General features: G+C 47.3%; 1 protein-coding gene across 1 annotated transcript; it reads left to right on the top strand.

Annotated features, from left to right (window-relative positions):
• Positions 1-31,051: 31,051 nt before the first annotated feature.
• LOC109774603 (trans-cinnamate:CoA ligase, peroxisomal) lies at positions 31,052-33,189 on the top strand. The gene has a single exon (XM_020333351.4). The coding sequence runs from the start codon at positions 31,187-31,189 to the stop codon at positions 32,882-32,884; it is 1,698 nt and encodes a 565-aa protein (XP_020188940.1). The 5' UTR covers positions 31,052-31,186; the 3' UTR covers positions 32,885-33,189.
• The last annotated feature ends 38,900 nt before the right edge of the window (positions 33,190-72,089 follow it).

The raw sequence follows: 72,089 nt of genomic DNA, 5'->3' as shown, positions 1-72,089 counted from the left end.
TGGCACCAACCGGGACCAATGCCCCCCTTTAGTACTGGTTGGTGCCACCAACCGGGACCAAAGGCCTCTTTTCAGCAGCCCAAAGGGCGGGAAGCGGCGGCGTTTGGTCCCGGTTGGTGGCACCAACCGGGACTAAAGGGGGGGCATTGGTCCCGGTTGGTGCCACGAACCGGTACGCATGCCCCCCTTTAGTCCCGGTTGGTGGGACCAACCGGGACCAAAGGCCTCTTGCTGCCCGCGTCGCGGCCAAAAGTTTAGTCCCACCTCGCTAGCCGAGGGGCGCAGGCACCAGTTTAAAAGTCCCGGCGCGGCTGCTGTCTCGAACTCCTCTCTATAGCAGGCTTCTGGGCCTAACTTTGGCGCGCTGCCCGTTGAGCCTTCTAGCCCTTCTGGGCCTATATTTGCAAACCTGAGGGTTGGAAGGCCCAGCGGGCAGCGCCCCAACAATTGTTTTTGCTGTATTTATTTTTTTGTTTTCTTTTTTGCTTTATTTATTTTGTTTTGTTTCTACTTACAACAAAAAACTTATTTATTTTATTTTATTTTGTTTCTAATTACTTATTTATTTTACTTTATGATAATTCTTTTCGCTATTAAAGTTTCTATCAAAAAAAAGTTCTTTATGAAAATTCTTTTTGCCGTATTTAGTTTTTTTGTTTTCTTCTTTGCTTTTTTTATTTTGTTTGGTTTCTACTTACAACAAAAAACTTATTTATTTTATTTTATTTTGTTTCTAATTACTTATTTATTTTACTTTATGATAATTCTTTTTGCTATTAAAGTTTCTATCAAAAAAAGTTCTTTATGAAAATTCTTTTTGCTTTTAATGATTTTGAACAGAAAATACTTCGATAATTTTAGTTGCATCAATTTTATATGATTTTAGTTTCAATAATACTAGAGGTTTCTTATAATTTTTTGAACAGAAAATACTTTGTTAATTTTAGTTTCATAAATTTTATTAAAGTTTATTTTATTTTGTCATAACACAAGAAGTCCGGAGTTGTAATAAGTTATTAAAAATAATAAAGAGGCGCAATGCTCGTTGATTAGCTTCAAGCCTTTCGGAATAGTGTAGACTGCACTGCACATAGCTCCATGCAGTCTACCTTATTCCTCAAGGCTTGAAGCTAAGCAATGTGAAGGTGAGCATTGCGCCTCTTCTTCATCGTCTCTGCACTCAGAGCTTATAAACCGCTCCTAGTGCCTCTCAGCTAGCGAGGTGGGACTAAAAAACTGCTTAGTAAGAAACTCTAGTACCGGTTCGTGCGACGAACCGGTACTAAAGGTGCTCGTGGGGCCACAGCCTCATTAGTACCGGTTCGTGGCACCAACCGGGACCAAAGGGTGGAATTGGTCCCGGTTCGTGCCACCAACCGGGACCAATGGCCTTGCACAGCGGCGTGATGGTGGGAGTTTAGTCCCACCTCGCTAGCTGAGAGAGAGCCGCACCTGTTTATAAGGTGCGGTGCGCCTGAGCTGTCGAGCTCCTCTCTAAAGCAGGCTTACGGGCCTAACTTCTCTGTACATGCCTGTGGGCCTACTGGGCCTTCTGTGGGCCTAAATCCTGGCCCATGGATGGGTTTCTAATCATATTCAGGCCGTGGTGGCCCAGTAGGTGGCATAATTTTTAATTTTTGGCCTGTTATTTTTCATGCATTTACTAATTATTTTGAGCTATAAGACCCTAAAATTGAAAAGCATTTCAAATGAACTCTGAAAAGGTTGAAAGTTGGCATGGTATCATCATTTCATCCACATCGCATGTGCAAGAAAGTTGAGAGCGTTACGGCAAAAACTAAATGCACTTCGTGTACAAAACGGACAATGGTATCATACTCGTCTGTTACAAAGTTGGCATGGTATCATCATAATAGTTGCGGGAGAAAGTCTTCACTTTTTCTTCGCTTGTCTCATTTGCTTATTGCGCCGTAACCATGGATAATCTTCATCGTTTATCAGGATGCTTGGGTCAGCCTTGACTTTGAAGGGAGGAATTTCATGAAACTTTTCATAATCTTCAGACATGTCTGTCTTGCCCTCCACTCCCACAATGTCCCTTTTTCCTGAAAGAACTATGTGGCGCTTTGGCTCATCGTATGATGTATTCGCTTCCTTATCTTTTCTTTTTCTCGGTCTGGTAGACATGTCCTTCACATAGATAACCTGTGCCACATCATTGGCTAGGACGAACGGTTCGTCAGTGTACCCAAGATTGTTCAGATCCACTGTTGTCATTCCGTACTGTGGGTCTACCTGTACCCCGCCTCCTGACAGATTGACCCATTTGCACTTAAACAAAGGGACCTTAAAATCATGTCCGTAGTCAAGTTCCCATATGTCCATTATGTAACCATAATATGTGTCCTTTCCCCTGTCGGTTGCTGCATCAAAGCGGACACCGCTGTTTTGGTTGGTGCTCTTTTGATCTTGGGCGATCGTGTAAAATGTATTCCCATTTATCTCGTATCCTTTGTAAGTCAATACAGTCGAAGATGGTCCCCTGGACAACGAGTACAACTCATCACAAACAGTGGTGTCACCTCTGAGACGTGTTTCCAACCAACTGCTGAAAGTCCTGATGTGTTCACATGTAATCCAGGCGTCACACTGCTCCGGGTGTTTGGAGCGCAGACTGTTCTTGTGTTCATCGACATACGGGGTCACCAAGGTAGAGTTCTGTAGAACTGTGTAGTGTGCTTGAGACCAAGAATATCCGTCCCTGCATATTATTGAGTCCCCTCCAAGCGTGCCTTTTCCAGTCAGTCTCCCCTCATACCGCGATTTAGGGAGACCTATCTTCTTAAGGCCAGGAATGAAGTCAACACAAAACCCAATGACATCCTCTGTTTGATGGCCATGGAGATGCTTCCTTCTGGCCTAGCGCGGTTACGGACATATTTCTTTAGGACTCCCATGAACCTCTCAAAGGGGAACATATTGTGTAGAAATATGGGCCCCAGAATGACAATCTCGTCGACTAGATGAACTAGGACGTGCGTCATGATATTGAAGAAGGATGGTGGGAACAACAGCTCGAAACTGACAAGACATTGCGCCACATCACTCCTCAGCCTTGGTATGATTTCTGGATCGATCACCTTCTGAGAGATTGCATTGAGGAATGCACATAGCTTCACAATGGCTAATCGGACGTTTTCCGGTAGAAGCCCCCTCAATGCAACCGGAAGCAGTTGCGTCATAATCACGTGGCAGTCATGAGACTTTAGGTTCTGGAACTTTTTCTCTGGCATATTTATTATTCCCTTTATATTCGACGAGAAGCCAGTCGGGACCTTCATACTGAGCAGGCATTCAAAGAAGATTTCTTTCTCTTCTTTCGTAAGAGCGTAGCTGGCAGGACCTTCATACTGCTTCGGAGGCATGCCGTCTTTTTCGTGCAAACGCAGGTCCTCCCGTGCCTCAGGTGTATCTTTTGTCTTCCCATACACGCCCAAGAAGCCTAGCAGGTTCACGCAAAGGTTCTTCGTCGTGCATCACGTCGATTGAAGAGCGGACCTCTAGCTCTTTCCAGTAGGGTACGTCCAAAAATATAGATTTCTTCTTCCACATGGGTGCGTGTCCCTCAGCGTCATTCGGAACAGCTAGTCCGCCGGGACCCTTTCCAAAGATTACGTGTAAATCATTGACCATAGCAAGTACGTGATCACCGGTACGCATGGCGGGCTTCTTCCGGTGATCTGCCTCGCCTTTGAAATGCTTGCCTTTCTTTCGACATTGATGGTTGGTCGGAAGAAATCGACGATGGCCTAGGTACACATTCTTCCTGCATTTGTCCAGGTATATACTTTCACTGTCATCTAAACAGTGCGTGCATGCGTGGTATCCCTTGTTTGTCTGTCCTGAAAGGTTACTGAGAGCGGGCCAATCGTTGATGGTTACAAACAGCAACGCGTGCAGGTTAAATTCCTCCTGTTTGTGCTCATCCCACGTACGTACACCGTTTCCATTCCACAGCTGTAAAAGTTCTTCAACTAATGGCCTTAGGTACACATCAATGTCGTTGCCGGGTTGCTTAGGTCCTTGGATGAGAACTGGCATCATAATGAACTTCCGCTTCATGCACATCCAAGAAGGAAGGTTATACATACATAGAGTCACGGGCCAGGTGCTGTGATTGCTGCTCTGCTCCCCGAAAGGATTAATGCCATCCGTGCTTAAAACAAACCATACGTTCCTTGGGTCAGCTGCAAACTCGCCCAGTACTTTCTCTCGATTTTTCTCCACTGCGACCCGTCAGCGGGTGCTCTCAACTTCCCGTTTTTCTTACGGTCCTCACTGTGCCATCGCATCAACTTGGCATGCTCTTCGTTTCTGAACAGACGTTTCAACCGTGGTATTATAGGAGCATACCACATCACCTTCGCAGGAACCCTCTTCCTGGGGGGCTCGCCGTCAACATCACCAGGGTCATCTCGTCTGATCTTATACCGCAATGCACCGCATACCGGGCATGCGTTCTGATCCTTGTAAGCACCGCGGTAGAGGATGCAGTCATTAGGGCATGCATGTATCTTCTGCACCTCTAACCCTAGAGGGCATACGACCTTCTTTGCTGCGTATGTACTGTCGGGCAATTCGTTATCCTTTGATAGGTTCTTCTTCAATATTTTCAATAGCTTCTCAAATCCTTTGTCAGCCACAGCATTCTCTGCCTTCCACTGCAGCAATTCCAGTATGGTACCGAGCTTTGTGTTGCCATCTTCGCAATTGGGGTACAACCCTTTTTTGTGATCCTCTAACATGCGATCGAACTTCAGCTTCTCCTTTTGACTTTCGCATTGCGTCCTTGCATCGACAATGACCCGGCGGAGATCATCATTATCGGGCACTGGTTCCTCTTGATCTTCAGCAGCTTCCCCCCTTGCAGCATCATTGAGCACATCGTCTAGTTCCTCTTGATCTTCAGCAGCTTCCCCCGTTGTAGCATCACCGTATTCAGGGGGCACATAGTTATCATCGTCCTCTTCTTCTTCGCCGTCTTCCATCATAACCCCTATTTCTCCGTGCCTCGTCCAAACATTATAGTGTGGCATGAAACCCTTGTAAAGCAGGTGGGTGTGAAGGATTTTCCGGTCAGAGTAAGACTTCGTATTCCCACATATAGGGCATGGACAACACATAAAACCATTCTGCTTGTTTGCCTCAGCCACTTCGAGAAAATCATGCACACCCTTAATGTACTCGGAGGTGTGTCTGTCACCGTACATCCATTGCCGGTTCATCTGCGTGCATTATATATAATTAAGTGTGTCAAAAACCATTACAGAACATCATGAATAGATAATTAAGTGACCAAATTAATAGAAGTTCATCATCACATTAAAACCAAAGTACATACATAGTTCTCATCTAACAACATATATATAGCTCTCCAGAGCATCTAATTAATTAAACCATACATTGAAACTATGTAAAATATTTCAATGCGAAAACAAATGCGATCATAATCGCAACCAAGGTAACAATTGATCCAACGGCATAATGATACCAAGCCTCGGTATGAATGGCATATTTTCTAATCTTTCTAATCTTCAAGCGCATTGCATCCATCTTGATCTTGTGATCATCGACGACATCCGCAACATGCAACTCCAATATCATCTTCTCCTCCTCAATTTTTTTTTATTTTTTCCTTCAAGTAATTGTTTTCTTCTTCAACTAAATTTAACCTCTCGACAATAGGGTCGGTTAGAATTTCCAGTTCAACCACCTCCTAGATAAATAAAATCTATGTCACGTTGGTCGGTATATTTGTCATAAACAATAAATGAACCAAATAGTTATAAAAAGATAATATATACCACATCCGAATCATAGACAGGACGAGGGCCGACGGGGGCGGATACCAAAACCATCGCACTATGTAATAAGAAGGAATAATAAAAGTAACAAAATTAGACAAGTATCTATCTAAAGTAGGAATTTTTTTCCTTTCAGAAAGAAGATAAGAACAAGAGGCTCACCACGGTGGTGCTGGCGACGAGATCGGCGCGGGCGATCGACGGCGGTGAAGACGGGGACGGGACGTGACGGACCGCTAAACCTAGACAAATCTCGGGGAAAATGGAGCTCGGAGGTCGAGTTTCGAGAGGAGAAAGATTAACTAGTGTGGCTCAGACATTTCATCGAACACCTCATGTGCATAGGAGGTGAGCTAGAGCACCCAAATGCCCTCCCCTCGCCGGCCAGAAAAAACAGAGCACTGTGGAGTGCTTTGCTGTGGCGATGGGGTATATATAGGGAACTCATTGGTCCCGGTTCGTGGCACCAACCGGGACTAAAGGCCTTTGGTCCCGGTTGGTGCCACGAACCGGGACCAATGCCCCCTTTAGTCCCGGTTGGTGGCACCAACCGGGACCAAAGGCCTTGTGCTGCCCCGCGTCAAAAGTTTAGTCCCACCTCGCTAGTTGAGAGAGCTCGAGAGTGGTTTATAAGCGCTGCTGCGCCCACCCTCTCGAGCTCCTCTCAACTGCAGGCTTTCGGGCCTAACCGTTCTCTTTGCCTGTGGGGCCTACTGGGCCTTCTGCGGGCCTGAATCCTGGCCCATGGATGGGTTTCAAGTCGTATTCAGACCGTGGTGGCCCAGTAGGTGGCATAATTTTTTTCTCTGTTTTTTTCTCTTTTGCTTTATTTATTTTGTTTTGTTTCTACTTACAACAAAAAACTTATTTATTTTATTTCTAATTACTTATGTATTTTACTTTAATTATTTTATTTTTATTTATTTTACGGCTGCTATTTTTATTTATTTTACTGCTACTATTTTTATTTAATTTATTAAGGTTTATTTATTTTAGTTACTATAGTTTATTTTATTTTATTAAGGTTTATTTATTTATATTTATTTTATTAAGTTTTATTTATTTTATTTACTATAAAAAATGAACATAGATGCGCCTATAGAGAAAATTCAACCTAAATTCATAATAAATTTCTATGAAATTCAAAGAAATTTACTGTGAATTTAGGTCAAATTCCCTGTATAAGGGCATCTATTTTTACTTTGAGAGGAGCTCAACAAGGCAGAGAGGGACGGGCTTATAAACTGGTGTGAGCGCCCTTCGGTTGGCGAGGTGGGACTAAACACTGACCATAGGACTAGCCCTTTAGTCCCGGTTTGTGGTATGAACCGGGACTAAAGGGTGAGCCTCTGGTCCCGGTTCAAGCCACCAACCGGGACCAATGGTGGTGGGCCAGGAGCGAGGCCCATTGGTCCCGGTTTATCCCACCAACCGGGACCAAAGGGGCCGGACGAACCAGGACCAATGCCCCCACGAGGCCCGGCAGGCCCCTGGCCGCACGAACCGGGACCAATGCTCACATTAGTCCTGGTTCGTGACTGAACCGGGACTAATGTGAATATTGCCCTGTGACCAAAGCCCAGTTTTCTACTAGTGTTGGTCCCGGTTTGTCCCACCAACCGGGACCAAAGGGGCCGGACGAACCGGGACCAATGCCCCCACGAGGCCCGGTAGGCCCCTGGCCGCACGAACCCGGACCAATGCTCACATTAGTCCCGGTTCGTGACTGAACCGGGACTAATGTGAATATTGCCCTGTGACCAAAGCCCAGTTTTTTACTAGTGTTGATACCGGTTTGTCCCACCAACCGGGACCAAAGGGGCCGGACGAACCGGGACCAATGCCCCCACGAGGCCCGGCAGGCCCCTGGCCGCACGAACTGGGACCAATGCTCACATTAGTCCTGGTTCGTGACTGAACCGGGACTAATGTGAATATTGCCCTGTGACCAAAGCCCAGTTTTCTACTAGTGGACCCCTAAAAAAAAGATACTGCCGCTGCCAACACATAGACTAGGGAACTTCCGTACATACTTCTATGTGATGCTCCATTGAGCACGATATACTTGAGCAAAGTCAAGTTTCAGATCTCTCGAAACAGGCTTTGCCCCATTTTATATATAAAGAACAACACAACAACATACACGGTCGAGCGATACATGGTAGTGAGGAAGCCTTCACCAAAGCAAATCTAAAGATACAACATGAAGCATAGAATGATCCTAATACATCGTCTTCCCCCGACGACCGGTGCCTGAGCTCCATGGCAACGCCCTCAAGAGGGTAACGACGCCACCTCCGGCCACCCCGTGGCAGCTAGCACCTCCGGGCGCCGATCGCCATACCTCCGTCGACCCCCATAGCATGATGCGCCACCGCCGTACCAAGGCCAAGGGCCGCCTCACAACCCAGCACACGCGACGTCGCCAGCCCGGGGGAGGAGACCGCCACACGCCTGCACGAACTCCACCAGCACCGCGCCGCCAGCAAGGCCTCGAGCTTCGCCACTTAGACCCGCCACCAAGCCGCCACGTCCCGCGAGGGGGGGGGGAGTCCCCGCCGCCGCCGCCGGCCCGGCCGCGCCCTCTGGCGGCAGCGAGAGTGGGAGGAGGGGAGGGGAAGGGAGAGTCGGCCGGCGGCTAGGGTTCCTCCCCAGCCGCCCACGGGAGCGCCAGAGAAGGAGGGGACGGGGTCAAGTTTCAGATTTAGCAGATGTGATGTTTTAGATTAGCAAGACATGAGATGTTTTAAATTGCGCGCATCCATCCGAACAGCACGGTCATGACTAGTTTTGCCAGTCAACACGGTCCTATATCCGTCCATGGACCTGGACCTCTAGCGGCGGCCACTGCATGGTCGTCGTCCGCTGCAAGTTAGCATTCTAGAACTTTTTTTTAAGTTTTTAGTCGAACAGATGAACCGTCTTAATTAAATTATGTTAGAGGAATATCGAGCAGATCATTGATGATCTGAGCATGTAAATGAGATGAATTTGTGAGCTTATCATTAATGCTGTAAATAGATAGTATCATTGAAGAGCAGACCGTTGGTGTTGTCAACACAAATGAATTTGTGAGCCTGTCGTTCGAAGCTATTGACGAGGAAGAACGCAAAAGAGAGAGAGAGAGATCTCGCAAAAAAAAACCCCGCAAGAGGGAGCCATAATATTTAGACTGTGCGCACAAGATCAAAGAGAAGATATCAAGCCGTTTATGTGTCCTCGATCCCTTTTTCCTTGTTATTGCGCCTTCTTTTTCCCTCTCTCATGTGTTGGATTGGGCTCGATCATGCCTCGTGGGCTGACTGTTGCACTGTGTTCGCTTGGTTCCACTGACCACCGTCGGATACCTACGCGACGACAGCAAATGATCGACGTCCCTCTGCAGTACTTCGTTCCTACGTCAGACGATCTGGTTCCCTCGAGCCACAGCATAGTAGCCCCGCATGGATGCAGACCGGCGACGTCACAATTAACTCATTCTGTTCAACTGTTAACCCTATGGTTGGTTAAAGTTAATGAAGACTTAACATTTACGAAAATCAATTCGTGCTATATTATGAGACAAAGGAAGTACGTGGTACACTATATCATTCAATCACGGCCAAAGTTTTGCTCTGGAGAGGCAGTAGTGTTTTTTTTTTTGCAGGGAAGCAGTAGTAATTGTACATGCATCATCCAGTTAAATTACGAGGATGTTGTGGCCAGGGCCCAGGACGCATGTTTGAACGACGAAACACATGATCATCATCGGCAGTTTGAACTCTAGACTCGATTGAAGACGGACTCTGCAAGGACCGGGCGGCGCCGGTCGTCTCTCGCCGGTAGAACAATTGGACGTGGACATGCATGATCATCGATCTCATCATCGCTCCGCCCAGTCATCGTCGTTGAATCAATTGGTTCAAGTAAAGCACTGGTGGACGGGCCGTGGAGGGAGAGAGTGACGTAAAACGCAGCCATCGACCAATCACCAGGTACCTAGCTAGGTCCTCCTCGTTGAAGGAAAACTTGTCAACATCTCAAAAGGAAATGGCGCAGGTTCCCGGAAAGGATGGATCTCACACAACCAGTTTAACCCCCTGTCTGAGAAAACATGCAAGATCAACGCATTAAGCTCGATCGGCCACACATGTTCCTGCATTGAGAAAACATGCAGGACCAACGCATTACGCTCGATCGACCTCACATGTTCCTGCATGCGCTTGACCAGTCCAGCTCAGGAGACCCCAAAATACACACGTTGGATGGCACCACCAATGAGAGCATCTCTAGCAGATCCCACGACCGGCCGTTCCACAAAACTTGTTTACGGTATATCCCAGAAACGTTTATTTGCAGGACGTTGGGCGCTTAGCCAGGGCAGATCCCTCGTATCGAGCAGGCATATTCGAATTAGTAGTTCACGCTTAAAAACTAAATCACCGGAGTTCGTCCACACGTAAAATACATATCATACCGTAGTTCATCATAGTACATAAAACATAACATAGCAAAGTTCATACAGAAATTAAACGTAGCATACGGTAGTTCATACTACGGGGGTGCATACTACTCTACTCCTCATCGCCAGAGCCGCTGTCATCGATGTTGTCGTCGTCGACGGGAGGTGGACGGGTTGCCGTGGAGGGTGTGGTACATGAGCATGCTCGAGAGGGTGTGCACGAGCTGGTACTCCTCGAAGAGCGTTGGGACACGCGCAGCCGCAGCTTCATCTCCGGCGGCGGCAGCCTCCTTGGTCTCCCACCATGCCTCTCCGCCTCCCGGTGACGCTTGAGCGCCGAGGAGAAGATGCGGTCGAGGCAGCGGAAGTTTGTCCACGCCCGAGCGTCGTTGCTGCGGGAGCGGGCGTCGAGGTCCCGCGCCTGCTACCTCCGCCATTCGTCCACCTACAGGCGGAGGGAGGAGCTCCCGGCCTCCGCGTTCTTGCGCCACTTGCAAGGCGGGTCGCCGCCGCAGCTGACGAACAACCTGTGGCCGATGAAACCCCCTCGACCACCAGGACCGGCATCCGCTGACGCCATCTCTGGCAACTTCCGGTGGTTAAATGCGGCGCAAATAGAGGCTGGAGTTCGCGGGATTTCTCGCCGGAGGAGTGAATTGCAGTGGAGATGGATGGGGGATCTGCAGGATGTGAACCCTAAATCGTCCCGGATCCGGCATATCTACCGGAACCGCGGGCGGTTTGCGGGCCGCACGTAAAAAAATTACGGTCCGGGCCCTTTTTAGCGGACCTGCTCGAGCTGTCTTTTTGGGCCATCCCGTAAAACGGCCGGAAAAAACGCACTTCGCCGAAGTTATACAGGATCTGGTAGAGATGCTCTGACGGTGCCAATGCATGCATGAAACTCTTCCTTTTTCATGTTTGCTATTTCTCAGTTATAACCTGAAAAATTAGCTCGCGTTAATCAATTTTGGGACGAGGCCGAAGACGGGGGTGCATGAAGAGCGACAGTGACAAGTGTCGACCCCGGCGAGGTAGAACTTGGACCCCACTAAAGACGACGATGAGGGACAACGTCCTAAGTAGACGGGGGTTGACCGTTGAGGGTCGGGAGTGCACGATGCTCGTTGCCGTTGCAGTAGATCATAGGGGGGTGGGGGGCTTAGAGGGATGGCCATGGCGGTGCAAACACAACGATGGGAGGGGGTAGGTTGAGGGGAGGGTGGGGAGGTGAGGTGGTGCGGGGCAGCCCCGGCCGACAGTGGGGTGGAGGCAAGCGAATAGGGCAGGGCAGGTCGATGATTGGAATACACGCGTGCGATCTGTATGTAATCTGTTGGTGGGAGAATAAAACGGCTGAGAGGTTGAAAACAGTCATCCAACTGTTCATTTTGCATCCAAAAGCTGAGGTATTCAACGAACACTGTTCTTTCCCCCGGATACCTGAGGTATAGGCAGTCCTTTCGTTTTTCAGCATCTTCAACAACCACGGGTCCACGGCTGCCGGCTGGCCGGCCCTCGTCGACGGCGCGTGGGGGCGACACCGTCAATATATGTGCATGGCCGTGCGAGCGATCCATCCAGCGGTTAAATGAACCGTTTGGCAACCTTTATTCACGGTCGTCCGAGGAATTCATTCAGGTGACTGGAAAAGTTTACTATATTCGGTCGGTCTCGTACACGTTGAGTTGAACGACTAGGACAGTTGAAACCATTAAAAAAATGCACATACCAATCCAGAGTTTGACAGAAGGAGTGGATTGCAGTCCCGGTCATGCCTACATGTATCGTGGGTGTGTGCGTGTGTGCCGTTAAGCACGTGTACTTTATATTGCTACTACTAGTACTCCCTTCATTTTTATTTACTCTGCATATTAGGTTTGACCGAAGTCAAACTTTGTAAAGTTTGATCAACTTTATGAAAAAATATATATAAATATTTATCATAAAAAATTAAAATGATGTGAAAGTACATTCAATAATGAATCTAATGGTATTGATTGATTTGTTATTGTATATGTTAATATTTTTTATAAACTTTGTTAAAATTTACAAAACTTGACTTTGACCAAAGCTAATACGCAGACTAAATAAAAACGGAGGGAGCACGTGTGCGTGTGTCTGCTCAGGGTGTTCTCGTTCAAAAACGAATGGAAATTAATGTGCTACATTTACATAAAGTAGAATGTGGTTTGTAATACAGTAGTACTTATTTGTGTGCTTGTCTCGTACACATTGAGTTGAACGCTTAAAAACACATGCATAGATTTCGTTGAACGGAACGGGTGAAGAGAGAGAGGAGGGTGAGCGCCCCGGCCGTACGTGATCCATGTGCGCGGGAAACAAATGCATACGGTCGTACGATCGAGGATAAGATACACTTGTGTTTTGTTTTCTTCCTCAAAATTGACGCGTAAACTAAAGAAACCTATCATGCCATGGGAACTTCTTCCCATGAATGCCATGGGAACTTCAAAGCAATATAAACGTGATATGATATCGTCTACGCCTTTTTATATTCAATAAACAAAACAAACGGTCAGCACTGGCTCTTTGTCTTTTCCTCATCAGAAATTTGTTGCGAATTCGCCCACTTTTCCCGCATAATTCCTCGTTGAATAAAGATCAGGTTTAAATTACTTCCCAATACGATCACAACTTAAACCGAAGGCTATCATTTCAGAGCAATGACGAGATATCGATAACTTGTAGCTCGAGCATCCCCTTCATGTGGGCACAACATCTTTGACTTCTCTCAAAATAGGCTTTCGTCCTGTTTTATAGATAAAACAACGGTCTATACAACCAGCATCCATACAACATCAGAGTAATGGCGGATGGGTCAACAACACAATCATGCCCAAGAAAACATGAGAGAAATAGGAAAAAAAACCACCTAGTGGCAGCCACCACGCGGCACTACGAGGACGATAGTCGACACGCTGTAGCCAGAAGCGCATCCATCATGAGGCCGAGACGATCGCGATCACGCTGTCTGGAGAGCGGGTGTCGGTGTTGCAGAAAAGCAAGAAATTTGAAAGAGTCCGATGCCTTCCTCGGAAAGACCTTCTCAATCACAATTTTATTACGGGTCGTCCAAAGTGTCTATGACAACGTCGCAAAGATGAGCCATATGTTCCGTATCCCTGTGTTGCACTAGTAGGAAAAGGGGCTTTTACCCCGGTTCATAAGGGCCTTTAGTCCCGGTTCTGGAACCGGGACTAAAGGGTCGTTATTAATGCCCTAGCCCTTTACTCCCGGTTCTTACACGAACCGGGACTAAAGGCCGTCCACGTGGCCGGTGCAGGGAGCCCAGGCAGGAGGGCCTTGGGTCCCGGTTGGTGCCACCAACCGGGACCAATAGGCAGGGCCTTTTGTCCCGGTTGGTGTCACCAACCGGGACCAATAGGCATCCACGCGTCAGCACCTGGAAGGAGCTGAGGTTTTTGTTTTTTTTATGAAAGGGGGTGGTTTAGGGGTTTTGGGGGGTTAATTTAGGTGTTTCATATATTGTGTTAGCTAGCTAATTAATAGAGAGAAGTGTCCTCTCTTATCTCCGTGCTTGGTCGACGCTACGTACTATATACGTATGGAGAGGAGTAGACACGCTAGCTAGTAATCAAATGAAGGAAACAGAAGATCGTCATGAACATATGCATACAGAGAGAAGTGATATCGACCACCTCTCCTCCGAGATATTGGTCGAACAACAAGTTCTCGTATATCTATCCGACACTACCGGCTACATATATACAATAATTATCTCTTACAATACAATCTCCTAATTATATTGTAGGAACACAGGGTCCACATAGTATTCTCCGTTTTCAGCGATCACGTGGTCAAGGAAGAATGCTGCCAATTCCTCTTGAATTCCTCGCATACGATCTTCTGCCAGGAGTTCATCCCGCTTCCGAAACATCTAATTTGAAGAAGGGGGTCAATACATATATATATGAATAAATGAAACTCAACACAAATGATGGTAATAAAATAAAATTGTGAATATTATTGCTTACGCACTTCATATTGTTCTTCAGTGTAGCCCCGCTCACAGGTATGGTAGCGGATGGACTCGCAAACGTAGTATCCACAGTAATTATTCCCGGGTTCCTGCCACAACCACTTTACAAGAAATAGAGGTCAATCAAACTGATAAGCAAGCATGCTAAATGGTATTGATGAAACTAGCGCTTGAATCACTAGGAGATGCGCGGAACATGCTACTATAGTACTTACTTTCGGGTGATTAAATTGCAGCTTCTTCGGCAGTCCCGGAGCTTTTGAGGTGAATTTTCTCCAAACCCTGCCAGAAAAAGAAAACAATTACTTGATATCAGGAAATGAACAAAGTTGCTGATATGGTGGATAATGATCGATTTAACTTACTTCTCGAGCATTTGAGTCATGTTCGCATAGTCCTGGGGATCTTTTCGTCTCGAGTCTAAGACGGTTACTACTCCCGGCTCAAGCTTAATCTCTAGGAGAATATAGTGGAAGCTGCGCATGCATGCATAAGTCATCAATTACGTTACCATAACCTGGACTAATAAGGGAAACCGAATATGCATGAGACAGTAACACTCACTTGAAGTTGTAAGGAAAGAGTATTATATCTTTGTTTTGATTTAATACCAACGATTGTAGAAAGTTGGCCTCGGCTTCTTTGGGATGTTTTTCAACCGTATATGCATCTATGAGATTTGTGTTAATGAACCCAATATCACCGATTTGTCTTTTCTTCAATTCGGCGATCTTCAATCTGCATAATATAGTGAGGATAAGTATAAATACATGCAATGAAAGAGCTGACCTATATAGAGAGACTTAATGACAGAAGTAGTATTACTTACAGACAGTAGCAAGTGATCGTTGTTTTCTCGAGGGCCTTTTGATTGTAAAACTGGAAGAAGTCCTCAAATGGAACATTCAGCAGTTCAATTCCAACGAGGTCATGCTCCGGTTTAACTCTCAGCGTCAAAGTACTCATCCCATCAGACTCTCTGCAGGTTTTCATGTACCAATCATGTAGTCTTCGCATCATCGTGCTTAGAGATCTGACATCTTTGACGAGAGGCTTCCCGTAATGGTATTTGTGTTCGTCCACCTCCATGATTTCATAATGTACATCGTCGGGCAGGTAATCTCCAAGATTGCTATAACCGGGCACCATACTCGGATCATTAGCGACGATGTCTTTTGACACCTTGAGCGGGGGGGCACGATTGGTTCGCTTGTTCGCTGAGCTGGGCAATTTTTTTCCCAGCTCCTCGTTCCTTCATCCTTTTATCACTAACAGTACTTCCCGACCGCTCCGCTTCGGCATATGTCTTTGCAAGAACGCGCTCATAGTTGCCTCTCGGCGGAGACTTTGGTGGTTTTGTCAGGGCAGCCAGAGTGCGCTTTGCTTTCACCGGATCTACCTTCTCCTCCGGAGGTGGATGTTTCTTTGCTTTCACCCCTTCAAAGAAGTTCTTCACTTCGGCTCGCACGATCTTCGCGTTCTCCTCCTCGGTCCTCTCATATGGTAACTTCTCTGGAGTCTTCAGAGAAGGACCGAATCTGTATTGCCTCCCGCCTCTGGCAGCTGTACTGCTAGACGCCGGCAGAGCAGACAGAGCGGCTGCGGCTGTCTTCTTTCCTTGCTTACGAGGCGGAGGAGAAGGACTACGACGCGCCGGAGTAGCCGCAGCGGCGGCGGGTCTCTTCCGCCCTTGCTGACGAGGCGGAGAAGGAGGAGGCTGGCTGCTCTGGTGCGCCGGCGCTGGCGGAGAAGGAGGCGGAGTGCCGCCACGCGCTGGAGAAGGAGGCTGAGTGCCCTGATCACTCGCCGGAGGAGGAGGCGGAGTGCCCTTACTCGCCGGAGCCGTCCAGTTCGGAAGCTTGATGAGCTCCTTCCGCCATAGGCATGGAGTCTTCAGAGCTAAACCCAGCCGAGTCTCCCCTTCACCGGTAGGGTGGTCAAGCTAGAGGTCCTCAAATCCCTCAGTTATTTCATCCACCATCACCCTAGCATATCCTTCTGGAATCGGCCGGAAGTGGTAGGTTGCGCCGGGTTCAGTAGCTAAAACAGAGCCAACAGCCGCCTTGACTTTCAAGTTCTGCCATTCCGCCATAAGGTGGCAATGTTCAGACTCCGTGATAGCATCCATGGGGTAGCTAGCAGGAGCCGCATGCTCCAGCTGAGGCAGCTCGGTGGAAGCCACGCTGCTTCTCCGCTGAGATGGCGGTGTAGCTTCGTGGGCAGTTTCGGCATCTCGATTGCCGTCTCGTTCCTCTAGCGCTTGAACCCTTTTGTGCAGCGTCTGAATTTGGATCTGCTCCACTTTTTTCCTCCTCTCCTGGGTTTTGTAACCGCCCGCGTCCGGAAAACCAGCCTTCCATGGAACGGAGCCTGGCGTGCCTCGTGTCCTTCCAGGGTGCTCACGATTCCCGAGGGCCATTGTGAGCTCGTCGTTCTCTCTGTCTAGAACGAACGTCCCTTGCTGCGCTGCATCGATATAGTGCTTAAGCTTCTTGACGGGTATTGCAAGTTGCTCGTCCGTCCAACGACACCTCCCTGATACAGGGTCCAAGGTTCCGCCAGCCCCGAAGAACCAAGTCCGGCAACGGTCTGGCCAGTTCATTGTCTCTGGTTCGATCCCTTTATCAAGCAGATCCCTCTCATACTTGGCCTACTTAGGCCGGGCTTTGAGGTAGCCTCGACCCCGTGCGATGGTGAAGCTTCTTCTTCGCAGCATTCTTCTTGTTTGTCGCTGACATCTTCTTACTCTTTTCCGATGTCTTGTGGGCCACAAATGCGGGCCAGTGATCTCTGATCTTCTCATACCGGCCGATGAATTCTGGTGTCTCTTCTTTGTCGACAAACGTTTTCAGCTCGTTCTTCCACCTCCTGAATAGGTCTGCCATCTTCTTAAGAGCATGAGACTTGATTAATTGCTCTATAACTGGCTTCTCCGGATCCTCCTCTGGCGGTAGGGTGAAATTTGCCTTCAGCTCAGTCCAAAGATCATCTTTCTGCATATCATTGACATAAGACACCTCAGGGTCTTCCTTCTTAGGCTTATACCATTGGTGGATGCTGATCGGGATCTTGTCCCTAACTAGAACCCCGCACTGAGCAGCAAAAGCATCCTTTGTCCGGAGGAGTTCAATCGGTTGGCCGTCGCGCGCGATTGCTGTGATCTCAAACCTTTCATCCGATCGCAACTTTCTCTTCGGGCCTCATCTCTTTACCGCTGTTGTGCTCGATCCGGAGGGCTAGCAAAAAGAAGAAAGACGAGTGTTAATTAATATGTGTACATACCAAAACAATGAATGCATCAATTAGCTAGTCAGCACAGGCTTAACTAATATATTTACCTGGCCGGACTCTGTTCGGTCACCAGAGCCGTCACCACGGGCTCCTTCTTGCACCAGCATTGGGTCACCGTCATGTCTTTCCTCCTCCACTCTTCGATCACCGTAGCCTGCTTCTTCACCCTGTTCTTCCAGACCATCATTGTCGTTAAGATACGACAAGATATCACCTCCGGCTAAGATTATGTCCCCCAACACCTCTTCTGCTTGCTCATCTCGTCCGTGCTCCATTGTTTCTGCAAATATTACAACATGGCAATTATTACACAAACATGACAGCAGGTGGATATATTAGTGCAAACGTAGACCTAGCTCATTCCGGGTTTGGGGTGGCCTAGGCAACGCTTCAAGGGTAGGGGCACGGCGGGAGGGGGTAGGAGACTGACATCGTTTTTTTCTAGGGTTTGGGTGTCCTCGAGAGTTTTGGTCGAGCGAGAGGGCCGGGGGGTGCTCCCGTGGTATAAGTTATCACGGTCGAGAGGGGGTACACATATCGACCGTCCATCATGTCGAAGTTATCTAGGAGGGAGTTATATATATCGACAACGACGACATACATACACGGGAAAATAATGTTATCGGGGAGGGGGTATATCGACCCCCCCACATGTTGAAGTTATCGGGAGGGGGTTTTATATCAACAACGATGACATACATACACGGGAAAATAATGTTATCGAGGAGGGGGTATATCGACCCCCCCTCGTGTTGAAGTTATCCCCCCTCATGTTGAAGTTATCGGGAGGGGGTAATATCGACAACGACAACATACATACACGAGAAAATAATGTTATCGGGGAGGGGGTATATCGACCCCCCCCCACGTGTTGAAGTTATCAGGGGGGGTTATATCGACAACGACGACATATATACACGGGAAAATAATGTTATCGGGGAGGGGGTATATCGACCCCCCCTCGTGTTGAAGTTATCCCCCGTCGTGTTGAAGTTATCGGGAGGGGTATATATCGACGACGACAGACCCGATAAAACATAAGAAAACGAAGAAGAAATAAAAAGAGGAGAGAAGAAGAAAGGAATAGAGGAGAGGATTGAAGAAAAAAAAAAGAAGGAAAAAAAGAGGAGAAGAAGAAAGGAATAGAGGAGAAGAAGAAAAAATAGAATATTTTCTATTTTTTCTTCTTCTCCTCTTCTTTTTCTTCTTTTTTCCTCTTCTTATTTATTTCTCCTCTTCTTCCTCTCCTCTTCTTCTTTCTTTCCTCTTCTTATTTTCTTCTTTCCTATCCTTCTTTTTCTTCTTCTTCCCTTCCTAGCTAGATATATAAAACTTTTCTAAAATTGTAACTTTTGCATATATAAAACTTTTCCATGTGGATCATCATTTCTCATATATATCAAATATATATCCATTGTCATATATAACAACTTTCTATATATGAACAAAAAACTTTCTATGAACAAAAAAACATTTTTGACATATATATTCATGGGACAATTGCATTTTTACCCTAGTTGGTTCCTACCCACGGGTTTTGCCCTTACTTTTCAAGCTTGCTCAGTTTTGCCCTTAATTTTTCTGTCGAGGTCCCTCGAATGCCCTTTGACCGTTTGACTAAAACTTTGAAAATTCATAACTAATTCTTATGAACTCAGAAAAATGGAAATAAGATATCAAAATGTTCAGATAAACATTACCTTTATGTGCACATCATTTGCATTCAGGACAAAAGCATCGTTTAAACTACCTAAGGCAATTAATGTTATTAAACTTATTAAAAATAAAATGGTATAAACAATGTTTTTTTCATGAATAAAAATTACATGCAAATGTAAGTGATGTTTTCTGAACATCCAGATATCTTATTTGCATTTTTCTGAGTTCGTATCATCTTGTTATGAATGTTCTAACGACTTTGACCATTATTTGGAAACTTCATAACAAGTTGATATGAACTCAGAAAAATGCAAATAAGATATCAGGATGTTCAGAAAACATCACCTACATTTGCATGTAATTTTTATTCATGAAAAAAATATTGTTTATACCTTTTTATTTTTAATAATGTTAATAACATTAATTACCTTAGGTAGTTTAAATGATGCTTTTGTCCTGAATGCAAATGATATTCACATAAAGGTAATGTTTATATGAACATTTTGATATCTTATTTGCATTTTTCTGAGTTCATATGAATTAGTTATGAATTTTCAAAGTTTTCGCCAAACGGTCAAAGGGCATTCGAGGGACCTCGACGGAAAAAGTAAGGGCAAAACCGAGCAAGCTCGAAAAGTAAGGGAAAAACCCGTGGGTAGGAACCAACTAGGGGTAAAAATGCAATTGTCCCTATATTCATACATTTTGAACATCTACATACATACAAATTTTTTTTGTTCACATATACATTATAGCCACATACACATATACATCACATATGAACAAAAAAATTAAACTAATAAAAAAAAACATATAGCCACATATGAACAAAAACATATAGCCACATACATACACATATACATTATATATATATATATGATAAAAAAACAATTAACTAATAAAAAAACAGAGCCGGGGCGGCGGCTCTCACAGCGGGGGCGGCTAAGACGATGGCGACGGCGGGGGCGGCGAGGGCGCCGACGCGCGGGGGGCGGGACGGGGCGGGGGCGGCGAGGGCGCCGGCGAGCACGCGCGGGCCGGGCAGGGGGGCTCGGGGCGCCGAGGCGGCGCGCGCGAGCAGGGGAGCACGAGGCGGGGCGGCGCGTGGGGGCAGGGCGACGGCGACGAGCACCGGGCGGTGACCCGTCGAGGCAAGGGCGCGGGGCGACGGCGACGAGGAGCGGGCGGCGACGGCGACGAGGAGCGGGCGGCGACGGCGAGCACGGGCAGCCTGGCGGCGTCGGGGGCAACTGGTGAGGTATCTGAAAATTTCCCAAGTGTTGGCTTATATAGGCACACCTTTGGTCCCGGTTGGTGGCACCAACCGGGACCAATGCCACCCTTTAGTCCCGGTTGGTGCCACCAACCGGGACCAAAGGCCTTGCACTGCCCGCGGCCAAAAGTTTAGTCCCACCTTGCTAGTTGAGAGGGTCTCGAAGTGGTTTATAAGCCCCACTGCGGCTGCCCTCTCGAGCTCCTCTCAAATGCAGGCTTACGGGCCTAATGTCACACTGTGATGTCTGTGGGCCTATTGGGCCTTCTGCGGGTCTGAATCCTGGCCAGGTTGGGTTTCTAGTCGTATTCAGGCCGTGGTGGCCCAATAGGTGGCAGTTTTTTAATTTTTTTTCCAGTTTTTTGGTTTTGTTTTTTGCATTATTTATTTTCTTTTGTTTTTTGCTTTATTTTTTAATTATTTTTGCTTTTAGGTCAGCAAAATTATAAACTGTCTGCTAGTGCCATTAGTTTTAGAAAAAATATAAACTTTCTATTAGTGCCATTAGTTCTTTATGAAAATTCTTTTTGCTGTATTTAGTTTTTTTGTTTTCTTTTTTGCTATATTTATTTTGTTTTGTTTCTACTTACAACAATAAACTTATTTATTTTATTTTGTTTCTAATTACTTATTTATTTTACTTTATGATAATTCTTTCTGCTATTAAAGTTTCTATCAAAAAAGTTCTTTATGAAAATTCTTTTTGCTTTTAACGATTAAAAATAAAAAAAGAGGCGCAATGCGCGTTGATTTGCTTCAAGCCTTTCGGAATAGTGTAGACTGCACTGCACATAGCTCGATGCAGTCTACCTTATTCCTCAAGGCTTGAAGCTAAGCAACGTGAGCATTGCGCCTCTTCTTCATCGTCTCTGCACTCAGGGCTTATAAACCACTCCTAGTGCCTCTCAGCTAGCGAGGTGGGACTAAAAATCTGCTTAGCTAGTAAGAAACTCTAGTACCGGTTCGTGCCACGAACAGGTACTAAAGGTGCTCGTGGGGCCACAGCCTCATTAGTACCGGTTCGTGGCACCAACAGGGACCAAAGGGTGGAATTGGTCCCGGTTCGTGCCACCAACCGGGACCAATGGCCTTGCACAGCGGCGTGGTGGTGAGTTTAGTCCCACCTCGCTAGCTAAGAGAGAGCCGCACCTGTTTATAAGGTGCGGTGCGCCTGAGCTGTCGAGCTCCTCTCTAAAGCAGGCTTACGGGCCTAACCTCTCTGTACATGCCTGTGGGCCTACTGGGCCTTCTGCGGGCCTGAATCCTGGCCCATGGATGGGTTTCTAATCGTATTCAGGCCGTGGTGGCCCAGTAGGTGGCATAATTTTTAATTTTTGGCCTGTTATTTTTCATGCATTTACTAATTATTTTGAGCTATAAGACCCTAAAATTGAAAAGCATTTCAAATGAACTCTGAAAAGGTTAAAAGTTGGCATGGTATCATCATTTCATCCACATAGCATGTGCAAGAAAGTTGAGAGGGTTACGACAAAAACTAGATGCACTTCTTGTACAAAACGGACAATGGTATCATACTCGTCTATTACAAAGTTGGCATGGTATCATCATAATAGTTGCGGGAGAAAGTCTTCACTTTTTCTTCGCTTGTGTCATTTGCTTATTGCGCCGTAACCATGGACAATCTTCATCGTTTATCAGGATGCTTGGGTCAGCCTTGACTTTGAAGGGAGGAATTTCATGAAACTTTTCATAATCTTCAGACATGTCTGTCTTGCCCTCCACTCCCACAATGTCCCTTTTTCTTGATAGAACTATGTGCCGCTTTGGCTCATCGTATGATGTATTCGCTTCCTTATCTTTTCATTTCCTCGGTCTGGTAGACATGTCCTTCACATAGATAACCTGTGCCACATCATTGGCTAGGACGAACGGTTCGCCAGTGTGCCCAAGATTGTTCAGATCCACTGTTGTCATTCCGTACTATGGGTCTACCTGTACCCCGCCTCCTGACAGATTGACCCATTTGCACTTAAACAAAGGGACCTTAAAATCATGTCCGTAGTCAAGTTCCCATATGTCCATTATGTAACCATAATATGTGTCCTTTCCCCTGTCGGTTGCTGCATCAAAGCGGACACCGCTGTTTTGGTTGGTGCTCTTTTGATCTTGGGCGATCGTGTAAAATGTATTCCCATTTATCTCGTATCCTTTGTAAGTCAATACAGTCGAAGATGGTCCCCTGGACAACGAGTACAACTCATCACAAATAGTGGTGTCACCTCTGAGACGTGTTTCCAACCAACTGCTGAAAGTCCTGATGTGTTCACATGTAATCCAGTCGTCACACTGCTCCGGGTGTTTGGAACGCAGGTTGTTCTTGTGTTCATCGACATACGGGGTCACCAAGGTAGAGTTCTGTAGAACTGTGTAGTGTGCTTGAGACCAAGAATATCCGTCCCTGCATATTATTGAGTCCCCTCCAAGCGTGCCTTTTCCAGTCAGTCTCCCCTCATACCGCGATTTAGGAAGACCTATCTTCTTAAGGCCAGAAATGAAGTCAACACAAAACCCAATGACATCCTCTGTTTGATGGCCCATGGAGATGCTTCCTTCTGGCCTAGCGCGGTTACGGACATATATCTTTAGGACTCCCATGAACCTCTCAAAGGGGAACATATTGTGTAGAAATACGGGCCCCAGAATGACAATCTCGTCGACTAGATGAACTAGGACATGCGTCATGATATTGAAGAAGGACGGTGGGAACACCAGCTCGAAACTGACAAGACATTGCGCCACATCACTCCTTAGCCTTGGTATGATTTCTGGATCGATCACCTTCCGAGAGATTGCATTGAGGAATGCACATAGCTTCACAATGGCTAATCGGACGTTTTCCGGTAGAAGCCCCCTCAATGCAATCGGAAGCAGTTGCGTCATAATCACGTGGCAGTCATGAGACTTTAGGTTCTGGAACTTTTTCTCTGGCATATTTATTATTCCCTTTATATTCGACGAGAAGCCAGTCGGGACCTTCATACTGAGCAGGCATTCAAAGAAGATTTCTTTCTCTTCTTTCGTAAGAGCGTAGCTGGCAGGACCTTCATACTGCTTCGGAGGCATGCCGTCTTTTTCATGCAAACGTTGCAGGTCCTCCCGTGCCTCAGGTGTATCTTTTTTCTTCCCATACACGCCCAAGAAGTCTAGCAGGTTCACGCAAATGTTCTTCGTCACGTGCATCACTTTGATTGAAGAGCGGACCTCTAGCTCTTTCCAGTAGGGTAGGTCCCAAAATATAGATTTCTTCTTCCACATGGGTGCGTGTCCCTCAGCGTCATTCGGAACAGCTAGTCCGCCGGGACCCTTTCCAAAGATTACGTGTAAATCATTGACCATAGCAAGTACGTGATCACCGGTACGCATGGCGGGCTTCTTCCGGTGATCTGCCTCGCCTTTGAAATGCTTGCCTTTCTTTCGACATTGATGGTTGGTCGGAAGAAATTGACGATGGCCCAGGTACACATTCTTCCTGCTTTTGTCCAGGTATATACTTTCAGTGTCATCTAAACAGTGCGTGCATGCGTGGTATCCCTTGTTTGTCTGTCCTGAAAGGTTACTGAGAGCGGGCCAATCGTTGATGGTTACAAACAGCAACGCGTGCAGGTTAAATTCTTCCTGTTTGTGCTCATCCCACGTGCGTACACCGTTTCCATTCCACAGCTGTAAAAGTTCTTCAACTAATGGTCTTAGGTACACATCAATGTCGTTGCCGGGTTGCTTAGGGCCTTGGATGAGAACTGGCATCATAATGAACTTCCGCTTCATGCACATCCAAGGGGGAAGGTTATACATACATAGAGTCACGGGCCAGGTGCTGTGATTGCTGCTCTGCTCCCCGAAAGGATTAATGTCATCGGCGCTTAAACCAAACCATACGTTCCTTAGGTCAGCTGCAAACTCAGCCCAGTACTTTCTCTCGATTTTTCTCCACTGCGACCCGTCAGCGGGTGCTCTCAACTTCCCGTCTTTCTTACGGTCCTCACTATGCCATCGCATCAACTTGGCATGCTCTTCGTTTCTGAACAGACGTTTCAACCGTGGTATTATAGGAGCATACCACATCACCTTCGCAGGAACCCTCTTCCTGGGGGGCTCGCCATCAACATCACCAGGGTCATCTCGTCTGATCTTATACCGCAATGCACCGCATACCGGGCATGCGTTCAGATCCTTGTACGCACCGCGGTAGAGGAAGCAGTCATTAGGGCATGCATGTATCTTCTGCACCTCCAATCCTAGAGGGCATACGACCTTCTTTGCTGCGTATGTACTGTCGGGCAATTCGTTATCCTTTGGAAGCTTCTTCTTCTTCAATATTTTCAATAGCTTCTCAAATCTTTGTCAGGCACAGCATTCTTTGCCTTCCACTACAGCAATTCCAGTACGATACCGAGCTTTGTGTTGCCATCTTCGCAATTGGGGTACAACCCTTTTTTGTGATCCTCTAACATGCGATCGAACTTCAGCTTCTCCTTTTGACTTTCGCATTGCGTCCTTGCATCGACTATGACCCGGCGGAGATCATCATTATCGGGCACTGGTTCATCTTGATCTTCAACAGCTTCCCCCCTTGCAGCATCATTGGGCACATCGTCTGGTTCCTCTTGATTTTCAGCAGCTTCCCCCGTTGCAGCATCACCGTATTCAGGGGGCACATAGTTGTCATCGTCCTCTTCTTCTTCGCCGTCTTCCATCATAACCCCTATTTCTCCGTGCCTCGTCCAAACATTATAGTGTGGCATGAAACCCTTGTAAAGCAGGTGGGTGTGAAGGATTTTTCGGTCAGAGTAAGACTTCGTATTCCCACATATAGGGCATGGACAACACATAAAACCATTCTGCTTGTTTGCCTCAGCCACTTCGAGAAAATCATGCACGCCCTTAATGTACTCGGAGGTGTGTTTGTCACCGTACATCCATTGCCGGTTCATCTGCGTGCATTATATATAATTAAGTGTGTCAAAAACCATTACAGAACATCATGAATAGATAATTAAGTGACCAAATTAATAGAAGTTCATCATCACATTAGAACCAAAGTACATACATAGGTCTCATCTAACAACATATATATAGCTCTCCAGAGCATCTAATTAATTAAACCATACATTGAAACTATGTAAAACATTTCAATGCGAAAACAAATGCGATCATAATCGCAACCAAGGTAACAATTGATCCAACGGCATAATGATACCAAGCCTCGGTATGAATGGCATATTTTCTAATCTTCTAATCTTCAAGCGCATTGCATGCATCTTGATCTTGTGATCATGGACGACATCCGCAACATGCAACTCCAATATCATCTTCTCTCCTCAATTTTTTTATTTTTTCCTTCAAGTAATTGTTTTCTTCTTCAACTAAATTTAACCTCTCGACAATAGGGTCGGTTAGAATTTCCGGTTCAACCACCTCCTAGATAAATAAAATCTATGTCACGTTGGTCGGTATATTTGTCATAAACAATAAATGAATCAAATAGTTATAAAAGATAATATATACCACATCCGAATCATAGACAGGACGAGGGCCGACGGGGGCGGATACCAAAACCATCGCACTATGTAATAAGAAGGAATAATAAAAGTAACAAAATTAGACAAGTAACTATCTAAAGTAAGAATTTTTTCCTTTCAGAAAGAAGATAAGAACAAGAGGCTCACCACGGTGGTGCTGGCGACGAGATCGGCGCGGGCGATCGACGGCGGTGAAGACGGGGACGGGACGTGACGGACCGCTAAACCTAGACAAATCTCGGGGAAAATGGAGCTCGGAGGTCGAGTTTCGTGAGGACAAAGATTAACTAGTGTGGCTCAGACATTTCATCGAACACCTCATGTGCATAGGAGGTGAGCTAGAGCACCCAAATGCCCTCCGCTCGCCGGCCAAAAAAAACAGAGCACTCTGGAGTGCTCTGCTGTGGCGATGGGGTATATATAGGGAACTCATTGGTCCCGGTTGGTGCCACGATCCGGGACCCATGCCCCCTTTAGTCCCGGTTGGTGGCACCAACCGGGACCAAAGGCCTTGTGCTGGAACTGGCGCAGTGCGGTGGGATGTTTAGTCCCACCTCGCTAGCCGAGAGGCTTCGACAGTGGTTTATAAGCGCAGCTGCGCTGACCACTTCGAGCTCCTCTCAAATGCAGGCTTACGGGCCTATTCTGTCATTTGCCTGTGGGCCTTTTGGGCCTTCTGCGGGCCTGAATCCTGGCCCATGGATGGGTTTCTAGTCGTATTCAGGCCGTGGTGGCCCAGTAGGTGGCATAATTTTTTTCCTTTGTTTTTTTTCTCTTTTGCTTTATTTGTTTTGTTTTGTTTCTACTTACAACAAAAAACTTATTTATTTTATTTCTAATTACTTATGTATTTTACTTTAATTATTTTATTTTTATTTATTTTACTGCTGCTATTTTTATTTATTTTACTGCTGCTATTTTTACTTAATTTATTAAGGTTTATTTATTGTAGTTACTATAGTTTATTTTATTTTATTTTATTAAGGTTTACAAGCTGTGGGAGGGACGAGGGGTGGCGACGTGCTGTGGGACACGATGCAGGGGCCGAGGAGGGAATTTAGGGTTAAGTTTTTATACGAGAACGGTTAGACGGGCTTTAGCGGGCTTTCACCGGGCTTGTGGGGTTTTACCAGGTCATCGATGAGAGTTTCCAAAAATTTCATTAGAAATCCGTCATGGATTAACAGGTTTCTTGTAGTGATATGTCGAGCACAATGAGTGGTGATCCTCCGGCCTCCCACTCGCACGCAGCCGCCGCCACCCTCCCGCTCGCTCGCCGCCGCCGTCGTCACCAGTCCCGGCCATGGCGCCGCCGCTGCCGTCGTGCCCTTGAAGACCTATTCATCTTGCCTGAAGGTGATCCTGTGTCAGATCCTCCACTTAACCCGCGTGGACCGGCTCGTGGGTCACTGACAGTGGGTCCCTTGGGCCCACTGGTCAGGTTGGACCAGTCGCCCCCGCCTCCTTCCTCCTCTGGCCGAACAGAGGCGGGGCTCCGGCGATCAACGCCGGCGAACGGCGGCTCCTCGCGGGGTCCTGAGGGCGGGGATGGATCCGCCAGGCCGGGGCGGTCCTCCCGGTGGTCGAGGAGGTGGCGGGGATGGAGGGAGTCGCCGGCGGCGAGCTCCGCGGCGGACGGCAGCTTCGGGAGGTTTGGGGCTTTGGCCTACGGTGGTTCCCCGACGCAGCTGAGGGTTTAGGCGGCTCCGCACGGTCGAGGGGAGGAGGATGGTGGTGCTATACGGACGGGGGGGGGCTCTGGTTGCGACTGAATGGACCAGAGGGCGGCGGCGGCTGTACTGGCCGGAGATGGGGAAGAAGACCCTCCCTGGTCGATTGCCTGCTATGGGGGTGCTAGGTGGGGTGGCTTGAGGTCGCCTGAGGGACTGGACGGACTCGGGGGCTCCTTATATAGGCGGCCGGAGTCGGTTCCAACGGCGGCCGTGGATAAGAACGGCGAACCGCCGTTCTCTAGCCTGCAGGACGTCGTGGCGGCGACGGGCACTAGTGGACGAGCTCGCGGATAAGCTTGGACTGCTCCAGAGGCGAGCTGGCGAGCGGCTGTGGCTCGGGCGGCGCCGTCCATGGCAGGGCCTGCTGTGGCCGGCCGTCGTGCCCCTGAAGACCTATTCATCTTGCCTGAAGGTGATCCTGTGTCAGATCCTGCACGATACCTCATCACTACAACACGTCGGCGGCGGTGTATGAGGCGTCCATGGCCCTGGTGGCGCCTTCAAGGGAGGACGCATGATCTTCAAGGGAGGACAGGCCATCAGATTCATCCATTTGGTAGCGTCTTTGTTCATCCAGGTTTGACGATTCATCTTTTCATTATCTAGTCTCTCAGGGATGTCAAACGTACCCTCAACAACTAACGTCAGCATTTATTTTGTTCTGTAGTGAACCCCCTCGATGAATGCATGTCTGTTGCCGTGGCTAGAGAAAATTCTACATATCCACATCCTGATAACCAACAAGATAAGTAGCAGCTTTGATATGGAGGTATTTTCCTTCACCGCGTGCTTTTTCTTTGTGCCCTTTACTGTACTGTAGTAGCATTTGCTAAATTGCATTGAGAGAATAGGACGGCACAACAAGCTAGGGCTTCAAGAAAACCAACCAAATTCCTTTTTTTTGGGATCAACCAACCAAATTGCTGTAATAGCACGATCCGCAAGACCTAGAAGGGATCTACACATGACATCGGTGGCTTCTCCTCTGCCTGCTATTTGCCGCTTTGACACTGTTGACAGATCCGAGTTCCACCTGCTAGGCTCGAATGGTAGATGTTACGGGCAACTGTATGTGAATCCCACTCCAAGGGATCGCCCTTCTCTATCCCAGATATGGCGGTTATGGTGTTGATGGCTCGTGTTTTTTTTCTTTTGCTTTATTTGTTTTGTTTTGTTTCTACTTACAAAAAAAAACTTATTTATTTTATTTCTAATTACTTATGTATTTTACTTTAATTATTTTATTTATATTTATTTTACTGCTGCTATTTTTACTTAATTTATTAAGGTTTATTTATTGTAGTTACTATAGTTTATTTTATTAAGGTTTATTTAGTTTTATTTATTTTATTAAGGTTTATTTATTTTATAAATATAAAAAAATGAACATAGATGCGCTTATAGAGAAAATTCAACCTAAATTCATAATAAATTTCTATGAAATTTACTATGAATTTAGGTCAAATTTCCTGTATAAGGGCATCTATTTTCACTTTAAGAGAAGCTCAACAAGGCAGATAGGGATGGCCTTATAAACTGATGTGAGCGCCCTTCGGTTGGCGAGGTGGGACTAAACACTGGCCGCAACTAGGACAGGGCCTTTAGTCTCAGTTTGTGGTAGGAACCGGGACTAAAGGATGATGGGCCAGGAGCGTGGCCCATTGGTCCCGGTTTGTCCCACCAACCGGGACCAAAGGGTCCGGACGAACCGGGACCAATGCCCCCACGAGGCCCGGCAGGTCCCTGGCCGCACGAACCGGGACCAATGCTCACATTAGTCCCGGTTCGTGACTGAACCGGGGGTAATGTGAAAACTGTCCTGTGACCTAAGCCCCTTTTCCTACTAGTGTTGGAGGAACTCCACGGGGTTCAGGGGCTCCCAATCAGGCCCCATCGCCTCACGGATGAACGTCCATAGAACTCGCGCCGCCGTGCAAGAGAATAGGATATGAACCTCAGTCTCCGGTATCGCGCATCTATGACAACATCTCTGACTTCACCCATGTCTAGTTGCATGGACAAGCTCTTGGGATAGGACATGCGCCCTGACCGAGAGCTTGATGCACGCCTTGGTTAGGCCATGGGAAAAAGTAAATTCCAACAGTTTTTCAAGGCCATGATGAACCGGTGCAAGACTTCCTCCTACACTTGGACCATGATGCCTCTCACTCTCTACTCATGCAGACATGTGGCTACGCAGAGAGACAAACCACAGCGGACCTCGCTTACCACTTGAAAGGCATCCAAATGCCTCTTGGCATGAGTTGCCCGGCTCAATAGCTTTTCCGGGCTTGAGCCCTATTTTTAGCCCCAAGGCCCGACCAAAAACCTAGACCCAGAGGCCCAAAACACCTATTGTAGAGTTTCAACAGAAATATAGACATAATGATATATTATCATATTTCTATTTTTTAATTAATACTTTAAACAGGGAAATACTAGCCATTATCTATTTATTCTAGGCCGGGCCCAGACCAGGCTCGAGCTTGAGTTTTTAGGGCCAGACTTTATGCTTGGGCCCATAAGAGCCTGGCCCGCCAAGTGCCCAGCCTACCGTAGGTTCAAGTGAGGTTTTGTTGCATCTCACAAGCAAGGTTCAATTGGATGCATTACTGTACCCCAATCACCAAGTTCCTCACACAATTGGTTCAACAATTGGATGCTTTACCCAACACACAATATTGTTCAACAAACATGAATTGTGGTGGGTCTGCTCGTATCCGGTCTTCATTTGTCTAGCTTCATGTGTCTTAAGGTTGGATCATTTCGATCTACGCTTCTCTTCATCGGCGACGGTTGCTGCTCTGGTGCGCTGGTTCTATGGGGCTTTAGCATGACGACTTTTCGATTGTCTACCACAACAAGGTTTGCTGGACTTCGTCCAGGGAGGGGCGATGAGAGAGGCAGAGGCACATCTTCAGCTCGCTTCAGTGCTTGTAGTCGTCGCTAAGTGGCCTGCAGATTTGGATGTAATTTTTATTATTTCTGTTGTCTGTTGTACTGTCATGATTGAAGATGGATAGGTCGAATTTTTTTTTTAAGAATGAAGACGAAGGAGAAGAAGAAGAAGAAGAAGAATCGTGTAATAACCCTGAGAGGTAGATTACCACACACAATAGTTCCACTTCCACACACGACACTGTTTAAGTTTGAATTTGGTTATCACCCGCGTGGTAGCTACCAGGAATATGAAGAGAGTGAGACGTCCATTTCTCCCGCGCACACACTATAAATAAGCAGCAACCCGCCCCTCCGCTCCACACAAACACACCCACCATTCTTCCTCCTCGCTAGCTTCCATCTCTCGTTGTCTGCTCAAGCGCAGACCAGATCGGATCAGATCAGATCACCCATCGATCCTCCACACGTGAAGAATCCAGTATCCATCCATCGACCGGCCATGGACAGCTTGCCGAAGCGCGACGCCAACCACGTGCCGCTGAGCCCGGTCACCTTCCTGCCCCGGGCAGCGGCCGTGTACGCCGACCGCACCTCCGTCGTCTGCGGCGGCACCGCCTTCACGTGGCGCCAGACGCACGACCGCTGCGTCCGCCTGTCCGCCGCGCTGCAGGCGCTCGGCGTCGCCCGGAACGACGTCGTCTCCGTGCTCGCGCCCAACACCCCCGCGCTCTACGAGATGCACTTCGCGGTGCCCATGGCTGGGGGCGTGATCAACGCCATCAACACCCGCCTCGACGCCGCCGGCGTCGCCGCCATCCTCCGCCACGCCGCCCCCAAGCTCCTCTTCGTCGACTACCAGTACATCCGCGTCGCCACCGACGCGCTCAAGAGCATCGCCTCGTCGTCCCTGCCGCTGCTGGTGGTCATCGACGACATCGACGCGCCGACGGGGGCGCGCGTGGGCGAGCTGGAGTACGAGGGATTGGTGGCGCGCGGCGACCCGGCCAGGCACCCGCCGCGCGAGGTGGTGGACGAGTGGGACGCCGTCGCGCTCAACTACACCTCCGGCACCACGTCGGCTCCCAAGGGCGTCGTGTACAGCCATCGGGGCGCCTACCTCAGCACGGTCGGGCTGCTGCTGCAGTGGGGCGTGGGCCACGAGCCGGTCTACCTCTGGTCGCTCCCCATGTTCCACTGCAACGGCTGGACCTTCACGTGGGGCATTGCGGCGCGCGGCGGCGCCAACGTCTGCGTCCGCGCGCCCACGGCCGACGCCATGTACTCCGCCATCACCGACCACGGCGTCACCCACATGTGCGTCGCGCCAGTGCTCTTCAACGTCCTTCTCGACGCCCACCGCGACCCACTGCCCCGTGCCGTCGAGGTGCTTACGGGCGGCGCGCCACCGCCGGCAGCGCTACTGGAGCGCGTCGAGCGCCTCGGGTTCCATGTTACGCACGCCTACGGCATGACCGAGGCGACCGGCCCGGCCATGGTCTGCGAGTGGCGGGAGCGGTGGGACGCGCTGCCGGCGCCGGAGCGCGCTGCGCTCAAGGCGCGGCAGGGCGTGAGCGCGATCTCCCTCGCCGGGGCCGACGTCAAGAACCTCAAGACCATGGCGAGCGTGCCCCGGGACGGCACCACGCTCGGCGAGATCGTGCTGCGCGGGAGCAGTGTGATGAAAGGGTACTACAAGAACCCGGAGGCCACGGACGCGGCGTTCCGCGGCGGGTGGTTCCTGACGGGCGACGTGGGCGTGGTGCACCCGGACGGGTACGTGGAGATCAAGGACCGGTCCAAGGACGTGATCATCTCCGGCGGCGAGAACATCAGCAGCGTGGAGGTGGAGGCGGCGCTGTACGGCCACCCGGCGGTGCAGGAGGCGGCGGTGGTCGCCATGCCGCACCCGCACTGGGGCGAGACGCCGTGCGCCTTCGTCGCGTTGAAGAAGGAGTTCGACTCCGGCGCCGGCGAGGTGAGCGAGGAGGAGCTGGTGGCCTTCTGCCGGAGTAAGATGGCGCACTTCATGGTGCCCAGGAAGGTGGTCTTCGTCGACGAGCTGCCCAAGAACGCCACGGGCAAGGTGCAGAAGCTCGCGCTGCGCGAGAGGGCGCGCGGGCTCAGGCCCAGAGATTCCGACAAGAAGAAGCCCGACCCCACCCGGCCCACCACGTTGACCGCCCTGTCAAGGCTTTGACTTCTTCGCTGCTGACGTGGCCTGAAGTAACAGCGCTCGGCCTCCCCTGAATAAGTAAACTGAAGATAATATGTTGGTTCTTTTTTTTAGCAAATATATGTTGGTTATTTATTTATTTTGAGCAAAATATGTTGGTTATTCTGAGTGGGTGGTTAAACAAAAAATGCTTGAAAATGCACTGTGTAATAAACTTTTGGATGGTGTGGCATTTTTACCGTAGGTCTGCTCACCGTAGATCTAATCTAGTCCCATGTACACGTTTCTCCTTCAGAATTGAGGGCGAAAAGAAAACAATCATGGAGCTAACCAGTCCTCTCTCTTGTTAAGAACAATATTTGTTGCTTATTAAAAAATATATTTGATGCTAATTAAAATTCACGAAGGCTAGACAAAGGAAATGAACCCTCTGATCCCATCCTTACCATGAGAGATAAAGGAGGATTGTGATGGGTTGAGAAAGAAGGGGGAGGGCGACGGGTTCAAGAAGGAGTAGGAGGATGACGCGTCAAGTTCTCGAAAGGGAAGAAGAGGGTTCAAATGCAGCTAAACGGCGAGAGCGCTAGCAAGCAAACACAAAGAAGGCAGCGACTAGGGAAGAGTTGTGTGCTCACATCCAATGCTTCCGCGGGCATCCTAATATTGTTTTTCCTGTACGGACAAAAACAAGACTGCACTCTCTGAGTACTACGTGGTTGTTACCAATTTTAGTTGCACTTGGCTAATACTACCTTTGTCCTAAATAAATAGCAAATAAATAGGTGTTACGAAAATAAATAAATAGGTGTTACTAATAAATAAATAGTACAACTTTTTAGGTGTTACTAATAAATACATAGGTGTTACTATTTATTTAGGACAAAGGTAGTATTAACCAAGTGCAACTAAAAAGAAAATTTATTAGTAATATATTTTGAATGAGTAAAGTCAAAATGAATAGCAAATAAATTTTGACATTCTGAATCTTCTTTAATGTTCATATTAGTGTAGCAAGTGTGCTTGCCAATTTTTATACCATATGGGACAGCAGTGCTTCGTCGATGAAAAAACAAAATTAAGTGAACATTTGGAGGTAACATTTGGTGTTTGAATTTATTTTTTTGCACAGATCAAAATGCTTAAGTTTTCCCCTTAAAGATTTGCATGTACCATTTGGGTGTGGCAATGAACTCATCTATTTTTGTCATTTTTTTTACATTTGTAAAATTCATTTTGGGCATGCAGGAGCATGTGCTCCCTAGAGCCAAAATGGATTTCCACAACATACCACCTATTTTATCCTACATACAATCACCCCACATCAGCAAGTCATGCATGTAAGTTATACATTACATTTTTGCATTAGTATGTCCATGCAGCGCTGCCATGTCATATAGATATTACATGTTCGTGCGTGTAGGTTATCAGTTATTTTTTCCCCACTAAGTTTTGTGCTCTCATGGACAAATTATGTGAGCTGGGCGTTTGAAGCATACCTATATATAGTTGATATTCCAGTTTCACTTTTGTTATGTGCTTCATATTTTTTTAAATGTTTTCAAAGTGTATGTCAACAAATACTCTTACATTTTATTTTTCAATAGTTTCAGTTCTACGGTAGGGTGCGTCGACTGCAAATTAAAATTTTCCTACGCGCAGACCAAATAGGAACATGCTACGGGAGATGGATCACAGTTCGTTACCACTAGACGCGCAGTGCCGTGCAGCGGAAGAAGAGTAGGGGCAGCGCATCCGCGTGGTTCGTCTCCTCCTCGTCCGATCTACCTCGAACAGCCGGTCGTCGGATCCCTCATACAGGTTCGCCCGAGCGGCGCAAGTGCACCACCTCTAACGGTATCCGCACGTGCAGGAGGAACGTCGTGCGGCGGACTACTAGGTCCGATCACACAACTGGCGGCGAGTGGAGGTGTCTATTCGCAACACATGCAAACCCTAATGACAGCGCCGAAGTGATCAACCGCATGAGTGTGCCGCACCTCCACTAAGTGTTGTGCTCTCATGGACAAAATATATGAGCTGGGCGTTTGAAGCATACCTATATATAGTTGATATTCCAGTTTCGCTTTTGTTATGTGCTTCATATTTTTTTAAATGTTTTCAAAGTGTATGTCAACAAATACTCTTACATTTTATTTTTCAATAGTTTCAGTTGTTTATGTAGCATCTAATTATGCATTTTTAACAAGATTATCACAGCAACGCGTGGATATCTTCTAGTTTATTAATGTTTGTAAGGATGTTTTTTGATTGTTTGTGCTACTTAATGACCTTTAGCCTTTCCACCAAAAAGAAAACTCTAATCAACATGCAGGCAACAATTAATTAACAAATCAGCAGTGCAAGTATAGGAAGAATATATGTTGGTTAAATTATTTGATTTGACCGAGATATGTTGGTTGATTTGAGTGAGCAGTTAAGCAAGGAATTAGTGCCTGGAATGGTATGTGTAAGCTTTTGGTCGGTGTGGTGAAGTTCACAGTACCTCCGCTCATTGCACATACACCTTTTCCTCAACCATAGATTAATTAGCAAATCGGATCACATTACAATCAGAGTAGTGGACCGTTTTCAGTTGGGGAGGCACGTCTGCAATCAACACATGATCACCAAACACTCTGGCATCGACAGACAGGCAGTGCTACGCGGCCCGCACGCCTGCACTAGCTTGCTAGGTTTCAAAGCTAAAGGACCCATCAGAGTTTAATGATCCTATGAGCATCAATCTATTCTCGGCTCCTCGGATCATTAGTGAGCGAACCCTCTAACCCCCATCCACGACGACGAAGAAATGAGTGATGGAAGGACAAGGGCGGTAGGAGGAAGAGCCAAAGAATAATGGGGAGATGATTTGGTGCCGTACTATGCCCCTTGGCCTTTGTCTTCCGTATATACTATTACTCCCTCCGTAAACTAATATAAGAGCGTTTAGAATATTAAAATAGTGATCTAAACATTTTTATATTAGTTTACAGAAAAAGTACATGATTACAACTCAAGAATCAAGTCAGCATCACATGGGATCAATCTAACAGGTTTTACAATCCCTAATGTCACCGACATGATCGCTACTTGATCAAATGCCGGTTATACAAGGCACAAGATATTTACGTTAACTGGACGAACATGAGGCCAGGGAGGAGGAGGAGGAAGATAGAAATCAGCTGGCTCCCAGTTGATTGGGACACGTACGGCAACACCCCGACGTTGTTAGCTTTTCACAGGGATCGAACACATGATCACACGGCAGCTCGACTGGTCATGTACGCGTTATTTGTATACAAACTAGCTATAGCACTCGATATCTCGCCGGTGCTCGCACTTGATATCTTGCCGGTGCTCACACAAACACCGAGACAAGAACAAACGCGAATACAACACAGATTTTCTTATTATTTTTCTCGTTTTTCTGGTGATACAAACCGATCGACGCCTAGTGCTGCTTATATAGACGAAGCTATGACCCAATATCAAACCTACATGGTACTAGACTCACAGTAAACTAGGTGGGCTAGTAATTGGAAAAATAAACCGGCTCATACTGGACCTTCCTAACACATGCATGGCATGAAAGCCACGTAGACCACGGTAATCTGCCATGCCTAATTACAACTTGCACAATTTGGATTATCCTAACAAAAGTTATTACATTGCCCCCCACCAACGGCAACGATTTGGACTCGTGCAGGAGGACGACGTTGTCTGGCGTCGTGGTGGCGTCGATGGCAGAGAGGTCTGGCAAGGTCGATGCGTCAGTACCTGTTCTAAGGATGGGTCGATAGATGAAGGAGGTGACGGCCCTTGCAACGTGCGCATGTGGTGCCCACTTAAAGTGCGTCGGGCCGATGTGTAACCCAGTCCAGGTATTGTGGCTGGGGCATCTGGTATTAGATGTTAGGTGTTGGTGCGATGTCTGTTTGGTATTAGTCTCGGATATTTCCGCACCCCTTCTTCACGGGGATAGGAGTAGCGACAGATGTTGTCAAGATGGTGGTTTCAGACTTACTGATGTATTACCTTATAAGAGCTTTATGAATAATTAATAAAATGGTTGCATGCATCGCCCAGATGCAGAGGCCGGGGGTACATCTTCCTTTAAAAAAAGAAAAAACCAATGGCAACGGAATGTAGGAGGAAGAACGGAGGGGACGAAGAGACTGGTAGTGGAAGGCGTCGACACCGCTCTCTAGCCGGACCCCTACGAACACTAGTAGAAAAAGGGGCTTTCGTTCGGGCCTGGCCAGCCCATTAGTCCCGGTTCTGCCACGAACCGGGACCAATGGAGGCATTTGTCCCGGTTCGTGAGCCTAGGGGGCCGGCCGGGGCCTCGTGGGCATTGGTCCCGGTTCGTCTGGGCCCATTTGTCCCGGTTCTTGGCACGAACCACGACCAATGGGCCTCGCTCCTGGCCCACAACCATTGGTCCCGGTTCGTGGCAGGAACCAGGACAGAAGGATGGCCTTTAGTCCCGATTCCAGCCACGAACCGGGACAAATGAGTTTCCTATATATACCCCATCGCCGGCGAGCAGAGCACTCCACAGTGCTCTGTTTTTTGCTGGCCGGCGAGGGGGAGGGCATTGGGTGCTCTAGCTCACCTCCTATGCACATGAGGTGTTCGATGAAATGCCCGAGCCACACTAGTTAAGCTTTCTCCTCTCGAAGCTCGACCTCTGAGCACCATTTGTTCCGAGATTTGTCTAGGTTTAGCGGTCCGTCATGCCCCGTCCTCGTCCACCGCCGTCGATCGCCCACGCCGATCTCGTCGCCGGCACCACCGTGGTGAGTCTCTTGTTCTTATCTTCTTTCTGAAAGAAAGAAAAAAATCTTACTTTAGATAGATACTTGTCTAATTTTCTTACCTTTGACACACATAATTATATATAATGCACGCAGATGAACCGGCAATGGATGTACGGTGACAGACACACCTCTGAGTACATTAAGGGCGTGCATAATTTTCTCGAAGTGGCTGAGGCAAACAAGCAGAATGGTTTTATGTGTTGTCCATGCCCTAATTGTGGGAATACGAGGTCTTACTCTGACAAGAAAATCCTTCACACCCACCTGCTTTCTAAGGGTTTCATGCCACACTATAATGTTTGGACGAAGCACGGAGAAATAGGGGTTATGATGGAAGACAGCGAAGAAGAGGAGGATGATGACAACTATGTGCCCCCTGAATACGGTGATGCTGCAACGGGGCAAGCTGAAGATCAAGAGGAAGCTGAAGATCCAGAGGAACCAGACGATGTGCCCGATGATGATCTCCGCCGGGTCATTGTTGATGCAAGGGAAAAGTGCGAAAGTGAAAAGGAGAAGCTGAAGTTCGATCGCATGTTAGAGGATCACAAAAAACGGTTGTACCCCAATTGCGAAGATGGCAACACAAAGCTCGGTACCGTACTGGAATTGCTGCAGTGGAAGGCAGAGAATGCTGTGCCTGACAAAGGATTTGAGAAGCTACTGAAAATATTGAAGAAGAAGCTTCTAAAGGATAACGAATTGCCCGACAGTACGTACGCAGCAAAGAAGGTCGTATGCCCTCTAGGATTGGAGGTGAAGAAGATACATACATGCCCTAATGACTGCATCCTCACCGCGGTGTGTACAAGGATTTGAACGCATGCCCGGTATGCGGTGCATTGCGGTATAAGATCAGACGAGATGACCCTGGTGATGTTGAGGGCGAGCCCCGCAGGAAGAGGGTTCCTGCGAAGGTGATGTGGTATGCTCCTATAATACCACGGTTGAAACGACTGTTCAGAAACAAAGAGCATGCCAAGTTGATGTGATGGCACAGTGAGGACCGTAAGAAAGACGGGAAGTTGAGAGCACCCGCTGACGGGTCACAGTGGAGAAAAATCGAAAGAAAGTTCTGGGCTGAGTTTGCAAGTGACCCAAGGAACGTATGGTTTGCTTTAAGCGCGGATGGCATTAATCCTTTCGGGGAGCGGAGCAGCAATCACAGCACCTGGCCTGTGACTCTATGTATGTATAACCTTCCTCCTTGGATGTGCATGAAGCGGAAGTTCATTATGATGCCAATTCTCATCCAAGGCCCTAAGCAACCCGGCAACGACATTGATGTGTACCTAAGGCCATTAGTTGAAGAACTCTTACAGCTGTGGAATGGAACAGGTGTACGTGCGTGGGATGAGCACATGGGGGAAGAATTTGACCTAAAGGCGTTGCTGTTCGTGACCATCAATGATTGGCCCGCTCTCAGTAACCTTTCAGGACAGACAAACAAGGGATACCACGCATGCACGCACTGTTTAGCTGACACCGAAAGTATATACCTGGACAGATGCAGGAAGAATGTGTACCTGGGCCATCGTCGATTTCTCCCGACCAACCATCAATCTCGAAAGAAAGGCAAGCATTTCAAAGACGAGGCAGATCACCGGAAGAAGCCCGCCATGCGTACCGGTGATCACGTACTTGCTATGGTCTCTCATTTACACGTAATATTTGGAAAGGGTCCCAGCGGACTAGCCGTTCCGAATGACGCTGAGGGACGCGCACCCAAGTGGAAGAAGAAATCTATATTTTGGGACCTACCCTACTGGAAAGAGCTAGAGGTACGCTCTTGAATCGACGTGATGCACGTGACGAAGAACCTTTGCGTGAACCTGTTAGGCTTCTTGGGCGTGTATGGGAAGACAAAAGATACACCTGAGTCCCGGGAGGACCTGCAACGTTTGCACGAAAAAGACGGCATGCCTCCAAAGCAGTATGAAGGTCCCGCCAGCTACGCTCTTACCAAAGAAGAGAAGGAAATCTTTTTTGAATGCCTGCTCAGTATGAAGGTCCCGACTGGCTTCTCGTCGAATATAAAGGGAATAATAAATATTCCAGAGAAAAAGTTCCAGAACCTAAAGTCTGATGACTGCCACGTGATTATGACGCAACTGCTTCCGGTTGCATTGAGGGGGCTTCTACCGGAAAACGTCCGATTAGCCATTGTGAAGCTATGTGCAATCCTCAATGCAATCTCTCAGAAGGTGATCGATCCAGAAATCATACCAAGGCTAAGGAGTGATGTGGCGCAATGTCTTGTCAGTTTCGAGCTGGTGTTCCCACCATCCTTCTTCAATATCATGACGCACGTCCTAGTTCATCTAGTCGACGAGATTGTCATTCTGGACCCCGTATTTCTACACAATATGTTCCCCTTTGAGAGGTTCATGGGAGTCCTAAAGAAATATGTCCGTAACCGTGCTAGGCCAGAAGGAAGCATCTCCATGGGCCCTCAAACAGAGGATGTCATTGGGTTTTGTGTTGACTTCATTCCTGGCCTTAAGAAGATAGGTCTCCCTAAATCGCGGTATGATTGGAGACTGACTGGAAAAGGCATGCTAGGAGCGGACTCAATAATATGCAGGGACGGGCATTCTTGGTCTCAAGCACACTACACAGTTCTACAAAACTCTACCTTGGTGACCCCGTATGTCGATGAACACAAGAACAGTCTGCGCTCCAAACACCCGGAGCAGTGTGACGACTGGATTACATGTGAACACATCAGGACTTTCAGCAGTTGGTTGGGAACAAGTCTCAGAGGTGACACCACTGTTTGTGATAAGTTGTACTCGTTGTCCAGGGGACCATCTTCGACTGTATTGACTTACAAAGGATACGAGATAAATGAGAATACATTTTACACGATCGCCCAAGATCAAAAGAGCACCAACCAAAACAGCGGTGTCCGCTTTGATGCAGCAACCGAGAGGGGAAAGGACACATATTATGGTTACATAATGGACATATGGGAACTTGACTACAGACATGATTTTAAGGCCCCTTTGTTTAAGTGCAAATGGGTCAATCTGTCAGGAGGCGGGGTACAGGTAGACCCACAGTACGGAATGACAACAGTGGATCTGAACAATCTTGGGTACACTGACGAACCGTTCATCCTAGCCAATGATGTGGCACAGGTTATCTATGTGACGGACATCTCTACCAGACCGAGAAAAAGAAAAGATAAGGAAGCGAACACATCATACGATGAGCCAAAGCGCCACATAGTTCTTTCAGGAAAAAGGGACATTGTGGGAGTGGAGGGCAAGACAGACATGTCTGAAGATTATGAAAAGTTCCATGAAATTCCTCCCTTCAAAGTCAAGGCTGACCCAAGCATCCTGATAAACGATGAAGATTATCCATGGTTACGGCTTAATAGGCAAAGCACACAAGCGAAAAAAGTGAAGACTTTCTCTCCATAACTATCATGATGATACCATGCCAACTTTCAACCTTTTCGTAGTTCATTTGAAATGCCTGTTGTAACAGACGAATTTCCGTATGAAATCCTGATACTTCGAAACATATTGTCCGTTTTGTACACGAAGTGCATCCAGTTTTTGCCGTAACCCTCTCTACTTTCTTGCACATGCTATGTGGGTGAAATGATGATACCATGCCAACTTTCAACCTTTCCGGAGTTCATTTGTAGTGCTTTTCAATTTCAGGGTCTTATAGCTCAAAATAATCAGTAAATGCATGGAAAATAAGAAATGAAGTCAGAAATGGTTGAAAATTGATGATGTGGCTTTGAATGGTGCATTTTGAACACAGAAAAACTATGGAGTTCAAATAAGTTCTAAAAAATGAAATCCCTTTGTAACAGACGAGTTTCCGTATGAAACCCTAATACTTCGAAAGAGATTGTCCGTTTTGTACACGAAGTGCATCCAGTTTTGCCGTAACCCTCTCTACTTTCCTGCACATGCTATGTCGGTGAAATGATGATACTATGCCAACTTTCAACCTTTTCAGAGTTCATTTCTAGTGATTTTAAATTTCAGGATCTTATAGCTCAAAATAATCAGTAAATGCATGGAAAATAACAAATATCATAAAAAATAAATAAGTAATTAGAAACAGAATAAAATAAAATTTAATAAAATATATAAGTAGAAACAAAATAAAATAAACTTTAATAACATAAATAAAATTTATGAAACTAAAATTATCAATGTATTTTCTGTTCAAAACATTATAAGCAACCTCTAGTATTACTGAAACTAAAATTATATAAAATTGATGCAACTAAAATTATCAAAGTTTTTTCTGTTCAAAATCATTAAAAGCAAAAAGAATTTTCATAAAGAACTTTTTTTGTTAGAAACTTTAATAGCAAAAAGAATTATCATAAAATAAAATAAATAAGTAATTAGAAACAAAATAAAATAAATTAAATAAGTATTTTGTTGTAAGTAGAAACAAAATAAAATAAATAAAGCAAAAAAGAAAAGAAATAAACAGGAAAAAAATAAAAAACGCCACCTACTGGGCCACCATGGCCTGAATACGACTAGAAATCCACCCATGTGCCAGGATTCAGGCCCGTAGAAGGCCCAGTAGGCCCACAGGCAGATATAGTGTGTTTAGGCCCGAAAGCCTGCATTTGAGAGGAGCTCGAGTGGGCAGCGGGAGTGGGGCTTATAAACCACTCTCGAGCTCCCTCAGCTAGCGAGGTGGGACTAAACTTTCGTGCCGCGATGCGGGCAGCACAAGGCCTTTAGTCCCTGTTGGTGCCACCAACCGGTACTAAAGGCATACATTGGTACCGGTTCATGCCAACAACCGGTACCAATGCGCACCCTTTAGTCCCGGTTTGTGCCACCAACCGGGACCAAAGGCCTCTGCTTCCGGCCCTTTGGGCTGCTGAAAAGCGACCTTTGGTCCCAGTTGGTGGCACCAACCGGGACTAAAGGTGTGCTTTGGTTCCGGTTGGTGCCACGAACCGGGACCAAAGGTCTGTCTATATAAGCCATGTTGGGTAACGTACCAATAATTCAAAATTTTCCTACGTGTCACCAAGATCAATCTAGGAGATGCTAGCAATGAGAGAGAGGGAGTGCATCTTCATACCCTTGAAGATCGCTAAGCGGAAGCGTTACAAGAACGCGGTTGATGGAGTCGTACTCGCGGCGATTCAAATCACGGAAGATCCGATCTAGCGCCGAATGGACGGCGCCTCCGCGTTCAACACACGTACAGCCCGGGGATGTCTCCTCCTTCTTGATCCAGCAAGGGGAGAGGAGAAGTTGAGGGAGAACTCCAGCAGCACGACGGCGTGGTGCCAATGGAGCTCGTGGTTCTCCGGCAGGGCTTCGCCAAGCACTATGGAGGAGGAGATGTATGAGGAGGAAGGGGGCTGCGCCAAGGGAAGGGTATGGCTGCCCTCCCACCCCCTCACTATATATAGGGGGAAGGGGAGAGGGGGCCGGCCCCTCTAGATGGATCTAGAGGAGGAGGCGGCGGCCAGGGGAAACCCTAGATGGGTTTGGGCACCCCCGCCCCCTAGGAAACTTGCCCCCCAAGCCGGGAGGGGCGGCTGCCCTAGGGGTTACGTGAGAGGGGTTGGGAGGGGCGCACAACCCCTTAGTGGGCTGGTTTGCCCCTTCCCCTTGGCCCATAAGGCCCCCAACGCTTGCCGGGGCCTCCGAAACCCCTTTCGGACATGCTGGCCATAGCCTGGTACCCCCGAAACAATTCCGGACTCCAATACCCTTCGTCCAATATACCGATCTTCACCTCCGGACCATTCCGGAGCTCCTCGTCATGTCCGGGATCTCATCCGGGACTCCGAACAACCTTCGGTAACCACATACTATTTCCCATAACAACTCTAGCGTCACCGAACCTTAAGTGTGTAGACCCTACGGGTTCGGGAACCATGGAGGCATGACCGAGACACCTCTCCGGCCAATAACCAATAGCGGGATCTGGATACCCATATTGGCTCCCACATGTTCCACGATGATCTCATCGGATGAACCACGATGTCGGGGATTCAATCAATCCCGTATACAATTCCCTTTGTCTATCGGTATGTTACTTGCCGGAGATTCGATCGTCGGTATCCCAATACCTCGTTCAATCTCATTACCGGCAAGTCTCTTTACTCGTTCCGTAACGCATGATCCCGTGGCTAACTCATTAGTCACATTGAGCTCATTATGATGATGCATTACCGAGTGGGCCTAGAGATACCTCTCCGTCATACGGAGTGACAAATCCTAGTCCCGATTCGTGCCAACCCAATAGACACTTTCGGAGATACCTGTAGTGCACCTTTATAGCCACCCAGTTATGTTGTGACGTTTGGTACACCCAAAGCATTCCTACAGTATCCGGGAGTTGCACAATCTCATGGTCTAAGGAAACGATACTTGACATTAGAAAAGCTCTTAGCAAAAGAACTACACGATCTTGTGCTATGCTTAGGATTGGGTCTTGTCCATCACATCATTCTCCTAATGATGTGATCCCGTTATCAATGACATCCAATGTCCATGGTCAGGAAACCATAACCATCTATTGATCAACGAGCTAGTCAACTAGAGGCTTACTAGGGACATGTTGTGGTCTATGTATTCACACATGTATTACGGTTTCCAGTTAATACAATTATAGCATGAACAATAGACAATTATCATGAACAAGGAAATACAATAATAACCATTTTATTATTGCCTCTCGGGCATATTTCCAACAGTCTCCCACTTGCACTAGAGTCAATAATCTAGTTCACATCACCATGTGATTAACACTCAAAGTTCACATCGCCATGTGACTAATACCCAAGAGTTTACTAGAGTCAATAATCTAGTTCACATCACCATGTGATTAACACTCAATGAGTTCTAGGGTTTGATCATGTTATGCTTACGAGAGAGGTTTTAGTCAACGGGTCTGCAACATTCAGATCCGTGTGTGCTTTACAAATCTCTATGTCATCTTGTAGATGCAGCTACCACGCGCTACCTGGAGCTATTCCAAATAACTGCTCTACTATATGAATCCGGTTTACTACTTAGAGTCATCCGGATTAGTGTCAAAGTTTGCATCGACGTAACCCTTTACGACGAACTCCTTTTCCACCTCCATAATCGAGAAAATTCCTTAGTCCACTAGATACTAAGGATAAGTTTGACCGCTGTCATGTGATCCATTCCTGGATCACTATTGTACCCCTTGACTAACTCATGACAAGGCACACTTCAGGTGCGGTACACAACATAGCATACTTTAGAGCCTACGTCTAAAGCATAGGGGACGACCTTCGTCCTTTCTCTATCTTCTGCCGTGGTCAGGTCTTGAGTCTTACTCAATACTCACACCTTGTAACACAGCCAAGAACTCCTTCTCTGCTTGATCTATTTTGAACTCCTTCAAAATCTTGTCACGGTATGTATTCATTTGAAAGTATTATTAAGCATTTTTGATCTATCCTTATGGATCTTGATGCTCAATCTTCAAGTAGCTTAATCCAGGTTTTCCATTGAAAAACACTTTTCAAATAACATGTATGCTTTCCAGAAATTCTACATCATTTCTGATCAACAATATGTTAACAACATATACTCATCAAAAATTCTATAGTGCTCCCACTCACTTCTTTGGAAATACAAGTTTCTCATAAACTTTGTATAAACCCAAAATCTTTGATCATCTCATCAAAGCGTACATTCCAACTCCGAGATGCTTACTCCAGTCCTTAGAAGGATTGCTGGAGCTTTGCATACTTGTTAGCATCTTTGAGGATTGACAAAACCTTCTGGTTGTATCACATACAACCTTTCCTCAAGAAAATCGTCGAGGAAACAATGTTTTGATATCCTATCTGCAAGATTTCATAAATAATGCAGTAGCTGCTAATATAATTCCAACAGACTCTTAGCATCGCTATGAGTGAGAAAATCTCATCGTAGTCAACTCCTTGAACTTGTCGGAAAACATCTTAACGACAAGTCGAGCTTTCTTAATGGTGACACTTACCATCATTGTCCGTCTTCCTTCTAAAATCCATCTGCACCCAACAGCCTTACGACCATCAAGTAGTTCTTCCAAAGTCTATACGTTGGTTTTATACATGGATCCTCTCTCGGATTTCATGGCCTCGAGCCATTCGTCGGAATCCGGGCCCACCATCGCTTCTCCATAGCTCGTAGGTTCATTGTTGTCTAGCAACATGACTTCCAAGACAGGATTATGTACCACTCTGAAGTAGTACGCATCCTTGTCGACCTACGAGGTTTGGTAGTGACTTGATCCGAAGTTTCATGATCACTATCATAAGCTTCCACTTCAATCGGTGTAGGTGCCACATGAACAACTTCCTGTGCCCTGCTACACACTAGTTGAAGTGACGGTTCAATAACCTCATCAAGTCTCCACCATCCTCCCACTCAATTCTTTCGAGAGAAACTTTTCCTCGAGAAAGGACCTGTTTCTAGAAACAATCACTTTGCTTCCGGGTCTGAAATAGGAGGTATACCCAACTGTTTTGGGTATTCTATGAAGATGCATTTATCCGCTTTGGGTTCGAGCTTATCAGCCTGAAACCTTTTCACATAAGCGTCGCAGCCCCAAACTTTTAAGAAACGATAGCTTAGGTTTCTCTAAACCATAGTTCATACGGTGTCGTCTCAACGGAATTGCGTGGTGCCCTATTTAAAGTGAATGCGGTTGTCTCTAATGCCTAACCCATAAACGATAGTGGTAATTTGATAAGAGACATCATGGTATGCACCATATCCAATAGGGTGCAGTTATGATGTTCGGACACACCATCACACTATGGTGTTCCAGGCGGTATTAGTTGTGAAACAATTTCCACAATGTCTTAATTGTGTGCCAAACTCGTAACTCAGATATTCATCTCTATGATCATATCACAGACATTTTATCCTCTTGTCACGACGATCTTCAACTTCACTCTGAAATTACTTGAACCTTTCAATAATTCAGACTTGTGTTTCATCAAGTAAATATACTCAGCATCTACTCAAATCATCTATGAAGTAAGAACATAACGATATCCACTGCGTGCCTCAGCACTCATTGGACTGCACACATCAAAATTTATTACTTCCAACAAGTTGCTTTCTTGTTCCATCTTACTGAAAACGAGGCCTTTCAGTCATCTTGCCCATGTGTTATGATTTTCATGTCTCAAGTGATTCAAAATCAAGTGAGTCCAAACGATCCATCTGTATGGAGTTTCTTCATGCATATCTACCAATAGACATGGTTCGCATGTCTCAATCTTTTCAAAAATGAGTGAGTCCAAAGATCCATCAACATGGAGCTTCTTCATGCGTTTTATACCAATGTGACTCAAGTGGCAGTGCCACAAGTATGTGGTACTATCATTACTATTTTATATCTTTTGGCATGAACATGTGTATCACTACGATCGAGATTCAATAAACCATTCATTTTAGGTGCAAGACCATTGAAGGTATTATTCAAATAAACAGAGTAACCATTATTCTCCTTAAGTGAATAACCATATTGCGATAAACATAATCCAATCATGTCTATGCTCAACGCAAACACCAAATAACAATTATTTAGGTTTAATACCAATCCCGATGGTAGAGCGAGCGTACGATGTTTGATTACATCAACCTTGGAAACACTTCCAACACATATCGTCATCTCACCTTTAGCTAGTCTCCGTTTATTCCGTAGCCTTTTATTTCGAGTTACCAACACTTAACAACTGAACCGGTATCTAATACCCTGGTGCTACTAGGAGTACTAGTAAAGTACACATTAATATAATGTATATCCAATATACTTCTGTCGACCTTGCCTGCCTTCTCATCTACTAAGTATCTAGGGTAGTTCTGCTTCAGTGACCGTTCCCCTCATTACAGAAGCACTTAGTCTCGGGTTTGGGTTCAACCTTGGGTTTCTTCACTAGAGCAGCAACTGATTTGCTGTTTCATGAAGTATCCCTTCTTTCCCTTGCCCTTCTTGAAACTAGTGGTTTTACTAACCATCAACAATTGATGCTCCTACTTGATTTCTACTTTCGCGGTGTCAAACGTCGCGAGTTGCTCAAAGATCATCATGTCTATCCCTGATATGTCATAGTTCATCATGAAGCTCTAATAGCTTGGTGGCAGTGACTATGGAGAACCATCACCATCTCATCTGGAAGATTAACTCCCACTCGATTCAAGCGATTGTAGTACTCAGACAATCTGAGCACATGCTCAACGATTGAGCTTTTCTCCCTTAGTTTGCAGGCTTAAGAAACTTGTCAGAGGTCTCATACCTCTTGACGTGGGCACTAGTCTGAAATCCCAATTTCAGTCTTTGGAACATCTCATATGTTCTGCGACGTTTCAAAAACGTCTTTGGCGCCTCAATTCTAAACCGTTAGCATTACGCACTGAACTATCACATAGTCATCAAAACATGTATGTCAGATGTTCGCAACGTCCACAGACGACGCTCGAGGTTCACACACCGAGCGGTGCATTAAGGACATAAGCCTTCTGCGCAGCAATGAGGATAATCCTCAGTTTACGGACCCAGTCCGCATAATTTCTACTATCAACTTTCAACTAAATTTTCTCTAGGAACATATCTTAAACAGTAGAACCAAAGCGTAAGCTACGACATAATTTGCAAAGACCTTTTGACTATGTTCATGATAATTAAGTTCATCTGATTATTTAATGAACTCCCACTTAGATAGACATCCCTCTAGTCATCTAAGTGATACATGATCCGAATCGACTAGACCGTGTCCGATCATCACGTGAGACGGACTAGTCATCAACGGTGAACATCTCCATGTTGATCGTATCTACTATACAACTCATGTTCGACCTTTCGGTCTCTTGTGTTCCGAGGCCATGTCTGTACATGCTAGGCTCGTCAAGTCAACCTAAGTGTTTCGCATGTGTAAATCTGGCTTACACCCGTTGGATGCGAACGTTAGAATCTACCACACCCGATCATCACATGGTGCTTCGAAACAACGAACCTTCGCAACGGTGCACAGTTAGGGGAACACATCTCTTGAAATTTTAGTGATGGATCATCTTATTTATGCTACCATCGTTCTAAGCAAATAAGATGTAAACATGACAAACATCACATGCAAATCATAAAGTGACATGATATGGCCAATATCATCTTGCGCCTTTGATCTCCATCTTCGAGGCGCGGCATGATCACCTTCGTCACCGGCATGACACCATGATCTCCATCATCATGATCTCCATCATCGTGTCTTCATGAAGTTGTCTCGCCAACTATTACTTCTACTACTATGGCTAACGGTTAGCAATAAACTAAAGTAATTACATGGCATTTTTCATTGACACGCAAGTCATATAATAAATTAAGACAACTCCTATGGCTCCTGCCGGTTGTCATACTCATCAACATGCAAGTCGTGATTCCTATTACAAGAACATGATCAATCTCATACATCACATATATATAATTCATCACATCCCTTTGGTCATATCACATCACATAGCATACCCTGCAAAAACAAGTTAGACGTCCTTTAATTGTTGTTGCATGTTTTACGTGGCTGCTATGGGTTTCTAGCAAGAACGTTTCTTACCTACGCAAAAGCCACAACGGTGATATGCCAATTGCTATTTACCCTTCATAAGGACCCTCTTCATCGAATCCGATCCGACTAAAGTGGGAGAGACAGACACCCGCTAGCCACCTTATGCATCAAGTGCATGTCAGTCGGTGGAACCTGTCTCACGTAAGAGTACGTGTAAGGTCGGTCCGGGCCGCTTCATCCCGCAATACCGCCGAATCAACAGAAGACTAGTAACGGTAAGCAAATTGAACAAATCATCGCCCACAACTACTTTGTGTTCTACTCGTGCATAGAATCTACGCATAGACCTAGCTCATGATGCCACTGTTGGGTAACGTAGCAATAATTCAAAATTTTCCTACGTGTCACCCAGATCAATCTAGGAGATGCTAGCAACGAGAGATAGGGAGTGCATCTTCATACCCTTGAAGATCGCTAAGCGGAAGCGTTACAAGAACGCGGTTGATGGAGTCGTACTCGGGGCGATTCAAATCGCGGAAGATCCGATCTAGCGCCGAACGGACGGCGCCTCCGCGTTCAACACACGTACAGCCCGGGGACGTCTCCTCCTTCTTGATCCAGCAAGGGGAGAGGAGAAGTTGAGGGAGAACTCCAGCAGCACGACGGCGTGGTGCCAATGGAGCTCGTGGTTCTCCGGCAGGGCTTCGCCAAGCACTACGGAGGAGGAGGAGATGTATGAGGCGGAAGGGGGCTGCGCCAAGGGAAGGGTATGGCTGTCCTCCCACCCCCTCACTATATATAGGGGGAAGGGGAGAGGGGGCCGGCCCCTCTAGATGGATCTAGAGGAGGAGGCGGCGGCCAGGGGAAACCCTAGATGGGTTTGGGCGCCCCCACCCCCTAGGAAACTTGCCCCCCAAGTCGGGAGGGGCGGTTGCCCTAGGGGTGGCGCCCCCACCTCTCCTGGTTACGTGAGAGGGGTTGGGAGGGGCGCACAGCCCCTTAGTGGGCTGGTTTGCCCTTCCCCTTGGCCCATAAGGCCCCCAACGCTTGTCAGGGCCTCCGAAACCCCTTTTGGACATGCTGGCCATAGCCTGGTACCCCCGGAACAATTCCGGACTCCAATACCCTTCGTCCAATATACCGATCTTCACCTCCGGACCATTCCGGAGCTCCTCGTCATGTCCGGGATCTCATCCGGGACTCCGAACAACCTTCGGTAACCACATACTATTTCCCATAACAACTCTAGCGTCCGAACCTTAAGTGTGTAGACCCTACGGGTTCGGGAACCATGCAGACATGACCGAGACACCTCTCCAGCCAATAACCAATAGCGGGATCTGGATACCCATATTGGCTCCCACATGTTCCACGATGATCTCATCGGATGAACCACGATGTCGGGGATTCAATCAATCCCGTATACAATTCCCTTTGTCTATCGGTATGTTACTTGCCCGAGATTCGATCGTCGGTATCCCAATACCTCATTCAATCTCGTTACCGGCAAGTCTCTTTACTCGTTCCATAACGCATGATCCTGTGGCTAACTCATTAGTCACATTGAGCTCATTATGATGATGCATTACCGAGTGGGCCCAGAGATACCCCTCCGTCATACGGAGTGACAAATCACAGTCTCGATTCATGCCAACCCAACAGACACTTTCGGAGATACCTGTAGTGCACCTTTATAGCCACCCAGTTACGTTGTGACGTTTGATACACCCAAAGCATTCCTACAGTATCCGGGAGTTGCACAATCTCATGGTCTAAGGAAACGATACTTGACATTAGAAAAGCTCTTAGCAAACGAACTACACGATCTTGTGCTATGCTTAGGATTGGGTCTTGTCCATCACATCATTCTCCTAATGATGTGATCCCGTTATCAATGACATCCAATGTCCATGGTCAGGAAACCATAACCATCTATTGATCAACGAGCTAGTTAACTAGAGGCTTACTAGGGCCATGTTGTGGTCTATGTATCACACATGTATTACGGTTTCCAGTTAATACAATTATAGCATGAACAATAGACAATTATCATGAACAAGGAAATGCAATAATAACCATTTTATTATTGCCTCTGGGGCATATTTCCAACAAGCCACACTTGTGAAATTTTCGGTTCAGTTCTTCTTCCCACTGCCCCGACGCCGTCGCCGCGTGCTCCCCTGCCCCGACGCCGTCGCCGCGCCGCCGCCCCTGGCCCAACGCCATCACCGCGCGCCGCCCCTGCCCCGACGCCGTTGCCGCGCCACCCCGCGTCGTCACCGCCCCGGTCCGCGTCGCCCCTGCCCCGACACCGTCGCCCCCCGCTGTAGGGTAACGCGACAGAAAATGAAAATTTTCGGTATAGTGAGCACGCCCAGGACCACTATGGAGACTGCATACAAGGTTTGATCTGAGCTGTACCGACTCGATGCCTAGCGGAAGAAGAGTCGGTGTAGATCGTCGGTGCAGATCCCCGCAACTAGGATTGACAACCTCCCAACCGCGAGGATGTACTCCCTCTCCGGACAGCCCTTCGGGAGGCGGTCGGACAGTCCCCCGGACAATGTCGCGGACAGCCCTTCGGGAGGACCCTCGAAACTTGGACGGAGACTCGGACAGCCCTTCGGGAGGACACTCGAACAGCCCCTCGGGCAAAAGATCGAAACTACAATCTCTCTACGGGGTTGCACACATACGATGTCAGCTATCCGGCAAGGCTTCGCCGTCCAGAACTAGTTCCTGCCGGAACCCAGACAGCCTTCACCTCCTCTATTTATAGGAAAACCAAGGGGTAGAAGAAGCCAGATAATGCATGGCATGTGTATGAGAGCAAGGGATGAAGAGATGGCAGCCCTCACCTCCTCTATTTATAGGAAAACCAAGGGGTAGTGTGCCTCCACAAATTACCAAAAAAACCCATGCATTAGGTCACACATGAGGGTGTGTAAGGGCATATTTATCCCTAAGATGTTTTGGTGATTGATGACAATGCGTTTGCGGACTAATCATGTGCGTTGAGTGTTTTTTAGAGATTCATCCTTTTGGCACGAGACGATTTCCTCCCCTCGGAGCTTGAAGCGAAGACGGTGTAGTCCTTTCGGATTAGTTTGATGGACTAGTCTCATAGGGATCACCGTACTATCAAGAGGGGGTCCGTTTTGGAAAGGCTAGGGCGGAATCATCACGTACACTTCCTTTGCCCCTCCCTCCGAGCCTTTCCATTTCAATGATGGGCTTGTTTCTCTTCTCTTTGTACCCTCTCTGGTCCCAGCGGTAGTACCGCGGGCCAGAGCGGTAGTACCGCCCAGAGCAGTAGTACCGCTAGTAGCCCCCATGTGTGTACTAACTCTGGTCCCAGCGGTAGTACCGCGGGACGGAGCGGTAGTACCGCTTGGGTGCCACAAGCGGTAGTACCGCTCTGTGAGCGGTAGTACCGCTCCAGAGCAGTAGTACCGCTAGTGGCCCCAAGCCGTAGTACCGCGGTGTTCTCGTGCTAGTACCGCCTCGATTCAAGGGCTCCTTTTTCGTGTCGGGTTTTATGGTACTGGCCGCGGCTGTGGGGGGCCGTAGTACTGCTCCTGTGCGGTAGTACCGCCCTCCCACCGCGGTAGTACCGCTGTGGGCCAAGCGGTAGTACCGCGATGAGGAGCGGTAGTACCGCTTATAGTGGCAAGCGGTAGTACCGCTGGCTCAGCGGTACTACCGCTCTCTTCGGGGCAGAAGTGGGGTAACGGTTGGTTTGTTCCCCCCACTATATAAAGGGGTCTTCTTCCCCAAAGTTGACCTACCTCTTCCCCCAAAAGCTCCATTGTTGCTCCAACCTCCATTTTCGCCCGATCTCTCTCCCTAGCCAATCAAACTTGTTGATTTGCTCGGGATTGGTTGAGAAGGCCACGATCTACACTTCCACCAAGAGAAATTTGATTCCCCTCACTTATCCCTAGCGGATCTTGTTACTCTTGGGTGTTTGAGCACCCTAGACGGTTGAGGTCACCGCGGAGCCATAATCCATTGTGGTGAAGCTTTGTGGTATCGTTGGGAGCCTCCAATTAAGTTGTGGAGATTGCCCCAACCTTGTTTGTAAAGGTCCGGTCGCTGCCTTCAAGGGCACCAATAGTGGAATCACGGCATCTCGCATTGTGTGAGGGCGTGAGGAGAATACGGTGGCCCTTGTAGCTTTTTGAGGAGCATTGTGCCTCCACACCGCTCCAACGGAGACGTACTTCCCCTCAAAAGGAAGGAACTTCGGTAACACGTCCTCGTCTTCACCGGCTCCACTCTTGGTTATCACGTTCCTTTACTTTAGCAAGTTTACTTGTGTTATATCTCTTACTTGCTTGCGTGCTTGTTGTCGTTGCATCATATAGGTTGCTCACTTAGTTGCATATCTAGACAACCTATTTTGATGAAAAGTTTAATTTGGTAAAGAAAAGCTAAAAATTGTTAGTTGCCTATTCACCCCCCCTCTAGTCAACTATATCGATCCTTTCAGGGTGTTAAGGACAAAATGGGATGCCATGTGGAGCTCCAAGGAGCTCCACCACCCATGGCCGGCCACCCCTAGGGGGCCCCCCCAAATGGGGTTCCTTCCCTTGTAAGCCACTTCCTTCTAGAACTTTGACCAAGTCAAAAAGGTGGCTCTCCAAAATTATCCCAAAAAGCACTTTCACTATTCACGACAACATTTTTCAGCGTCCGTTCGAACTGAAAATATTTATGTGGGCTTAGAACATTTCCAGTACCCACTAAAATAATTTTCAACGCGTTCCGAAACAATTCCGGTTTTAGTGAATTTCATCTGCGAAACGCATCTGAAGTGGCTCCGGCAGCTCCGGAACATTTCCGGTTTTTATCTCAGAAAATTCCAAAAAGCTTCCAGAATGATTCTGCCACCCTCCAAGAAGTATCAGGCATTTGCCGAAACCAATCTGACTTAATGGTATATCCCGAAACAACTTTTCGGTACCATCGAAACTTATCCGATGACCTCTCTCTGCGGTACGATTCCGCTGTCCCAAACCTTTCCGGTGTCCGAAACTTTTTCGGTGATTTTCTCTCATACTCCCTGTCTAGTATTCAGCAGATAGATGACCCTTAAGTGTGTGACCCTATAGGTTCGGTGAAGTATAGACATGACCCGGAACCCCTTCCGATCAATGATCAACATCGGAACCGTGGACACCCATATTGACCCCTATACCCACACGAATAAATATTCGAGTGAACCTCCAGTTGCAGTGAGCTATTCCTTTTGCTTCGCGATATGTCACAAACACCCGAGGTGAGATTTATTGCATTCCTGTGGATCAACAATTTGTCCAGCATGCAAGTTACCTCGTTACCAGTTTTGTTCTCTTTTCTCGTTTCCGTGTTCCGGCATCCCAGTGATCAAATCACAATGTGTCTGGCCAGACGATGATGGATACCGTTACACCAAGAGGGCCCGAGTATATCTCTCCATCGTCGGAGGAGCAAATCCCAATCTTGAGCTATCTTGTTACTTCCTATACTTTTCCGTGAACCCGTAAGCTGCCGTAATAGCCACCCAGTTACGGATGACGTTTTAACAAACCCCAAAGTTCACGAAGCAAGCACGAAGGAACTTGATACTCTCATGGTCTAAGGAAGTATGCAAACATTAACTATCTCAATGATATTAACCATAAACTTGTGACGATGGTATCTCATAGCATAACATCAATCCGGGTTGATTCAACACAAGCGTTCTACCAACATTGTGCCCTCAAAATTGCCGGCATAGTCATGCCCATGATCAGGAAAACATGATCATCATGCAATACTTGAGCTAGTCTTAGAGGCAAGACTAGGAATATATTTTACCATTTATTATACCACACGTGCATATGAGTTCCCTCCGAGCCTCGTGGATATTGTAGACTCGAGAATCATTGCAGTTATAGCATGGATCATAAACATTCATTACAAACTTGGAGATACAAAATAACTGTTATTACTGCCTCTAGGGCATATCTCCTATAGACTCCCACTTGCACTAGAGTCATAATCCAGTTACATGGCTTCCCTAACACCAATGCCTGACACGTTCAGATCCGTGTGAACTTTGCGTACTTTCACTAAACCTTCTTCGACATGATGTCGAATGAGTTTATATTTGCGTTGAATATGTCTTGTCTTATGGTGCGAACTCGGCCTGAGCCACGGCGCCACTATTATCACAATAGATCTCCACCGGGTCCTGGGCACGAGGAACCACACCAAGGTCTTCAAGAAATTGCTTGATCCATACCGCCTCCTTGGAGGCTTCTGAAGCGGCAACATACTCCGCCTCCGTCGTAGAATCCGCCACAGTCTTTTGTTTGGAACTTTTCCAATCAACTGCGCTGCCGTTCAATATGAAAACGTAGCCTGATTGAGATTTGAAGTCATCTGGGACAGTCATGAAGCCTGCATCTGTGTAACCACTTACAATGAGCTCTTCATCACCTCCGTACACAAGGAGTAAATCCTTGGTCCTTCTGAGGTACTTAAGAATACCCTTGACTGCGGCCCAGTGTTCCAACCCTGGATCACTTTGGTACCGGCTGCTAACACTTAGCGCATAGGAAACATCTAGTCTTGTACATAGCATGGCATACATAATAGAACCAACTGCCGAGGCATATGGAACATCATTCATTTGTACTCGCTCATCCAGAGTCCGAGGACTCTGATTCTTGCAAAGCACTGTGCCAGGTGACATGGGGAGTAGGCCTTTCTTGGAGTTCTCCATGTTGAACCTTTTCAACACCTTGTCAATGTACGTGCTTTGGCTAAGCGCTATCAGGCGTTTTGATCTATCTCTATAGATTCTGATGCCTAATACATATGCCGCTTCGCCTAAGTCTTTCATTGAAAAACTTTTCTTCAATGAGTCTTTTATTTCGCTAAGAAAATTCACGTCATTTCCAATCAACAATATGTCATCCACATACAAGATTAGAAATGCTTTTGCGCTCCCACTAAACTTCTTGTAAACACAAGATTCTTCGTCATTCCTGATGAAGCCAAACTCTTTGACCACTTCATCAAAACGAATGTTCCAGCTCCTTGATGCTTGCTTCAGACCATAAATGGCTTTCTGAAGTTTGCATACCTTTCCAGCATCCTCATGAATGACAAAACCTTCTGGCTGTATCATGTATACATCCTCTTTGAGGTTTCCATTTAGGAAAGCCGTTTTGACATCCATCTGCCATATTTCATAGTCGAAATAAGCAGCAATTGCTAGCAATATCCGAACAGACCTAAGCATAGCTACTGGCGAGAAAGTCTCGTCGTAGTCCACTCCTGGAACTTGTGTGAACCCTTTCGCGACAAGTCTAGCTTTGTGGATAGTAATGTTACCATCCGCGTCCGTCTTTCTTTTGAAAATCCATTTACAACCAATGGGCTTTACGCCTTCTGGAAGTTCTTCCAAGTTCCAAACTTGGTTTTCGTACATGGATTCCATTTCGGATCTCATGGCTTTGTGCCATTCTTTTGAGCTGGGCCCCGCCATCGCTTCCTTGTAGTGCGCAGGTTCATCGTATTCAAGAATGAAGATTTTGTTATGAAACCACTCAGGTGGCTGGATAGCCCTACCTGATCTGCGCGGTTCAGTTACAACATTGTCTGAAGTCTCCGCATCACATGCGACAACTTCCGGCTCGGTTGTAGGGATAATTAGCGGAATTTCTTCCGGTTCCTTAGCCATATCAATGGTTGCCGAAGATTCACTAATCTCATTAAGTTGTACTGTCCTCCCACTCACTTCTTTAGTGAGAAACTCTTTCTCAAGAAAGACTCCATGTTTTGCAAAAAACACTTTGTTCTCGGAGGCGTGGTAGAAAGAATACCCAACTGTTTCCTTGGGATAACCTACAAAGTAACATTTGTCTGATCTGGGATCAAGTTTGCTTGGCTGTAAACGCTTTACATAAGCTTCACAACCCCAAATTTTAAAAACGACAGGTTGGGTTTCTTCCCGTGCCACATCTCATGTGGCGTCGTCTCAACAGATTTAGACGGTGCTTTGTTTAGTGTGTGAGCAGCAGTAAGTAGTGCGTGACCCCAAAAAGATATTGGAAGATTTGTAAGAGATATCATTGACCTTACCATGTCCAACAAGGTTCGGTTACATCGTTCCGATACTCCATTTCTCTGTGGAGTTCCGGGAGGCGTAAGCTGTGAAACGATTCCACGATCACTCAGATGTTGGCCAAACTCATGACTAAGATATTCGCCTCCGCGATCAGACCGCAGAAACTTAATCTTTTTGTTACGATGATTTTCTACCTCATTCTGAAATTCTTTGAACTTTTCAAAGGTTTCCGATTTATGCTTCATTAAGTAGATATAGCCATACCTACTCAAATCATCAGTAAAAGTCACGAAGTAAAAATATCCACCCCGTGCGCCTGTGTTCATTGGACCACATACATCACTATGTATTATTTCCAATAATTCACCCGCCCGTTCAGGATGACCCGTGAACGGCGTCTTGGTCATTTTCCCCATCAGGCAAGCTTCACATGTGTCAAATGATTCAAAATCAAGGGACGGTAAAACTCCATCTTTATGGAGTCTTTGCATGCGTTTCTTACCGATGTGGCCAAGGCGACAGTGCCACATGAAAGTGGTGGTGGTATCAGCCTTCTTAAGGCATTTAGCATTCACGTTAAAGACATCATTTCCACATTCAAGATTTAGTATGAAAAGGCCCCCAACAATGGGTGCAAATCCATAAAACATATCCTTACAATAAAGTGAACAACCATTGTTCTCAGACTTGTACGAATACCCATCGTGTACCAAACATGATCCGGAGATAATGTTTCTACACAACAGTGGAACAAAATAACAGTTACTTAGTTCTAAGATAAATCCTGAAGGGAGACGTAGAGGAATAATGCCGACGGCTTGAGCGGCGATCCCAGCGCCGTTCCCGACGCGCATCACGACTTCATTCTTTGCTAGCTTGCGCACCTTCTGAAGTCCCTGTATCGAGTTGCAAATGTGAGCAACCGATCCGGTATCAAATACCCAAGACTTAGAGTTTTCGCTAGCAAGCAAAACGTCAATGACATTAACTTGTATAACAATTATACCTTTTCCAGTTTTCCCGGTCTTCTTATCTTCCAGATACTTCTTGCAGTTTCTCTTCCAGTGTCCTGTGCCCTTGCAGTAGAAGCACTCAGTTTCATTCTTGGCTCCGCCCTTATAGTTGCTTTGGGAGCCAGTCTTACCGGTGCCCTTGCCCTTCTTTGGCTTGCCTTTCTTCTTTTTGAAACCGGCGGTTTTATTCACAAGCAACACTTGCTTGCGATTTTTCCGCAGTCCTCCTTCTGTAGTTTTCAGCATGGCGAGCACCTCTTCCGGTGTCTTCTCCATCCCTGTCATGTTGTAGTTCATGACAAAACCGTCGTAAGACGGGGGAAGTGAAGAAAGCAACATGTCCATCATATGGCCAGGTGGAAGTGGAAATTCTAGGGCTTTAAGCCTTTCAGAATAGCCAATCATTTTGACCACGTGTTCGCCAACTGAACTACCCTCAGCCATCTTGCAATCCATCAAAGCCTTCATGATATCATATCGTTCAGACTTTGCGGTTTCCTTGTACAGAGCATCCAATTCCCGGATCATATCACGGGCTTTATGGAATTCAAAACGTTTTTGAAGCCCTGGACTCATGCAAGCTAGCATGAGGCACTGCACTAAGTTGTGATCATCATCCTTAGTGGCCCAGACATTTTGTTCATCTTCCGGTGCATCTGCCGCCGGTTTAGCAGGAAGAGCAGTTTCAAGCACGTACAATTTCTTAGCGCTCCTGAGGACAATCCTCAGGTTACGGACCCAGTTCGCATAGTTGTTTCCAGTCGTAGCTAACTTCGCTTTCTCTAACATCGGGCCTAAGTTGAACGCGGTGTTGCGAGCCATTTGATCTACAACGAAAACACAAGTTTCACTTAGACTTTGTTTATAATGAAATTTGCACTAGTGAATAAACATTTTATTCTAAAATGCACTCCCACTCAAATCAATATCTCTCAAAATTGATTATGAGTGATTCAAGATCCGTGTCTTGATTGTTCGCCATTGGTGTAACACCACTGATGACGAAAATCTTAACCGGTAGGCCAACTTGCCAATCACATCACTATGTGACTCTTGTTCATCTTTCGATGCGTGTGTTCCGAGCTCATGACGGTCATGCCTGAACGTCAAGACAACCAAGTGATCTCGCTGCGAGGTCTCAACTCACCCGCCTCACACTTCTCTAATCGTTCGTACCCGTGTGACACGGTGCACCCCGAAAAGATAGGTGTCGTGACGGTGCTACACTTGGGAGAACACTATCTACTTGATATCTTTAAGTGAGAGATCACCCTAATAAAAGCGACTACCGCGCAATCAAGAAGGGTGCATCATAGGGGATAAACATCTCAGGCAATTCATAATTAGCATGATATGGTATAGCCCTTTCTGACGGAGAAGTCTTTCAATTCTTTGTCTTCGGCATTTGCGTTGGTGTTCACCTTCGCGAAGATTGCCACCACCTTGTCGATGCACCAGAGAATATTGCTATCTCTATAGCTAATAAAATAAGTGCATTACTTAAGGTTGACACGCAGGTCATTAAACTGCAATCATATGGCTCCAGCCATCATGCAGAATCATGACACGCAGGTCATGTTAGTTACATCATATAGTCATCTCATACATAATCAAATTGAATATGAGCATTGCTATACCACATCACATGCCCATCCCGCAAAACCAAGTTAGACGCCTCTAATCGGTTTATGCAAAATTTTATTTTACGTGGCTTCTAAGGTTTTGACTTAAACCGCAGCTACCAACGTTTTATCATCAAGTATGATTATTCAAGTTGCTAGATTAACATCTCGGGGTGTATGAAACACGAGATAATTAAATATCGAGCCCCATACTAAACTTCGTCATACGCATGACCCCTGTGCAGATCATATCTGCAATGCCCTTTCATCTGCGAATTTCATCTTTCTTTTGACTATGGCAGAACCCAAAGAACTGATAGCACTTCCATGATCAATCAGGATCACGGATTGCCAGAACTTTGTCAAATTCCACCATGCTGTCTCGAGATTGAGCAAACGAAAATTCTAGGGAAGCAACAAGAACGTCGGGTAACAGATTTCATCTGTCACCCGCATAAATAATTTTCAGCAATAGATCTCATCTACTCCAAAATTATATTATGCAATACCCATACATCTCCATGTATTCTAGATCGTAACGTGCATCTACGCATAGCACGGCTCTTGATGCCACTGTAGGGTAACGCGACAGAAAACGAAAATTTTCGGTATAGCGAGCGCGCCCAGGACCACTATGGAGACTGCATACAAGGTTTGATCTAATCCGTACCGACTCGAAGCGCGGCGGAAGAAGAGTCGGTGTAGATCGTCGGTGCAGATCCCCGCAGCTAGGATTGACAACCTCCCAACCGCGAGGATGTACTCCCTCTCCGGACAGACCTTCGGGAGGCGGTCGGACAGTCCCCCGGACAATGTCGCGGACAGCCCTTCGGGAGGACCCTCGAAACTCGGACGGAGACTCGGACAGCCCTTCGGGAGGACACTCGAACAGCCCCTCGGGCAAAAGATCGAAACTACAATCTCTCTACAGGGTTGCACACATACGATGTCAGCTATCCGGCAGGGCTTCGCCGTCCAGAACTAGTTCCTGCCGGAACCCAGACAACCTTACGGCTCTACGAAACTCTTTTCGTGGAAGGGAGAGAAGAAGCCAGATAATGCATGGCATGTGTATGAGAGCAAGGGATGAAGAGATGGCAGCCCTCACCTCCTCTATTTATAGGAAAACCAAGGGGTAGTGTGCCTCCACAAATTACAAAAAAACCCCATGCATTAGGTCACACATGAGGGTGTTAAGGACAAAATGGGATGCCATGTGGAGCTCCACCACCCATCGCCGGCCACCCCTAGGGGGCCCCCCAAATGGGTTTCCTTCCCTTGTAAGCCACTTCCTTCTAGAACTTTGACCAAGTCAAAAAGGTGGCTCTCCAAAATTATCCCAAAAAGCACTTTCACTATTCACGACGACATTTTCCAGCGTCCGTTCGAACTAAAAATATTTATGTGGGCTTAGAACATTTCCAGTACCCACTAAAATAATTTTCAACGCATTCCGAAACAATTCCGGTTTTAGTGAATTTCATCTGCGAAACGCATCTGAAGTGGCTCCGGCAGCTCCGGAACATTTCCGGTTTTTATCTCAGAAAATTCCAAAAAGCTTGCAAAATGATTCTGTCACCCTCCAAGAATTATCAGGCATTTGCCGAAACCAATCTGACTTAATGGTATATCCCGAAACAACTTTTCGGTACCATCGAAACTTATCCGATGACCTCTCTCTGCGGTATGATTCCGCTGTCTGAAACCTTTCCGGTGTCCGAAACTTTTTCGGTGATTTTCTCTCATACTCCCTGTCTAGTATTCAGCAGATAGATGACCCTTAAGCGTGTAACCCTATAGGTTCGGTGAAGTATAGACATGACCCGGAACCCCTTCCGATCAATGATCAACATCGGAGCCGTGGGCACCCATATTGACCCCTATACCCACACGAATAAATATTCGAGTGAACCTCCAGTTGCAGTGAGCTATTCCTTTTGCTTCGCGATATGTCACAAACACCCAAGGTGAGATTTATTGCATTCCTGTGGATCAACAATTTGTCCAGCATGCAAGTTACCTCGTTACCGGTTTTGTTCTCTTTTCTCGTTTCCGTGTTCCGGCATCCCAGTGATCAAATCACAATGTGTCTGGCCAGACGATGATGGATACCGTTACACCGAGAGGGCCCGAGTATATCTCTCCATCGTCGAAGGAGCAAATCCCAATCTTGAGCTATCTTGTTACTTCCTATACTTTTCTATGAACCCGTAAGCTGCCGTAATAGCCACCCAGTTACGGATTAACAAACCCCAAAGTTCACGAAGGAACTTGATACTCTCATGGTCTATGGAATTATGCAAACATTAACTATCTCAATGATATTAACCATAAACTTGTGACGAAGGTATCTCATAGCATAACATCAATCCGGGTTGATTCAACACAAGCGTTCTACCAACATTGTGCCCTCAAAATTGCCGGCATAGTCATGCCCATGATCAGGAAAACAGGATCATCATGCAATACTTGAGCTAGTCTTAGAGGCAAGACTAGGAATATATTTTATGTTTATTATACCACACGTGCATATGAGTTCCCTCCGAGCCTCGTGGATATTGTAGACTCGAGAATCATTGCAGTTATAGCATGGATCATAAACATTCATTACAAACTTGGAGATACAAAATAACTGTTATTACTGCCTCTAGGGCATATCTCCTACACCAGCCCCAACGCCGTCGCCGCGCGCCGCCCCTGCCCCGTCGCCGCGCCGCCCCGCGTCGTCACTGCCCCGGTCCACGCCGCCCCTGCCCCGACGCCGCCCCCAGTGAGCCCTGGCCCCCGCGCCCCTGCCCTGCCCCCCGCCGCCGCCGTGGCCGTCGTACAAAATATATGATTAGATTATTATTTTTCATAGATGTGCTTTTTTTGTTCATATATCATATGATGTTTTTATATTGTTCATAGATGATCAATCATATTTGTTCATATGTATGCATGCGAAGTCATTGTAGTTAGTTGTACTGTTTAGGGTTAGGGTCGTCGAGGAAAGAAATTAAGGAAAGAAGAAAAGAGGAAGAAGGAAGAAGAAGAAAAATAAGAAGAGGACGAAGAAGAAGAAAAAAAGAGGAGAAGGAGAAGGAATAGAGGAGAAAAAATAGATTAAAATCTATTTTTTCTTCTTCTCCTCTATTCCTTCTTCTTCTCCTTTTTTTCTTCTTCTCCTCTTTTTTTTTCTTCTTCTTCCTCTTCTTATTTTTTATCGGGTATGTCGTTGTCGATATACCCCCTCCCCGATAACTTCGACATGAGGGGGGGGGTCGATAAATAATAGAACTAGTTAAACAAGTTTATTTTTAGTAAGTACTACTTTATTTTATTTATAGTAAGTGCTTAGTAGTTGAACTAGTTGATTTAATAAAACTACTTTATTTTACTATAGAAGTAGTTTATTTTTAGTAAGTACTACTTTATTTTATTTATAGTAGTAAGTGCTTAGTAGTTGAACTAGTTGATTTAATAAAACTACTTTATTTTACTATATATAGAAGTAGTTTATTTTTAGTAAGTACTACTTTATTTTATTTATAGTAAGTGCTTAATTAGTAGTTGAACTAGTTGTTTTAACAAAACTAGTTTATTTTACTATAGAAGTAGTTTATTTTTAGCAAGGAAATTAATAGAACTAGTTTGTTTTTTCAGTTAAAGCAATTATTCCCACATCGACGTCGACGATGCCTATCCCGCATCCTCGTCGTCGACTCGGCGGAGGAGGCCGGCTTGATCAGAGGGGCCATGTCCGGGACTGGGCTCCGCCGGGCTGGTTTTGGGAGGTGCTACCTTCCGAGGGCCGTAGGTTGGTGAGGAGCCAGCCCGTCGTTGACCCGATCCTTATTTGGTGGCGGTCGCGTGGGCCAGTGACGGTGCCGAGGCTTCCAGACACCGCGGAGGTGGTACGTCACCGTGTCAGCGAGGAGGACCAGCACGTCCGTCGCTACATGGTTGCGTTGGAGGGCAGGTTCGACAATACCTGGCAGGTTCTTCAGGGATCTCACTGGTGCTATGATCCTGTGATGGTTCCTTCCATTTGGGTGTCCACCGCCCGCGCCGATACCCGTCGGGCGCTACGGTTCTAGCTGTACTGGCGATGCTATATGTATGATAGTATTCGAGGTGTATTAGTGATAATATTCGACGATGTACGGATGCATGGAGATGATGTAGTTTTGCTTATAATTGAATGCATCCTAATTTGAATACTACTTTATTTTGCAATTTTATTTTGCTTATTGAATGCTCAAATTGGAAAACTACTCCTACTTTGAATGCTAAAATTGGAGAGCACTATGCAAGGCATATGCATATGATTAGTTGATAGCTTATAGGGTTTTTGTTTTCGCAGAAACCTAGGAGCCCCCGGCCCCTCCATCATCCCCACCGTCGTCCCCGTCACCGACCCCCTCCGACATCGAGGTGAGACTAGCCAAATCCTCTTTTAGAAAGATAATTAAACGATATTTCAGGTTGACTTTATGTCTGTCGAGTCTCCACCATATATGAGAGGACGAAGAATCCCGACTGTTGTCGTAGGGGTAGCTTCTCCTTCGTTCCCGTGTGCTAGACAATTTGATGTAATGCACTCGGGAACGAAAGAAGGAGCTACCATCACCGACGGTCGCAAATGTTAGAGAGGAATCAGTGAGGGAGAGTTCCACCATATATATATGAGAGGACGAAGAATCCCGACTGTTGTCGTGGGGTTCGCTTCTCTTCGTTCCCGTGTGCTAGACATTTTGGTGTAATGCACTCGGGGACAAATGGAGGAGCGACCATCACCAACGGTCGAATGCATACACCACGTGAGCTGAAAGTTTTCAAGAAAAGACTCGACAAACCGATAGTCAACCCGTGATGAATAATAATGATCTAATTTAGTTTTTGTAGTACATATATTTAATTGTACAAGTTTAATCTTTGAATTATGAACATAGGAAATGTCATCATCGGACGACGAAAGTCTCCCGGGGGAGTGCGGGTGGTGCCACGACGATCGAGGTTTGTGCGACAGGCCTCACCTGGACGATGTTCGGCGCTTCAGCATTAAGCTCGAGGAGACCTTCGATGTTGAAACGGTACGCAACGGCGACAAGTGTTTTTTTTCGTAATTAAGCATGACTTCAACTATTTCAACGTGTAATTTTCATCTTTTACAATTCGAGTATAGCTTATCCCATGCCATGCAAGACGCTATGTCTTGGAGAGGATGGATTTTGAAGACCATGAAAATTTTGAAACGAAGAAAATTCACCTAAGGACCCATCATGATGTGGATTTTGAAGTAAATCTGTATAATGCTGAGAGCGTAACCCATTTTGGTTGCAAAAATTGGGAAGCATTTTGCAAGATGTATGGTTTTGATGAGGGTATGTTTGTCACCATGGATCTTGGTGATCCTGAAATCGAGCAAGACAATATGGACATTTGGGTCCTTGTTGATACGCCTCCAGTTCTACCGCTATGTGAGTTTCTCAAACATAGTTATTAGCTAATTTATATTGTTTATTTCAAAATAGTTGACGGCTTATTTCCATTGACAGCTTATTTTGATTGTTCAAACAATGTGCGGAACATGGTAGTCAAAACCCACTACACCGATGGCTCCGAATTAACTTATCAGGAGAAAAATCATGTGGTCGGATTTTGTACTGATATTGAGAATTACAATATCTACAATCAAACTCCTCAACATTATGGTCAATACGTGCCACTAGTGCAGGTGTTGAACTACGGTAACTACCATGGAGATACCCTGGTAAGATATTTTACTATTACGACATCCGTGCATCTTTTGCATACTTCTAAAACTAGTACATCATTGCTAACTATGAAGTTATTACTATGTTTTTCAACAGAGAATCCCAGAGGATTGTGTGCCTCATTTGATGTATCAGAATGACAGCCTTCGTGTTTTGAACATATATCCAGGTCATCCTACGAATCTCAACTGTCCATACCGGATTTCTCAAAGAAGTGGAGACATGCTAATCAACAAATGAAAAAATGTATGGACAGTCGTAAGGAGGTTCTTGGAAGCAAAAGGAAGCGAAGCGCAAGAATTGGAGACAGGATGATCTCCATTCTCCATAATGGAGACAGGGTCTATATTGTTTTATGCTATTTTACCTTAAAGAGGGTATTTAGGTCCTACCTAATACTGATGATCATGTGCTAAGAACAAAGTAGGGTTGGTTCGATGACTATCAGGATGATGATCGTATGACTTGTTATTAATAACGAGTAGAAGTTGTATGATGATGATTAGTAGGACTTATTATTATGATGATGCATGATGCAAGCATGAAGAGTTATTATATATCTGTGGGTGAAATGAACATGGATTGGATTGAAGTGAAGACAACATGCATGTGGTGCATGTCGAAAGTAGTACAATCCAAACTTGATCAAGTTAGGATTAGTATTACTTTCGACATGCACCACATGTTGCCTCACTTCAATCTAAGTCATGTTTAGGCATAGCAGTAGCAGTAGCACGGAGATAAGAGAGGACACATCTCTCTATTAGCTACCTATACCAACCTAAATTAACCCCCAAAACCCCAAAACCACCTCCTTTAAAAAAAAACTAGCCGCTGAAATGCTGACGCGTGGAAGCTTATTTGTCCCGGTTGGTGCTACCAACCGGAACCAAAGGCCCTCCTGCATGGACTCGCCGGAGTGGCCACGTGAAGACCCATCTGTCCCGGTTTGTATAAGAACCGGGACTAAAGGCCTAGGGCATTACTAACGACCCTTTAGTCCCGGTTCCCCAACCAGGACAGATGGGCCTTATGAACCGGGACAAATGGGCCTTTTTCTACTAGTGGAACATGCACTCCGATAGGCTACAGGACAGGTGTATTGAGTCGGGACGATCGATGATTGCATCATGGTACTAGTTGAAGATGTACGTAGCGTCTACATGTATACACGTAAGATGTAACCGTATGTGTCCCTGTAGATTTAGTTTGGAGCTAATTAACGACTTCATTTGGATCGGCGAGTAGGTACGAGTGCTGTTTGATCTACGTACTTGGAAATAAAGGCGGTTCAACATGGATGTCATGTCATCTAATGCGCCTGCCGCCTTTTGATTGCCCGTCTACGGTTACGGTTGGCAAGAAGATGATGAGGACTAGCGGTACGATGCATGCCGTACGTACGGCACATTGTCACAGCCTCACAGGTAGAACACGCTGGCTAGCTAGCTCACATTCTTTTAAGTTCCGGTTGTTTAGTTCGTTTATCGTTGTTTTGCTGAGGTGAAACGCTGATGCTCTGTCTGCTGTTGCTTCGTCGCGAGAAATGGAACATGCATTACATGCCCGGTTCTGACAGGAACTGGCGGCATGATCTAGCCGGAGAAGGTGGCGCGGGCCATGCACGTACACGCACGCGGACACACGGTCAAACTAATCCGCGGCGCTCCGGCGGACCGCCTCACCTGTCCGGCTGCGCATGTATCGCCAGATTTGACCCATTTCATTTCATGTACTCCCTCCGTTTCTTTTTACTCCGTATATAAGATTTGGTCAAAGTCAAATTACACAAAGTTTGACTAAATTTATATAAAAAAATATGAACATCTACAATACTAAAAACTATATAATATGAAAATACATTTCATGGTGCATCTGATAATGTTGATTTCATATTGTCAATGTTTATATTTTTTAATATAAAGTTAGTCAAATTTTATAAAGTTTGACTTTGATCAAACCTTATATGCAGACTAAAAAGAAACGAAGGGAGTACTACCAGTAACTGAAGATTCGTCTAAAAGGTAAAAATAAGTGGTGCCTAAAGATTCTTTTTTTCAATAGCAGCATGCTAGTCCGATCACGTGCGAACAGAGCAGATCGTCGTCGGAGCTAATGGATGCGTGCGGAGAATCGGAGTAGCAAGATAGAAGCAGTGGCAACCAACGAGAGAGAGAGACTCGGTCGAATGGATGGATGGAACCGACGCACCATCGTCAACTTCAATCATGAAGCAACCAGCGGTTGTTAATTCTACAGTACTACCAGAACGTACTGGACCGGCCGTTTGACCAGCAGATTTCCGGCCTTGATGCGCGCGTATACGAAGATCATTAGCATTAACCAAGTTCTTCTTCTGGCGAGTGGGGACGGGTCTCGGTTAATCTTGATCTGGACGATTCGCGCGCGTGCGGTGCAGGAAGCTCTTTGTCTCTCAGCAGGCATGTGTGCGTGCGTGTGTTGAGACACACCTCTACACGCCTTCAGCCGACGCTAGACGCATCATTAAAATAGAGCTAGGCGGGAATAAGTTTATTTCATCTTTAGGGAGTCGTCATCGCCTCATCTTCGTGAGCAGGACACAAACTTGAAATAAAGTCACATAAACACCTAAAAACTGAGCAAGATCCCTCCTACTGGCAAGGTCCATAGTACCTCCATGGCCCTAAGACAACTAGGGACGAGGCAGACTGATGATGGCACCGGCGGGAGGCGGAGAAACCCTAAACTTTTTTTCTTGAAGATAAAGTGACCGTTGCGTCTAAAATTACGATGCTGTCGGAGTAAATGACCACGAGTCTCAGTTCCCCATGGTATTTCAAGACATCGGGCCGGCTGTGCCCCTCAAACATCAAAGACAAATGACCATCTTCTTGGGGCCGGCTGGTCCAAGCGGCCGGCTGCTAGAAGGCGGCGGAACCCAGAAGGCGGCCACAATGCGGGCCGACTCCTAGCAGGCGGCCCCCTCGCTCCCTTGAAGTTAGCACCTCATTACAACGACGAGATGGGGCGTGGCTACAGTGCTGCCTGCCACCCCCGAATCCAGGGCAGAACGTGGCCACAGTGCAGCGTACCGGACGGACATCCCTTGCCCGGCGCAATACTGTTGCCACAGCGCCCGTGACGTCATCCATGGCAGAGGAAGCCATGCCCCCACGACGGGCTGTCGGTACGGCCCGCAGGCGGCGGGCCCTACCTGTCCGTAAGAAGTCAGAAGGCGGCTGGCCCCGACCAGTCGGCACGGGGGAGGCCGACTCCTGGGCAGGCGGTCCTCCCTCTCCCTTGGAGTCTTTGCGTCATTAACCAGATAAGATAGGATGTGGCTACGGTGAGCGTCCGCCAGGCGACGGGACTGTAGCCATGCTCTCTCCGACAAAGCCTCCCTCATCAGAGGCAGGGCTACATTGCAGCGCAGCCGACAGGACCTGCAGGCGGCGGGCCCTATCCGTCGGCTGAGAGACCGGCAGTCGGCGGGACCCATCAGGCGGCGTAGAAACCGGCCACCAGAGACACTGACGGCCAGGTCCTATACCCTGCCAGATTTCCATTGTACCCCTGGGGGGTAGGTTTATATAAACCCCTCAGGACACCCATGCAAAGGGTTCAACACCATAGATAGCACACACACATAGAGAGAGGAGTAGAGCTAGCCTTGCCCTTCTTCCTCCTCTAGCAAAACAGCTCTAGGAGCAACCTTGTAGCCACGCTTTGATATAGTGACCATGCGGAGACCCCGCAGAGCAGGACTAGGGGTGTTATCTCCTAGGAGAGCCCTGAACCTGGGTAAGATGCGTCGGCGTACATGTTTACGCCTCATCCCGTTTCCAGGCAGCGGCGACGTACTACTGTCCGCCTCCATGATAAGCCACCCCCGGCATATGTCGCTACATATCCCTGACATTTGGCGCCCACCGTGGGCCTAGGTGTACCATCGTCCGGAGACCTCTTCTGGACGGGAACCCTTTTCCTTCCAGGCGAGCAGCCAGCTTGGCGCGCCCGATGGCATTTGCGTCGACGCGCTGCGTGGCACGGATGCCGCTTGCGCAGCGAGCGGCCTCGCCAACCTCATCAGCGGGATCCGCCTCTCCGACGACCCACGCCCGACGCAGGAGCAGCCAGCTCTGAGAGCTGCCTCATTCACCTCCTTGGCAAGCTCCACATCGCCAACGAGCCGGCCTCTGACCTGGAGTCGATTGGCTTCACCGACCCGATGTTTTTCGACTCCGACATGGCATCCCTCGATGCTTTCCCCACCAACGTGGTGGTCGTCGACGACCCACTCCCTCGCGCGGACAGCGGCGATAGCACCGTCATGGAGGTGCTCGTTATCAGCCACGACGGAGCTTCTGGCGCAGCCGCTCAGGACCCGTTGCAGGCGGCAATGCGGGATCTGGCCACGCCCATAGCACCAGACGCCAACGGCAAGATGCTGGAGGCCTGCCGCGTTGCACTCGTCGAAAGCGCCAAGAAGTTGGCCACTATGAGACGACTCACCGAGGCCTATCAGCGCGAGATCGACCGTGCTGTATGTGGCACGCCGGCTGCTGGTGAGCATAGCCGCGTGGGCACCGTCCGACAACGCGGCGCGGCCATCGCCAGCATGCTGGGGGCCGATCGCCCAGTCTATGCCATGCCCACGGAGAATCTACGCGCTGCCCAGGCGGTAGAAGGCGAGCTGGATCACCTGGAGGGTGACGAGCAGCGTTTCATGACGGCGCGAGTCCAGCAGCTCCTCGACGCGGCAACCGCCCAGCAAGAAGCCGGACGCCGTATGGTAGAACCTGGCGCGCATGCCAAGAATCCTCCCCCTCGGCGAGATCAAGGCGCGACCTCCCGGATGCCGACAGGCGGCGCCCGCGACCAAAGAGATCGAGAGCCGGCTGCTAGCCGCAGCCGGACACGCATCACCATCGAGCGCGACCAAGACGGCTGCCCAAGAGCAGTGGAACGACGGGACGATCGCCCGCCTCCTCCTCCTTCTCGCAGGGAGAGGCGCGTCTCCCCGCCGCCTGTTGAGCACCCGACTCTCGGAGGCCGGCTTGACCACCGTGAAGGAGTCAGAGAGAACGACGCCCGCCATCGAATCGACCGGCTGACTCGATCCCTGACCCTAGAAGAAGAAGATGCAATCGGTCCGCCTTGTTTTGGCCCCCGCATTCGCGACGAGCCCTTCCCCAAAGGGTTCTCGCTCCCATGAGACACGCCCAAGTACAACGGCTCCGTGAAGCCGGAAGATTGGTTGGTTGATTACTCCACCGCGGTCAACATAGCAAACGGCAACAAGCGCGTCGACGTGAAGTACGTTCTGTTCATGCTCTAGGGCACAACCCGAACATGGCTGAACAGCCTGAAGCCCTACATCATCAACAGCTGGATAGATTTCACCGAAGTCTTCATCCGCAACTTCACCAGTACCTACAAGCGGCCGCCCAAGCTTCGCCAGCTTTCTCTGTGTGTCCAAGGCCCCACCGAGTCCACCCGCGACTATTTGAAACGGTGGGCCGAACTGCGCAACTCCTGCGAAGGGGTGCACGAGCTGCAAGCCATAGAATACTTCACCGTCGGGTGTAGAGAAGGCACCCTCCTCAAGCACCGACTCCTCTGCGACGAGCCGGCTACACTCGACGAACTGCTGACCATAGTAGACAAGTACGCCACTGCCGACTCCTCCATGAAGTCGGAGCTCTAGGTGGACGCGTCCGGGAAGGTGCTCCCCCCGGCTCCTCAGACGCCGGCTGGCGACAATAGTCGGCGCCAGCAACAGAATGACAACAAGCGCAAGGCCCCGCAGCCGGCTTCCACCAGCCGGCAGGTGGCAGCTATTGAGGATCAGCAACCGGAGGGACAACCCGGCCCCAAGCGTCAGAAGGGTAGCAAGCTTGCTTGGTTGCCCGCCTTCTCCTATGAGCAAACCCTCGACGCCCCCTGCAAGTTCCACAACGGCGCGAAGCCGTACAACCACACCACCCGGAAGTGTCACTGGCTCACCCGAATCTCCAAGGGCGAAGGACTGCTGCCGCCTCGACCTGCTAGCCAGCCGGCTCCGCCTCCTCAGCAGCCAGCGGCCCGTCCTGTAGTCGGTGCAATCCAGGACAAATTCCCTGAAGAGCACGGAGCCTACGTCATCTTCACCAGCGTGGCCGACGACAAGCATAGCCGACGTCAGCAGCACCGAGAGGTGAATGCTATCGCCTCAGAGGCCCCAGAATTCATGCACTGGTCCGAGAAGCCCATCAGCTGGAGCCGAGCTGACCACCCGGAGGTGATGCCTTTTCCGGGTTCCTATGCCCTGGTGTTGGACGCCACCTTTGCAACAGAGAGGTAAGCTGCTCGTTTCTCTCGGGCTCTGATAGACGGCGGTAGCAGCATCAA

Source organism: Aegilops tauschii, chromosome 5, assembly GCF_002575655.3.
Source record: "Aegilops tauschii subsp. strangulata cultivar AL8/78 chromosome 5, Aet v6.0, whole genome shotgun sequence".
NCBI classification, from domain to species: domain Eukaryota; kingdom Viridiplantae; phylum Streptophyta; class Magnoliopsida; order Poales; family Poaceae; genus Aegilops; species Aegilops tauschii.
Note: the sequence above shows the minus strand (reverse complement) of the source record. Positions and strands in the feature narration are given on the sequence as shown.

Excerpts from the sequence above, each read along its gene's own strand:
- LOC109774603 (XM_020333351.4), top strand. The coding sequence starts at position 31,187 with ATGGACAGCTTGCCGAAGCGCGACGCCAACCACGTGCCGCTGAGCCCG.